The 72,089-nt window shown below is 42.4% G+C and overlaps 1 protein-coding gene across 1 annotated transcript; it reads left to right on the forward strand.

Annotated features, from left to right (window-relative positions):
• The first annotated feature begins 14,879 nt into the window (after positions 1 to 14,879).
• On the forward strand, positions 14,880 to 53,040 carry LOC126144520 (glutathione S-transferase 1-1-like). Its single transcript, XM_049915496.1, has 6 exons — positions 14,880 to 14,954; positions 43,180 to 43,328; positions 43,693 to 43,751; positions 49,086 to 49,224; positions 52,046 to 52,207; positions 52,797 to 53,040. The coding sequence occupies exons 2-6, from the start codon at positions 43,188 to 43,190 to the stop codon at positions 52,944 to 52,946; spliced, it is 651 nt and encodes a 216-aa protein (XP_049771453.1). The 5' UTR covers positions 14,880 to 14,954; positions 43,180 to 43,187; the 3' UTR covers positions 52,947 to 53,040.
• Positions 53,041 to 72,089: the final 19,049 nt, after the last annotated feature.

Consider the following 72,089-nt stretch of genomic DNA (forward strand, 5'->3'; position numbering starts at 1 on the left):
ACAAATGGGCCGCTGTCAGCGGGAGCAACCCAGAATCAAGTCTTGAGTCCTGTGAATGTTTGACGAAGGTATACTTCCTAATATGGGGAAGTTTGGAGGGATTGTTACGTGGACCAACGAATCTACTCGCAAGAACAATCTAAAACCTCCCGTAAAGCAGCACAGTTGTGCATCCTCGTCTATTATAAATCTTCACGTTCGAGTAAAAGAATGGAATGTGAGTCTTTCGAGAGCTAATATGTGCTGAAGTTTTTCGTCGTGCACATTAATTCATCAATTTGTCTTTGAAGATACGGAATCTCTTATGGATTTACGCACTCCAGCCAGATAAATGTGACCACCGACTATGTTCCACGTCAACGTGCAATAACCACTCAAAGACTTTAAGTGGCAATATTAGTAGTGGAGTGTATATAAAACCTGTCCGTGGGATGCGGAAAACAGCAGTTGTAATGCGGGAAAGGGGCGATTTCTGTGATGTTCAAATATCATAGGCTTCCTGGCCAAGGGTGGAAGCATTTCCGCGGTCCGCCGTGGTTAAAATACACTGTGCATGGCAGACCGACCCCGTGCCAACCGTGGTGCACCACGGGCCACAGATGACAGTGGGGAACGATGGCTGCAGAGATGTGTACGGCGGCAGATACATGCAATTTCTGAGCAACTGACAGCCCAAATGAACCAAGGGGCTACCAACAGTATGTTCTCAACATCATTCAGCGAACGTTGTTGCGTAATGGGTTCCGCAGCAGGTGCGAGGTGCATGGCTCATACACTATACTGGCTGCTGGAATTTGCACGCCAGTACCGCAACTGGACGTCCACCTACAGGTGGTCTATTCAGATGACAGATGACCGTTGGTATACACGGCGTGGACGATATGAAAGGAAACAGTCTGTAACAGTCGTCGATAGCGTCTAGGCCAGAGGAGGGAGCGTTGTAGTCTTGGGAATGTTTTCTTCGCATTCCCTGGGTCGTCTTGTCATTCTGTAAGGCACAGTGGATCACACAAGAATGTATCTACCCTTGGGGACCATTTTGGTATTCCGCGGCGCGATGTCATCTACCAGCAGGACAATACAATGCGTTAGACAGCTCTCAGTGTAAATGCGTGATTCGAAGAGGGCCAGGATGAGATCACCGTACATCCCTGACCCGACATGGCTCCACATCCCTGTTGGTACCTTCCAGAACCTCACAGACTCTCTTCCTGCACGTCTCGCAACGATCCGCGCTGCAAATGATGGTTATTCAGGATTTTTACAGGTAGGCACATTAATGTGACTGGACAGTGTATATAGTGATTGTGCCTGTCATTACTGAACTGTCTGGAGACGAGGGATGACACCTTAGTACAGTTAACTACTTCGGTGACACTACGTTGATGAGGCGCTTAGTCCGGAACCGCGCGACTACTACGGTCGCAGGTTCGAATCCTGCCTCGGGCATGGATGTGTGTGATGTCCTTAGGTTAGTTAGGTTTAAGTAGTTCTAAGCTCTAGGGGACTGATGACCTCAGATGTTAAGTCCCATAGTGCTCAGAGTCATTTGAACCATTTGAACTATGTTGATGAGTCAATTCGAATTATATTATTGGGATCCTATAAAGATTTTAAAATTTCCATCCGTGGTCTATAAGTGTCCTCTAGAAGGTACGAGGCATAGACTACACAGAAGAGCTTCGAGCTGCCCCCGATTCAGATGCAACGTAGTGTGGGGTTAAATTCCAGAGAGGGTGCACACAACGAAATCTACGCTACTGACCATTAAAATTGCTACACCACGAAGATGACGTGCTACAGACGCGAAATTTAACTGACAGGAAGAAGATGCTGTGATATGCAAATGATTAGCTTTTCAGAGCATTCACACCTACAACGTGCTGACATGAGGAGAGTTTCCAACCGATTTATCATACACAAACTGCAGTTGACAGGCGTTGCCTGGTGAAATGTTGTTGTGATGCCTCGTGTAAGGAGGAGAAATGCGTACCATCACGTTTCCGACTTTGATAAAGGTCGGATTGTAGCGTGTCGCGATTGCTGTTTATCTTATCGCGACATTGCTGCACGAGTTGGTTGAGATCCAATGACTGTTAACAGACTATGGAATCGGTTGGTTCAGGAGGGTAATACGGAACGCCGTGCTGGATGCCAACGGCCTCGTATCACTAGCAGTCGAGATGACAGGCATCTTATCCGCATGGCTGTAACGGATCGTGCAGCCCCGTCTCGATCCCTGAGTCAACAGATGGGGACGTTTGCAAGACAACAACCATCTGCATGAACAGTATGATGACATTTGCAGCAGCATGGACTATCAGCTCGGAGACCATGCTGTGGTTACCCTTGATGCTGCATCACAGACAGGAGCGCCTGCGATGGTGTACTCAACGATGAACCTTGGTGCACCAACGGCAAAACGTCATTTTTTCGTATGAAACCAGGTTCTGTTTACAGCGTCATGATAGTCGCATCCGTGTTTGGCGTCATCGCGGTGAACGCACGTTGGAAGCGTGTATTCGTCATCGCCATACTGGCGTATTACCCAGTATGATGGTATGGGGTGCAATTGGTTACACGTCTCGGTCACCTCTTGTTCGCATTGACGGCACTTTGAACAGTGGAAGTTACATTTCAGACGTGTTACTGCCCGTGGCTATACCCTGCGAAACCCTACATTTCAGCAGGATATTGCACGACCGCATGTTGCAGGTCCTGTACGGGCTTTTCTGGATACAGAAAATGTTCGACTGCAGCCCTGGCCAGCACATTCTCCAGATATCACACCAACTGAAAACGTCTAGTCAATGGTGGCCGAGCAACTGGCTCGTCACAATACGCCAGTCACTACTCTTGATGAAGTGTGGTATCATGTTGAAGCTGCATGGGCAGCTGTACCTGTACATGCCATCCAAGCTCTGACTCAATACTCAGGCATATCAAGGCCGTTATTACGGCCAGAGGTGGTTGTCCTGGGTGCAGATTTCTCAGGATCCAAGCACCCAAATTGCGTGAAAAGTAATCACATGTCAGTTCTATTATAATATATTTGTCCAATGAATATCCGTTTAACATCTGTATTTCTTCTTGGTGTAGCAATTTTAATGGGCAGTAGTGTATATTAATCATCTGCCTTACGCCACGTAAGTAATTCCCAACGGGACATCCATCGACCAAACGTGAATATAAGCAGACACAGAGCTCCACTCAGTGTGTAGTACCTCAAGATAATCATCGGACAGTACCAGGACAAGGTCTTAGAGAATGTCTCAAGACTCATCTACAACCTCCGCCAAAAAGAGCCAAACAAGACATTATATAAGTGATGTTAGTCGTCGTTAGGTGGATTTTGGGCTATACTAGTGTTTAGAGATGGATCAGTGTACGTGAACTTTGAACGATATTGCCATCCACAGTTTCATACTCCAGGTATTGTGTAATTTCTATCATTAAACCACTGTAAAATATTCCTAATCTATGTTGCTTTCAATTTTTTCCACAGCTATTTCCTAACCTTACTTGACCCTCTGAGCAAGCCGCTTCATAACAGCAACTACTGCAGTGGTAATGTTTGACCCAAGTGCATTTGACTATAACAGTAACATATCCAAACTTCTACTTATGGAGGACGTTGAAAAATGCCATTTATCAGCAAACCCCACCTCGAGTCTTAGTGGAGTTTCATTTTCAGCCATCTCACCAGGCACAAGTGCAGCTCCAAATTTCTCATCAGTTCGGCGAATCCGTTATGTTTAATTGTTGATGTTTTTCACTTCGAGCACTACAATAACTTGACAATCACGGAAGAAAAGTGATTAAACTTTATTTTGTTTCAAAGATGTAGACCTACACACCAAAGACAGGACGTGTTTTGGTACCAGGTGTGAAGGCTCTGTCCTGTTTCAGCTTTAATGCATAATATTCAAATGTCATTATGACAGGTATTTCGGCACATGTCATGTTAAGCATATCATTTAAAAACGAATCAGTAATCGTACTATTTCCTCAGAGGGGACACGCTAAAATCAAAGAAATTCGGGTTCATGCAAATGGACACCAATAGCCACTTTCTCGCATGCCATCCGCGACTGGAAGAGAAATGAAAGACTATGCACGGTCGATCACACACCATATGGTGACTTAAAATGTGTTAATGTATCCTTACCTTCGCTACAGATAAACTTGTTTTCGACTATCGAAACTGAACAATCGAGTGGTACGGCTATGGCGTGGGGAACGCTGATTATTGACCTGATGGGGGGACTTCGTGGGATGAAACGGATGAAATATTTAAATCAATTTGTACACCACTTAGTGTGATCTCTAGGAAGACTGTGATTAATGCTATATAAATTGTTAAATGTGTACTCCGCTGTCACGCGAGAATGAACTAAAACAACTTTTGCGTTTTCAATGGACGCAAATCGGCGAGTCTCCGGTGAAACAATATGTATGCACGATATTAGGTTCCTATATTTCGACGACTTAAAGAAACCCATGAACTATGTTGAATCAATTATTAGGCTGAAATTGTTTCGAGGGTGTCACGCAGTAGGACATTGTATAGACTGTGGAATATACTCCATAAATAGTTCCGTTTACTTAAAAATGTGCACACACTGGAAGTTTGAGTCCCAAGACATCAAGATCAAGACGACAGCTGCGACGGTACAGGAGTAATCGCACTGGAGACATAATTTTCAATGTAGAATAGTCTAATACCAGAATCGCGTGTCGTCGTCGCCACATTATACTTGAATCTTGTAACGAAGCGAGGTGCAGCCAAAGCAGAGATTTTTGAAAGACTGCTACATAAATTAGGCTCTCATATGCAAAATTAATGTAGTACCTGAATTCCCTTTAAAACAGAATTTTGTTCCAATCCTAAAACTATAATTTCTCAGTCTATGACAACAATATCGTTGCAATAGTGTAAACATATAAATGTAGGGTTTACCCCACATCCAACGCTACAATTGTCCTACTATTTAGTGACATAAGTCGCACATGTTCCAATTTATTCAGTGCATTTGCCGTGTTCGCAAGTTCTGATTTCTCACGTAATAAATAAATAAGTTTATGAAGTGAGCAAATCTGGAAGCTGCCATTATACTGTGTGTCTGAGAACCTATCACAAATGTGCTTTGTATTGATTGGGCAAATACTGTAGCATGCTCGTTGTTTGAAATTGACAGCCGACATACACGTGTTTCAGACTGGTTCATTTACAATAACATGAGTTGTATATGTCGGGGGCATCAATAGGTTTCGAGCAACTGAATGCATTTCTGAGCGCACGCACACTTATTACGCAAAAACGTTAGTACTATAGACACACGTCGACTGTATTTAATGTTGAGGGTCGTGAGTCGTGCTCATGAAGCTCAGTCGGTAGAGCACTTGCCTGTGAAAGGCGAAGGTCCCGAGTTCGAGTCTCGGTCCGGCACACAGTTTTAATCTGCCAGGAAGTTACATGACATTGTTGTATGTCCTACCTTTGTATCTGCACAGTGAGTGTACTAATGTGTGCAACCTTAGCTTACCACTTAGTGTGCAAATGGACAAAACATCTGAACTGTCTCCTCAAGCCCAGGGTGTCAAACAGACATTCTAAATAAATGTGACCCTGGCCCTGTAAGGCAGCTAATATCAGGTGCGAATCATAACAAAAATCACAGCTGCTGTCACGTACCACTTGTGCGGTCTGCTACGAGACGAGAGAGAGAGAGAGAGAGAGAAATTTTAGGTCTCAAAATGCTTTTATACAATGGGGATCTCCCCACCGTATGGCGTCTGTGTCGCCAAGTATGGCTTCAGCCAATCACTGTCTCGCTAGAGGGTAATAAACGTATTTTTCTTGCTGGGTCGCAGCCTAGCCCTGTTAATGACATGCAGCCATTTATCCTCGGTTCTGGCCTTATTTACGTTAAAAGGAATAATGTATTGTTCTTGCCTTATCCCTTTCTGCGCTGAAGCTAGCTCGCCATTCCCCTGCTAAACGGGAGTTTTACAATATCATTAACCAGCTGCTCTGTTCATCTCCAAAATGCGTTTCGCTTTAACTTGTTTGTTCATTCCAGCCCATATATTGGTAAATATTGTTTTGTTAGTTTCTGGTACATGAGATTAACTGCAATTGCCTTTTGTTGATATGATATAATTATTATTTTCTGAAGATCTCATACTGTATCGTCCTGTCGTTATGGATCAAGGTCATGTAAGGTCCTTAAAATCCGGACGCCTTACAGCATGTCATCATTGATTAGTGTTTGTTTAGCTTTGGACGTTATGTTTCCCCGTGTGACGGTAGCTCGGATAGGCAGATATCTATCTCTTGCGAGTTCCGATCGTTCCGATAGCCCTGGGAGCTTCCTTTGGGCAGAGGGTCCGCTAAACAAGTGAGGGCGCGACCGACAGCCATCTCTCCAGCTGTCCGTTCCGTTAGCGGCGAGGGCCGGCAGTTTCGCGGCCACACCGACGCAACAAATCTCACTTGCCTGTGAGGCTTTCACAGTCGCCACAAACTGGCGTTTGCACTGCGCCACGATCAAACTGAACTCCCGGCCATCTTTCCCTCAGATCATATTCCATAGTCATTGATGTTGTGGTCCTCACGACCACGAGACGTAATGAAACTCGACGAGAAAAAACGGCAAATTCTACGATTCAGTTAACATAATCAGTGAAAAGCAGGTAGAATGAAGCTTTCTTCCCCAATTATACGATTCAATTCTACGATTCCTTCAGTTTCATGGGATAGTATCTTTTACGTGAAAGAAGATAGAAACTGTAGGAAACTGTACGAAACATATATCTGTAGGAATTCATTGCCTTGTTTTCAAAAGGACAGTCCGATTTTATAAGACTTTACTGTGTATTTCAAAAACAGAGGGAGTAACTTTAGGTGTGTTTTACCAATATGCAGACAATAAAAACAGTTCATTACAATATTTTTCCAAACGCACGGCACACAAATCTGTAGCAGTACATAGTTTTTGTTTTTCGAAAGACAATCCGATTTTACAAGATTGTGCAGTGTGTTTCAAAGATTGGGGGCGTAATTTCAGGTATGCATTCCCCATGTGTAGCCAATGACCATAGTTCATTACAACGCGCGTCGAAGTTACAGTTTTCAGAATGGTGATATTCCCCAAACGCATTCCTTCGCACATGTAGATGCCGTGACAGAAAATATTGAACCGACAGTTCCTTTCGAGGCTACGTGTTTGATATTCGACATGAACTCAAGTTGGCAGAAGTGTACTTTCTGTAGGGTAAGGAAGACGAAATTTCTCCGCTTGCTCGTAGTCTGTACCTGGAGAGGACTCGCACCGAAGATGTCCAGACATCGTCGTCTGCGCGCTCGTGAGAAGTTTATATCTCCTGATTTCCAGAGGGGTCGACAAAGCTCTATAGTCCAAATAGTAGGTGAATAGATCGTGGATTTTGTGCATGCGACGCCTTCTGTTGGCACTTTGGTATTGCAAGTGAATACTACTCCAACGACGGTATGGAGATAGTTGCAGCAGCAACAATGGTATTCAGTATGTAGGGGGACTCTGGTTCTTGCAGCGGTATGCTACAAATTCCAACTTTCGTGCCTTAGTATTATTCACAGATGAAGCACAATTCAAACGAGATGACATTATAAATTTCGACAATCAACATATATATATATATATATATATATATATATATATATATATATATATATATATATATATGAAATCCCACAAGAAACTGTTTCATCTCATCACCAAGTGCGGTTCTCCCTCAAAATGTGGGCCGACGTCTACATCTATATAGATACTTCGCAAGCCACCGTACGGTGCGTGTCGGAGGGTACCCTGTACTACTACTAACCACTTCCTGTTACAGTCACAAAAAGAGTGAGGGAAAAACTATTGTCTATATGCCTCCACATGATCCCTAAATTCTCGTATCTTATCATCGCGGTCTTTACGAGCAATATATGTTGCTGGTGGTAGAATCCTTCGGTAGTCGACTTTAAATTCCGATTCTCTAAATTTTCTCGATAGAATTTCTCGAAAAGAACGTCACCTTCCCTCCACATATTTCCATTTGAATTCTCGAACCACCTCAGTAACACTTACGTGTTGTTTGAACCTACAGGTAACAAATTAAAAGCCCGCCTCTGAATTGCTTCAATTAGTGACTGGTTAGTGGGACCTCATACACCTGTAAACATACTTAAGGGGCAGTCTGTATAGGATGGGCTAAGGATGGATTTTTTGTGGACTCTAGGATAGTTAAGTTCGAAAGTGAGTACCGCAGAAATCTACAAAAATATTTCGAGGTTTATTCCATTCCAAAGGGGTACAGACAGCGTACCTAAGGTAGCCGCCATCCATCTGGAGGTGGGCGAAGTCCCAAATACGAGTAGAACACGGGGGACTAGAAGAGGGACTTGTTAGCGGGTCGGACGGCACCAGCCAAGGGAGCGAGGAGTCTATTCTGCAGCTATCCCAAGCAACACCCGAGCTAGAGGAGCCGAAATGGAGCTGGGTACCATTAGGATAGAGTCAATATATATCTTTTACTGTGTCAGTCATTAATATGCGCAGTAGCACGATCCATACTGATCTGTCACATTGAGCAATGAGTTCGCCAGCTGACCGTAGCAAACCCTTGTCGATAAGGTATAGTAGCGCTGACCAATTGTCTTGAGAGTGTACCTCCAAAGGTATCTCTCTTAAATATAAAAGAAAAGTCTAAGTTTATACTGAAATGATATTTCAGGCGCTCTGACGACTTAGAAGTAGGTGTGATGCTATCACAGTGGGAACTATTAAACAGCAAACTGCTACCGATCAAAGTAACGCCGCAGGTTTCACGAACAAGCGCTTCAACATAACAAATTAGAGTAACAGTCGACGGTACAGACACAGAATACAATCGGCTGTTGTCAACAGGGATAAGAGTAGCACTTGCAGCCTACGTCCTTTCTCATTTGTTGGGTGTATTCCAACCTCTGTCTTCCTTTACAGTTTTTACTCTCTACAGCTCCCTCTAGTACCATGGAAGTTTCATTTCAGCGCACACTCCGCTGCAGAGTGAAAATCTCATTCTGGATTACTCCCTGATGTCTTAACACAGGAAAATTTGGTAATTTGTGGTAAGCTCTTATAGGAACAAATTGCTGATTTCATCGGTCCCTACACTACTTAATCTAACTAACTTACGCTATGGACAACACGCACGCCCATGCCAGAGGGAGGACTCGACGGAGAAAGCCGCACGGAAGGATACAAGGTAGCTCAGACCACGCGGACCCCGCGCGGCTCTTAAGACAGGTCCTATCATCCTGCCCTTCTTCTTGTCAGTGTTTTCAATGTATTCCTTTCGTTTCCGACTCTGAACAGAACTTCCTCACTCCTTCCATTACTTTCATATTTCTTCAGATTACTCCAATACATATTCTGAACTCATTAGAATGTTCATTCCATTCAACAGACCGTATAATTCTTCTTCACTTTTACTGAAGATAGCAATGTCATCAGCGAATCTCAACATTGTCATCTAACCGCCTTGAATTTTAATCCTACTCTTGAACTTCCGTCATTGATTCTTCGACGTTCGGATTGAATAGCAGAGGCTACAGACTACATCCCTGTCTTACACCCTTCATTTTTTCATGCACTTCTTCCTTAGTTTTCCACTTTTATTGTTCCCTCTTGGTTCTTGTACACTGAAGCGCCAAAGAAACTTGTTCACCTGATTAATATCGTGTAGGGCCCCAGTGAGCACGCAGAATTGCCGCAACACGACGTGGCATGGACTCGACTAATGTCTGAAGTAGTACTGGAGGCAACTGACTCCATGAATCCTGGAAGGCTATCCTTAGATCCGTAAGAGTACCAGGGGTGGAAATCTCGCTGAACAGCACGTTGCAAGGCATCCCAGATATGCTCAACAAAGTTCATGTCTGGGGAGTTTGGTGGCCAGCGGAAGTGTTTCAGCTCAGAAGAGTGTTCCTGAAGCCAATATGTAGCAATTTTGGACGTGTGGAGTGTCGCATTGTCCTGCTGGAACTGCTCATGTCCGTCGGAATGCACAATGGACATGAGTGGACGCAGGTCATCAGACAGGATGTTTACGTACGCGTCACCTGTCACAGTCGTATCTAGACATATCGGGGGTCCCATATCACTCCAACTGCACACGCCCTACATCATCACAGAGCATCAACCAGCTTGAACAGTCCTCAGCTGATACGCAGGGCCCATGGATTCATAAGGATGTCTCCATACCCATACACATTCACCCACTCGATACAATTTGAAACGATACTCGTCCGGCCAGGCAGCATGTTTCCAGCCATCAACAATCCAATGTCGGTGTCGATGGGCCCAGGAGAAGCGTAAACTCGTATAGTCATCATGGGTATACGAATGGACCTTCGGCTCCGAAAGCCCATATCGATGATGTTTCCTTGAATGGTCACACGCTGACACTTGCTCATGGCCCAGCATCGAAATCTGCAGCAATTTACGGAAGAATTGCACTTCTGTCACGCTCAACGATTTGGTTCAGTCATAGTTGGTCTCGTTCTTGCAGGATCTTTTTCCGGCCGCAGCCATCTCGGAGATCTGATGATTCGCCGAATTCCTGATATTCACGGTTCAAAATGGTTCAAATGGCTCTAAGCACTATGGGACTTAACATCTGAGGTCATCAGTCCCCAAGAACTTAGAACTACTTAAACCTAACTAACCTAAGGACGTCACACACATCCATACCCGAGGCAGGATTCGAACCTGCGACCGTAACAGCAGCGCGGTTCCAGACTGAAGTGCCTAGAACCACTCGGCCACAACGGCCGGCTTATCACGTCATAAGACAATTCCTCCCCCTCATAGAGGCCCTCAGTGCACTCCTTCCATCTATACCCTCTATCCTCTGTATTTAACAGTGGAAATCCTACTGCACTCTAAATGTTACCGCACTTGCTTTTAATTTCTCCGAAGGTTGTTATAACTTTTCTGTATGCTGAGTCAGTCCTTTTGACAATCATTTCTTTTACGATTTTTTCAAATTTTCATGTAGCCGTTTCGCCTTAGCTTTCCTACACTTCCAGTTTATTTCATTCCTAAGTGATCTGTATGTCTGTATTCTTGAATCTCCCTGAACGTTTTTGTACTTCCTTCTTTCGTCGATCAACTGAATCATTTTTTCTGTCGCCCATGGTTTCTTCTCCGTTACTTTCTTTGTACCTATGTTTCTTTCTCCAACTTTCGTGATTGCTCTTTTTAGAGATGTCCATTTCTCTTGAAATGAACTGCCTACTGAACTATTCCTTATTGCAATGTCTATAGTCTTAGAGAACTTCATTTCTTAGTACTTCCATATCCCACATCTTTAGCACTGATTCTTCTTCACTAGTCTCACAAATTTTAGCCAACTTTTCGTCTCTACTAAATTGTGATCTGCGTCCGTATGTGCTCCTGGGAACGTCTACAATCCAATATCTAATATGGGAATCTTGCTCTTACCGTTATGTAATCTAACTGAAATCTTCCTGTGTCTCCCGGCCTTTTTCAAGTATACCACTTCCTCTTGTACTTGTTGGACAGACTATTCGCTATCACTACCTGAAAATATTTGCAGAATTCAATTAGTCTTTATCTACTTTTATTCCAAGTACCAATCCCGTATTCTTCCGTAACCCTTTATTCTGTTCCTTCCTCTACAACAGCATTCGAGTCCCCCATGTCTATTAGATTTTCATCTTCCTTTAGTACTGAATTACACGTTCAGTATCTTCTGCTCCCTCTATCTCTTCATTTTATGGTCGCGACGTCTGCATGTGTACCTGAACCATCATTGTCGATGTTGGTTTGCTGTCGATGAGAACAACTCGATCACTGAATTGTTCACAGTAACTCACTCTATGTCCTACCTTCCTATTCATAACGAATCCTACCTCCGCTACATCTTTTTCTGCTGCTGCGGATATTACCCTACACTCATCTGACCAAATATCCTTGTCTTCTTTCTACTTCTCTTCACTGACCTCCACTACATCTAGATTGAGCTTTCGCATTTCCCTTTTCAGATTTTTTAGTTGCCCTAGCACGCAGAAACTTCTGACATTCCACGCCCCGACTCGTAGAACGTTATCCTTTCGTTGGTTATTCAATCTTTTTCTCATGGTCACCCCGCCACTGGCAGTCCCCCCTCCCCCCCCCCCCCCCCGGAGATCCGAATGGGGGATTTAGTCCGGAATTTTTTGCCAAAGGAGAGGTCATCATGACACTTTTTCAATTACAGGCCACATGACCTGTGTCTTTAATGCAGTGGTTTCCATTGCCTTTTGAATCCTTCTGCTTACTGCCCCATGGGCAAGAGAGTGCCCTGAACCTACGTCCTCTCCTGCGCCGCCTTTGACAAGGCCGTAGATCTCATGCTGGAAGTTTCGGTCGCCAATGCTGATAATTTTTATTCAAAATTTAAGTATCGGCGATGTTCGAACCCGGGACCGAGGACATTTTGATTACTAACCAAGCACGCTACCCCTTGTCTTTGCTTGGGAACTCCACATTCCCTGTTAAACCATCAGTTTCGAGGCTCCATCCGCCTACGACGAAGTTAACCAATGACAGCTCATATCTGGCGTCTCCACTTACATAGAAATCGAACAGGACGTCATAGGGGTACCACTGTTTTCATCCCGCTTTGCAAGTCACCCATTCTGAAGACCGAATCCGACAACCTAAATCACCCTTGGAAAGATATTGTAACTTTAGGGTTTTGTAATGGTACGATTTATGTGTGACGAAAATTCCCGTTACGGACGTATGGTTGATCAAAGTTCCCTGTGAGATGCGGCGAGTTCTGCGCTTTGGACTCCACCAACTTTGGTGGAGCCTAGCACATCCTGTATCCTACGACCACTATGGAAGACAGGCTGCACTCCAACGCGGCGAAGGTGTTTGCCTATTCGGTCAGTAACGTTTTTCACATAGGGTAAGCGCACTGTTGGCTGCAGTTTGTCTGTTTCCTGCTTATCTTTGTTGCTTGTGTTCGTCTACAGGGCTTTGTTTATCGACTTATGGCTGTAGCCACTGGCTAGAAACGTTGTGCGTAACCAGTCTCTCCTAGAATTTATGGTGCTCCAAAGCCTGTTGCTTTCTCAAGTTACTAAGTACTCATAAGTATGTATTCTCGAGTATGTAATTTACTGTGTAATCACTCAAATTATTTAAATGAGTTTGTTTCTTTGAACTTACGTTCAAATTTTCAGTATCGAACTGCTTCTATGTTTCATATCGAAGAAATGGGCACTTATATTGACATTATATAACACAAAAAATTTATGGCAGTAAACAAACACTTCCAGATAAGACACATATTTACGTTTATATTAGTTCCTGCCCTTGTATCAATCTGTATTTTACTCGTATTTCCTCTTCGCTTCTGCCTACATCAATTATTTTGCTACCGGAACTGCAAAACTCATCTACTACTTTCACTGTCTCAGTTGCAAATCTATGTCCCTCAGCGTCACCTGATTTAATTCGACTTGTTTACATCATCCAAGTGCAGCTCTTTTCGAGGTTCTAACACAAAAAGCAAATATGATAATTTGAAACATGGTTTCACGGAACCGTGTTAACAATGTATACAGAGCAAGTAAGAAAAAATAGGCACGGAAAGAGGTCAACGGAAAACCTCAGCTATACGAATGGGCAGTTTATTAAGATACATGATTTGACATTCAGGTATAATTATTTTGTCAATGGAAGCAGCGACAGAAGCGAAAAATTGTAGGGTAACCAAGGATAAGAACTATATGAAACAAATTGTAAGAAACATTTAATATCCTTTGTGTACACCAACTGCAAGATTAACTCAAGACAATGATTGCTGCTGACTGGCATTAAACCAACAGAGTTACATCTTTACTGTATCTCATGAATGGAATACAGATTATTCCGAACAATAAAATCCTGTTCTTGGTAAGTTTTTATTTCTATTGATATTTCTTACTCTTTGGGCCTCTTCTTATATCTTTTTTTTCCTATTACAATTGGATTTGAGTCTATGAAACTTTTGTTCATAGGTCACATCATCTTCACGGTTTGGCTCGGGCTAATTAGATGTTATTCTAAGATATTAATTAGACACTAAAGGAAAATGTACGTATTCGCCGTACCTTTGATGTACAACTTGCGGTTGTAATACAAGTTTATGTACACGAGCTTCGAAAACTTATTACCACTAGCTCTGAAGTCCATAAGAAAATACATATGGCGTCAAAGTTTATACATTAATTTTAAAGCAGTGCGCGCATCGGACGGAAAGTACTGGATCATCCTCTCTATAGGTCATACTTGGCACTCAGTTATATGAGTGGATAGAGCTTAGATGCTTTTTTCAAGTCCTGCAGGGCTATCAGTGCCCTTACTACTAGCGTTATGTTTCAGTATCCAGCAACTGCAGCAATTTCCTTGTCTTTTAATAGGCGCACATTATGGATGCTACGACAAGTATAAGAGCCACAGAGCCAGTCTCGTGGCTGTGAATCCGTGAGTGAAAATGTGAGTAAACGTGTAAAAGTAAAGTCCTGACTCAATGAATTTCTGTGTTTCGCAGGTGTAATCTTAAACCTAAAAAAAGAGCCACGAAAGTTTCAAGCAAGAGAGTACAGGAAGTGAGTAGTAACATTTTGAGGAGCAGGTTGGAATACAAGTCATGGGCTATTCGGCCACAGAGGAAATGTTGCGGGTTGTAAGATGAGTTACGGGCTTTCCACAGAGCAGAACAAGCCGGCATGATAAGCAAGTTTCGAGCGCACCTTATCACCGCCGCTGTGGGCGCTCGCTGAGTGACCTTGACGCTGCGTTCACATAAAACCAGTAGCAGCCGACAAGTCCGCTACAGACGCAACTTGCCTCCACAGGCAGTAAGTGCTACGCTGACCACGCCTGGTAAGTAACGCATCAAATGTCATTCTGTACGCACCAAAGCTGTATGGCAGTGAAATAGCTGGTCTCTTCGCCTACAGCGTGTTGTAAAATCTGTCTCGAGGAAGAGGAATAATTCTGCACGTGTCGTAAGAGAAGTCACCGCAATATTCGCGTATCAGTAAAACTGCTGGAATACTCAGAATTTTTTTTCGATATTACCGTTTCACTCACTTAATATTACTAAGCATTTGTCTTTCTAAAGTAACCAAATATGGAAACAACATCAATGATAGTTGTTTACATTTGATACCAGCTACCTGGAGTAGTGAGTACCTTGCAACTCTGCTCCACATATCATCTTTCGGTATTTGGCGGAGCGTACTTTTTGTACCACTATAATTTCTGCTTGGTTCTGCTTGTTCGAGAAGGGTGCCCGGGAAAACGACCGTGGAAAAGAACGGCCTAGTGCATTAAGCCACATCAAACATTCAGTTTTGGTCTGTCCCTTATCTGCTGCATCGCAATATCTGTACGTTCTCCGGACCCCGTATATGCACATTGTGCCTGTTTACATTCCCGGAGATGTGAAAAGTCGCTTTCATTGTCTGCATAGATTCCTTCCAGCATTTTCCTAGCAAGCTCAGAACTTCTAGACCTATCATCTGGCTGCAAGCTTTCAGGAGTTGGCACCTTGTATCCACGTAAATGCAACCGTTTGTGTAAAATCTTCATCACTGCGCTCTGAGGTATGGCTGTTTCTCCGGAAACACGACGCCTCGATTTTCTTGGATTGCGTTAAAAAGCTGTACGCACGGTATCAACAGTGTCGTCACTCACACCAATTCAGCCGGCACTTGCTTTGTCACTTAGTCTGCCGGTCTCTCTAATCTTCTCGTACCATCTTTTCATGCTCTTCACATCTGACAGAGCTTGACCACAGGCACTTCAGAACAGTCGCTGCACTATTAGAGGCGACCGTGTTTCATGAAACCAGAAGACACGTTGGGCTCTCTCCTTAAAAAAATGGTTCAAGTGGCTCTGAGCACTATGGGACTTAACAATTGAGGTCATCAGTCCCTTAGAACTTAGAACTATTTACACCTAACTAACCTAAGGACATCTCACACATCCATGCCCGAGGCAAGATTCGAACCTGCGACCGTAGCGGTCGCACGGCTCCAGACTGTAGAGCCTAGAACCGCTCGGCCGCTCCGGCTCCCTCCTACATAGAGGCCATTGCCACAGCATAACTCCTGAATTATGTTACCTACAACAAATAGAAAAAAATGAATCAGATGCTGTCAGAGCACATGCAGAACAGCATCCATGAGCTAAGCTACCATTTGCAGAAAAACCGGAAATATGTGTGGAAGTGTATTCGTAAAATAGCTTTATGCATTGCGCTACCATTTGCAACGAGCCACATAGCTGTATGTAGCATATTTCCTTAGAAACAAATATAGGTAACCAAAGAAAAACTTTATGCTCATTCTGTATATATTCTGACATGCTAGGACGTACGTTCACGGATATTTAACAGTATACCACTCTTCGCACCTGATAAGGAGACGCGATACTCAAGAACAAACAGAAAGAGGACTAATATACTGATCAGCCAGAACATTATGACCATCTACTTGATAGCCGGTATTTCCACATTTGACACGGATAAAAGCGGCGACGAGTCGTGGCATGGAAGCAGAGGGGCCTTGGTAGGTCGGTCGAGGGAGCTGGCAACATTTCTGCACGCACAAGTCACCTAATTCCCGTAAATTCCGCGGAGGGGGCAGTAAGCTCTATCGCCACGTTCAACCACTTCCCAGATGTCTTAGATCGCGTTCGGATCAGGCGCGTTGAGTGGCCAGCGCATCAATTGGAATTCGCCGTTACGTTCCTCGAACCACTCCATCACGCTCCTGGCCTTGTGACATGGGGCATTTTGTTATTGAAGAATGTCACTATCGGCAGGCAACTTGATCGTCATAAAGGGGTATACGTGGTCTGCAACCACTGTACGACACTTCTTGGTGGTCATCGTGCCTTGTAAGAGCTCCGCCGGCCGAGGTGGTCGAACAGTTCTAGGCGCTACAGTCTGGAACCGCGCGACCGCTACGGTCGCAGGTTCGAATCCTGCCTCGGGCATGGATGTGTGTGCTGTCCTTAGGTTGGTTAGGTTTAAGTATTTCTACGTTCTAGGGGACTGATGACCTTAGAAGTTAAGTCCCATAGTACTCAGAGCTATTTTTGTAAGAGCTCCTCCGGACCCATGGATGGCCAAGCGAATGTTCCCCAAAACATAATGGAGCCGCCGCCAGTTTGTCTCCGTCTGGCAGTATAGGCGTCAAGGGGCTGTTCCCTTGGAAGACGACAGATTCGCGCCCTCCCACCGACATGAAGAAGGAGGTCTCGGTATTCATCGGACCGTGCAGTGGTCTGGCACTGTGCGAGCGTTCAGTGCCGATGATCATATGCACATTTCAGTAGTAGTTGAAGATGTCGTGGTGTTAACATTGACAAATGCATGGGTCGTCGTCTGAGGAAGCCCGTTGTTAGGAGTGTTAAGTGCGTTGCGTGTCCTGACACACTTATAACCTGACCAGCATTAAAGTCTGATGTTAGTTCCACCACACTTCGCCGCCTGTCCTGTTCTACAAGTCTGCACAGCCCACGACCTGCGACGTCTGTAATGAGGGTTGCCGCAGAATCCCACGAAGTAAGGATGTACACTCCTGGAAATGGAAAAAAGAACACATTGACACCGTTGTGTCAGACCCACCATACTTGCTCCGGACACTGCGAGAGGGCTGTACAAGCAATGATCACACGCACGGCACAGCGGACACACCGGGAACCGCGGTGTTGGCCGTCGAATGGCGCTAGCTGCGCAGCATTTGTGCACCGCCGCCGTCAGTGTCAGCCAGTTTGCCGTGGCATACGGAGCTCCATCGCAGTCTTTAACACTGGTAGCATGCCGCGACAGCGTGGACGTGAACCGTATGTGCAGTTGACGGACTTTGAGCGAGGGCGTATAGTGGGCATGTGGGAGGCCGGGTGGACGTACCGCCGAATTGCTCAACACGTGGGGCGTGAGGTCTCCACAGTACATCGATGTTGTCGCCAGTGGTCGGCGGAAGGTTGCACGTGCCCGTCGACCTGGGACCGGACCGCAGCGACGCACGGATGCACGCCAAGACCGTAGGATCCTACGCAGTGCCGTAGGGGACCGCACCGCCACTTCCCAGCAAATTAGGGACACTGTTGCTCCTGAGGTATAGGCGAGGACCATTCGCAACCGTCTCCATGAAGCTAGGCTACGGTCCCGCACACCGTTAGGCCGTCTTCCGCTCACCCCCCAACATCGTGCAGCCCGCCTCCAGTGGTGTCGCGACAGGCGTGAATGGAGGGACGAATGGAGACGTGTCGTCTTCAGCGATGAGAGTCGCTTCTGCCTTGGTGCCAATGATGGTCGTATGCGTGTTTGGCGCCGTGCAGGTGAACGCCACAATCAGGACTGCATACGATCGAGGCGCACAGGGCCAACACCCGGCATCATGGTGTGGGGAGCGATCTCCTACACTGGCCGTACACCACTGGTGATCGTCGAGGGGACACTGAATAGTGCACGGTACATCCAAACCGTCATCGAACCCATCGTTCTACCATTCCTAGACCGGCAAGGGAACTTGCTGTTCCAACAGGACAATGCACGTCCGCATGTATCCCGTGCCACCCAACGTGCTCTAGAAGGTGTAAGTCAACTGCCCTGGCCAGCAAGATCTCCGGATCTGTCCCCCATTGAGCATGTTTGGGACTGGATGAAGCGTCGTCTCACGCGGTCTGCACGTCCAGCACGAACGCTGGTCCAACTGAGGCGCCAGGTGGAAATGGCATGGCAAGCCGTTCCACAGGACTACATCCAGCACCTCTACGATCGTCTCCATGGGAGAATAGCAGCCTGCATTGCTGCGAAAGGTGGATATACACTGTACTAGTGCCGACATTGTGCATGCTCTGTTGCCTGTGTCTATGTGCCTGTGGTTCTGTCAGTGTGATCATGTGATGTATCTGACCCCAGGAATGTGTCAATAAAGTTCCCCTTCCTGGGATAATGAATTCACGGTGTTCTTATTTCAATTTCCAGGAGTGTAGTTGCACCTTGGTTTCGTCACGTGTTGAAGACTCCTACCACAGTACTCCTCGAACACCCCAAAAGTTGTGCAGTTTCCGAAATGTTCGTATCCAGGCTCCGGCCATCACAATCTGCCCTCGGTCAAACTCAGACAGATCGCGCCCTTTGCCCAGTTTTCACAAGGACAGCACCCTCCCTGATGCTACGTGAGCCGTGCGCGTGTCTGAGGCAGTCATTCCTCGCCAGGTGACGCTGCTGTCTCATGGGTGGACATATATGGATAGTAGATGTTATGGTTGATCACTGTATGCTAAGGCTTTCCCGGGTAATTTTGTGATAGTCTTAACACGTACTTTTCCTAGAACTGGTTTTATGTCACCGTTCCACTTTGATCTGCACGCTTACTCCTAGATACTGTATGTTGTTACTATCTAACAATAATTGGTTTTTCGGCCTATAAATGCTCTTGGTGTACGCACTACACTACTAGAATATCTTTTTCTATTGTACTGTGTGCGTGGCGGGCCCCAGCTTTGGTGCATTGTCTTGAGTGACGTTCTGTTGATTGTCTGTGCGCTTTGCCAAATACTATGAAGAGCCAAAATATTATAACTTCCTGCTTAATAGCGTGTTGGTTCATCAATAACGCAGCGATGCTGTGGGACATCAATTCAACAAGTTCTTGACAGATTTATTGAAACTTTTGTTGTTGTGGTCTTCAGTCCAGAGACTGGTTTGATGCAGCTCTCCATGCTACTCTATCCTGTGCAAGCTTCTTCATTTTCAAGTAACTGGTGGACCCTACATCCTTCTGAATCTGCTTAGTGTATTCATCTCTTTGTCTCCCTCTACGATTTTTACCCTCCACGCTGCCCTCCAATACTAAATTGCTGATCCCTTGATGCCTCAGAACATGTCCTACAACCGATCTCTTCTTCCAGACAAGTTGTGCCACAAATTCCTATTCTCCCCAATTCTATTTATTACATCCTCATTAGTTACGTGATCTACCCATCTAATCTATCTAATCTTCAGCATTCTTCTGTAGCACCACATTTCGAAAGCTTCTATTCTCTTCTTGTCCAAACTAGTTATCGTCCATGTTTCGCTTCCATACATGGCTACACTCCATACAAATACTTTCAGAAATGACTTCCTGACACTTAAATCTACACTCGATGTTAACAAATTTCTCTCCTTCAGAAACGCTTTCCTCGCCTTTACCAATATGCATTTTATATCCTCTCTACTTCGACCATCATCAGTTATTTTGCTCCCCAGATAGCAAAAGTCCTTTACTACTTTAAGTGTCTCATTTCCTAATCTAATTCCCTCAGCATCACCCGACTTAATTCGACAACATTCCATTATCCTCTTTTTTTCTTTTGTTGATGTTCATCTTACATCCTCCTTTTAAGACATTGTCCATTCCGTTCAACTGCTCTTCCAAGTACTTTGCTGTCTCTGACAGAATTAAATGTCATCGGCAAACCTCAGTTTTTATTTCTTCTCCATGGATTTTAATTCCTAATTTTCTTTTGTTTCCTTCACTGCTTGCTCAATATACAGATTGAATAGCATCTGGGATTGGCAAAAACCCTGTCTCACTCCCTTCCCAACCACTGTTTCCCTTTCATGTCCCTCGACTCTTATAACTGCCATCTGGTTGCTGTACAAATTGTAAATAACTTTTCGCTCCCTGTATTTTACATTTGCCACCTTAAGAATTTGAAAGAGAGTATCCAAATCAAGACTGTCAAAAGTTTCTCCAAGTCTACAAATGCTAGAAACATAGGTTTGCCTTTTTTTAACCTATCCTCTAAGATAACTCGTAGGGTCAGTATCGCCTCACGTGTTCCAACATTTCTACGGAATCCAAACTGATCTTCCCCCAGGTCGGCTTCTACCAGTTTTTCCATTCGTCTGTAAAGAATTCTTGTCAGTATTTTGCAGCCGTGACTTATTAAACTGATAGTTTGGTAATTTTCACATCTGTCAACACCTGCTTTCTTTGGAATTGGAATAGTGTCTACTCCCGGGGCCATGTTTTGATTTAGATCTTTCAGTGCTCTGTCAAAATCTTCACGCAGTATCGTATCTCCCATTTCATCTTCACCTACGTCCTCTCCATTTCCATAATATCGTCCTCAAGTACATCGCCCTTATATAGACCCTCTATATACTACTTCCACCTTTCTTCTTTCCCTTCTTTGTTTAGAAATGGTTTTCCATCTCAGCTCTTGATATTCATACAAGTGGTTCTCTTTTCTCCAAAGGTCTCTCTAATTGTTCTGTGGGCAGTATCGCTAGTGATATATGCCTCTACATCCTTACATTTATCCTCTAGCCATCCCCGCTTAGCCATTTTGCACTTCCTGTGCCTGCTTCAGTGACTGTATTTTTATATTTTCTCCTTTCATCAATTAAATTCAATATCCCTTCAGTTACCCAAGGTTTTCTGCTTGCCCTCGTCTTTTACCTACTTGATCCTCCGCTCCCTTCACTATTTCATCTCTCAAATCTACCCATTCTTTTCTAATGTATATCTTTCCCCCATTTTTTCAATCGTTTCCTAATACTCTCTCTGAAACTCTCTACTGCCTCTGGTTCTTTCAGTTTATCCAGTTCCCATCTCCTTAAATTCCCACCTTCTTGTAGTGTCTTCAGTTTTGAATCTACAGTTCATAACCAACAGATTGTGGTCAGGTCCACATCTGCCCTTGGAAATATCTTACAGTTTAAAACCTGGTTCCTAAATCTCTATCTTACCATTATTTAATGTATCCGAAGCCTTCCAGTGTCTGTAGGCCTCTTCCACGTATACAACGTTCTTTCATGATTCTTAATCCAAGTGTTACCTATGATTAAATTATGCCCTGAGCAAAATTCTACCAAGAGGCTTCCTCTGTCATTTCTTACTCCCATTGCATATTCACCTACTACTTTTCCTTCTCTTCCTTTTCCTACTATCGAATTCCACTCCCCCATGACTATTAAATTTTCGTCTCCCTTCGCTATCTGAATAATTTATTTTATCTCATCATACATTTCTTCAATATCTTCGTCGTCTGCGGAGCTAGTTCGCATATAAACTTGTACTACTGTGGTAGGCGTCGGCTTTGGGTCTATCTTGGCTACAATAACGCGTTTCTTGAAATATGTGGCACTAAATATCTGCGCACACCATTGGCGACCCCTGACGCATTCCATTGGCGGTGCCAAAAAAAAAAAAAGAAAAAAAACTTAGTTGGGGAGCATCGAACGTAATATGGCATTTCGTCAATATTTCATATATTTCATAAGATATTATTTCAAACAAAACGTATAATGAAACAGAAATAAATACTTATTACAACAGAACCCTTCTTATGCACAGTGAGAGTTTGATATATTCCTGGAGAACATGATAGCAAGCCTTTGTATAAGAGAGAGAGAGGTTGCTTTAGCTATCTTTTTCCCATGGCTGCGTGAGATATAATACGTAACGCTGACTCCGAAAATCTCTCTTGTACACATATATGCACACGTGTGCATACATATCAACAGCACAGTTCTTCACTGCTCACGGGGTATATGCGATCACTTTTTACGTGGCAGACGTAAGCATGGGGTGTTTTGATGTATGGTTGCTTAAGATACCGGTGGAGATCGGACCTGAACTACCACGTTAACGGCACTGTCAGTCTCAGCCAACAGTTGCGCTCTACCCGTTACCGAATAATTTATGTGCTCAGCTTTGCTTTGAGTTGTGCTTGCTGGTTGTTCCCTTTTCTTATTTTGAACTGAGTGCAGAGAGCAATCTTGTTCTGTCACAGGGTTCGAATACGACTCTCACAAAACCAGAATACATATCTCCATTATTACATCGGCTCTGCCTTTCCGGGAGCACAGAACACGGACGTAGGCTGCCAGCCCTGTGAGAGGGAGGGGGAGGCGTGACGTGTCCTCCCACTGCGCTCTTCTCCCATCGACTGCTAGAGCATGTATAAATGATTCGAACTTGTAATCTGGATATTGCGAAACAAATTTAATCAAATTATGACATTTAAAACTAAAGGCACTGTACTCACCAAAAACAGCAACTCCATGTGTGGTGTCACCGCCAGACACCACACTTGCTAGGTGGTAGCTTAAATCGGCCGCGGTCCATTAGTACATGTTGGACCCGCGTGTCGCCACTGTCAGTACTTGCAGACCTAGCGCCACCACATGGCAGGTCTAGAAAGACGGACTAGCACTCGCCCCAGTTGTACGGACGACATTGCTAGCGACTAGACGTACGAAGCCTTCCTCTCATTTGCCGAGAGACAGTTAGAATAGCCTTCAGCTAAGTCCATAGCTACGACCTAGCAAGGCGCAGTTAACCATATCTGGAGAGAGTCTTACTTGTATCCACCATAAACGATGTATACCAAAAAGGATGGATTAAAGTTAAGTATTCCCAAAGCAACGTACTTTTCTTATTAGCATTCATTGAGCATCCTGTTTCAGACTTCACGATATTCTGGGTGAGCTTATAGCGTGCCTATTCGGCCCCTTCAAAATAACACTGTGTCGGCACTTCTGTCGACACATAACACCATGACTCTGGGATGACAGCTTCAAAATATTTAGTAGAAACGGTATTGGAAATCCATTCCTTGCCAAATAAATCTGTCACTCTCAAACTGAAATCTTCAATTTTACACTCAAAGGACTTTTCACAGGATAGCATCCCTAAGGCACTAAGTCGTTCTTCTTTCACGGTGTTTCGTAGGAACGTTTTAATTCTCTTGAGCATCGTAAAGCATCGCTCAGTTTCTAAGGTCGAGATAGGCGTCATTGTTAGCAGTTTCAAAACTTTTAACAGTCTCGTCGAATGTGTCACAAAGTTCATCCTCTAGAATCAGCGAAAGAAACGGAACTCTGCCAGAAACTGCTCTCAACGCAATCTAACGCAGAAGACAGGAAGGTCACCCTTCTAATTTATTTTTTCCAGAAATTTATATGTGTCTGTAATTTCAACGTATTTGTGTGGAAAATTTGTGATTTATTTGTCAAACTGATTTACATCAAATAAGTTGGCTGCAATGGGGTATCCACTGAACTGAAAACGTAATTTTGTTTCAGAAAGGAAGGCTACGAGCATTTCCAAAGCATCTCCTTTTTTATGTCCATCATAATTCCTTGGCTTCTTGGCAGGCATCTTTCCGTCATTTTCCAAACTAATGTCGTTAAGGATTGAGTCAATGTCATCTCTGATGTTTTGCATTACCACTTCAAAGTTCTGGATGTCTTCTTCTGAAGCTGATTACAAAGTACGTCTGCATGAGGAATTATCTTATAGAAAATGAATTCGTTACCTTGCAGTCTTTTTTGTATGAACCAACTTTTTCAATGATAGAAGATAGTTTTATGCTCTCACTTCTTTCAGTGACTTCCTTGACAGCAACAGGATCTTTCCTGAATGAGATTTTCACTCTGCAGCGGAGTGTGCACTGATATGAAACTTCCTGGCAGATTAAAATTGTGTGCCGGACCGAGACTCGAACTTGGGACCTTTGCCTTTCGGGGGCAAGTGCTCTACCACCCTTTTCTTTTTTTTTAGTCGTTTTCGTTCGTTGTATCTGCTCGGTGCGGACGTCACATGACATCCGTTTCAATTCGTCGTTGATCCATTAACTCAGTTTTTTATTACAGAAGGCAACTAACCCTCTGACCGAACACGCTGAGTTACCGTGCCGGCAATGAGCTAATCAATCACGACTCAAGCCCCGTCCTTACAGCTTCGCTTCTGCCAGTACCTCGTCTCCTACCTTCCAAACTTTACAGAAGCTCTCCTTCGCAGGGGGTACTGGCAGAAGTAAAGCTGTGAGGAGGGGGCATCAGTCGTGCTTGGGTAGCTCAGTTGGCAGTGCACTTGCCCACGAAAGGCAAAGGTCCCGAGTTCGTATCTCGGTCCGGCATACCGTTTGAATCTGCCAGGAAGTTTCAGGATCTTTCCTCTTTTCAAAAAATATCTTTTACCACTCCAGAATGGTAATTCCATCTCGTGACACACACACGGAGTAGGCTTATTTTAATAATGCTGTGCAACACTTTTGATCTTTGTGGAGAGTAAAAAAAGGAAGAAGAAATACTTGAAAGGTGGGCAAAATAGATGAGGGCTTTGCGATTAACAGAGGCTGCCATAGATATAACAAGGTTCAACTGATGCACATAACAATGGATGTACTTTTCAATTAGGTATTTGTCTTTCATCAGTTTCTGAACCCGATTCGACTTGCCACTCGTAACGTTTGCACCGTCGTAACTCTGAGCTATTATTTTGTCTCGGTCATCGCCAATTAATGGTTCAATTTCTTTCAAAATACTCTCAGCTATAGTATCAAAATTCTGACTTCCTGGATTAACAAAGTTCCAAAATCTTTCAACAGGTTTCCCTCAACAATGTAACGCAATTGAAATTCGTAAGTCACATCTGCGGTTTCATCCACGATTATTGCAACATAATCGACACGTTTTATCTCTTTACGAACATCATCATGGTACACTTCCAACATGCATTGCAGTAGTTCGTTCTGAACAGTCTTAGAAATGCCTTTGAACACAGATGCTTGACTAAGATGAACGTGAAGATCTTTATCCTGTTCCGCACTGAAGTGAATTATCTCACGGGAAACCCCCTTATTTTGAGAGACATCAGATTCATCGTGGCACCTGAGAGCCAGTTCCAAAGCACCACAGAACTGAATACAGTTTACAGTTAAGTTCAATATATATCTATTCTTTCCTACACGTCTGCTGTGGCTGTCAGTTGTTTGTCTATATTGGGAATCTAATTTCTGCTGAATGTTCATTTTGGCTAGAAATAAAAGACTAAGCACATTATTCATGTGTCGCTTTGACATTTCATGTACTTTTATTTTAGACTATATATGCCCAAAATCAGTTATTTTGGTCTTACCGCAATGAACGTCTCCCCCAAATAACACGCAAGGAAAACAAAAAACAACGTTGCTTTCTTCACAGCCACAAATCCAGGTGTTCTTTGGTAAACTTCTGGATTGAACTTACGGCGTCGATTTTTTGTTTGCTGTCCGCCTGCGTGTCTGGATGGTAACGTGCTGGCCTCCTATGCAGGCGGGCCCGGGATCGTTTCCCGGCTGGGTTGGAGATTTTCTCCGCTCGGGGACTGGGTGTTGTGTTGTCCTCATCGTCGTTTCATCCTCACCACCGGCGTGCAAGTCGCCCAATGTGGCGTCGACCGAAGCATGTAAACAGTAATCTGCCGCTGCAGTTTAATGCATAAGTGCCTAGTGATGGGCTAACGAACAAGAGTGTCTGCAGACTATGTTGCTTTATGACATATGGATATGTGTGCTCGAATATGTAACAGCGTCACGAATATATTTAATCGTAATGCCAACGACAGATGAATTTGTCAGCTCATTTTAAGTTGACATGGCTTAAAGCCACAAAAATGTAAGTAACATGCTTTCGCAATTGCCTTTTTTCATTCTGTGTAATCGGACGAATATCAAGATACACAACAATTTTGTTAAATAATTTATAAACCTGTTACACATCAATTGCAATAGTGGACTTGTTGCTGAAGCAACAGGATTTCGGTTTTTCCAACGCCAATTTAAGCTGACTTTTAAAGCCGCTCAAAATAAGCGGTTCTGAAATAACCGATTTTTGGCTTTTTGTTCATATTATATACTGTAATAAAAGTAGAAATCGAACGAAGTTAAAAATTTTGATACTCTCAGTTTCGAAATCCATAGAATCAAAAATTTAAATTAATTAGGCAAATAAAAGAAAATTTCGTCCCTCCACCGTTCGATTTTCTCGAAAAGTGGTAAGTTGTTAAATACTATACAAAAAGCACCAGTATTCTCCTATTGATTCCAATCTTTGAAATTCTGCTCAAAAATCATGGTGTAATCGATAATCATAGCACTATTTTGGCATTACGAATAGTCAGTGCTAACGGGTTGAAAACTGAGGTTGAAGAACATGTTTTTCGTGTTAATTTGTCCTTTTTCAAGGGCTGCAAGCAGATAAAGGCATATTCTGTAGGCACTGGCAGCAGGTCAGTTACTTCCTATATTTGTTGTGTACTATAAATAAATTGCGATAAATATTTTAATTTACATAATGTTACCTTACTTTTGTTCCTCCTTTATTATTTTATAAACACGATAGGTATATCTTTAATCTTCTAAAGCAAATGAAGCGTTGTACTTCATTGCTACATCACTTTCTAAAAATATTTCAAGGCTAGAGATGGTGCCATTCTGCGATACAATTGACTTCCGGCGTCGGCAGCGAGGTTCCTTCACAAAATAAACCTTAACATGAGCAGAAAATAAAGCATCTGTCAATGTTGAAACTTTCTTGATCATCAATATTAACATACTTCGTTCCCTTTTCGTTAGCTTCTGTGTTCGACCTATTCTTTCGCTATTAATTAAAGCGTCTCTTTCTCTAAATCGCGATATTGCGGACTGCACAGCTGTCAGATTTCTTCCATCAGCATCACATATTTATGAAAATGATTTTCATATTGGTAATAACTATTTGCTTTTCTCTACAATCCTTTCTGGTAAGCTATAGGATTGGTAAGTAGGGCACATGGACTACAGGAATAGACTGTTGACCCCATTTAGTTTCACCACATTAATTAAAACAGAGCATTGGTAACATTAAAATGATTAATTAGCATTTGCTAATTGCGCTGTCCTTCACCAATTACTCAATTGTATAAAAGGAATGAGAATAATCCAAAAATTTTTGAAAGAAAAACAGCTTTATGGCTACAACTTAAAAAAAAAAAGATTGCTTTACACAAATGTAACTTTAACATAAGTGCAGATCTGAGCTCACTAGCTGTGAAATTAAGTCAATTATCAGGCCTTGTGAATATGAAAATTAACAATTTGTAAAAGCTATTATGTCTCAAAAGTACTCAAATAGCAAAATCTCATAAATATGTGAATTACCTATCATGGAAAAGCTTCGGCAATATGATGTTATGATAGCCTGAAAGACCTACACAGCAAACAGCACATTCTCGACGTTTGGCGTTCACGACGGCCGCGCGTCTGAATTCCGTGTTGGAGAGCTCAAGTGACGACAACAGGCAGGAGGGCCTACGCACACCAATAGCGGCTTCTAGAACACACGAAGCCAGTATTAATACACAGTTCACTGAAATGTTAAAACCGACCGCCAAGCACTGGGTAGCGCGAAATGCAGGAAGAGATGTTAAACGTTACAGTGTGACAACCACAATTACAATTAAAGCAACAGTTCATTAAACAATCTCAAATGACGTGAAAATTCACTAGATAAATTTATAAACCAAAACTAGCTCAAGGTGATAATGACTAGCCAACCTGCACACAAGCTTAAATACCAAAGCAACGTTTGACAGCGCAAAATTGTTATTATAATTGCAAAATGGTTCAAATGGCTCTGAGCACTATGGGACTTAACATCTAAGGTCATCAGTCCCCTACAACTTAGAACTACTTAAATGTAACTAACCTAAGGGCATCACAAACATCCATGCCCGAGGCAGGATTCGAACCTGCGACCGTAGCGGTCGCGCGTTTCTAGACTGAAGCGCTTAGAACCGCTCGGCCACATCGGCCGGCTTATAATTGCAAAGAAGGAAGAAGTTTACAATTCCAATTTAAATTAGCGGCTTAAGTTTTATACAGAGACTAAACTTCGATTCATAAAACTGACCACTTAATATATTAAGAATAACAATAAAAAAATAAATCGCCGAATATAGGTCACACTTGTAATTCAAGATAAATGCAACGGAACCAAGGGACAGTACAGTCACATGGACTTGCAATACCTACTATCTTGGACCCACCCCCAAGCGGTTTACGGACTAACTAGCGAAAATCAAAGTGGCTACAAGGAGCAATCACATTCAAAAGTTCCACCACAAAATAGCTCACCCTTTAAAATTAGTCCAGGAGCTCGCAGTTAACATGCACGCCAGGGTAAACTCCCGCGCTCTCCTCAGGATTCGAGATAGACACGACTCTTACACAGACTGTATGTCGACAGGTGACTGCTTCCACACTCCAGCTCCGCCCGCCCCCAGACCCAGGCGCCGTAATGTCAACACGGTGCGTCCTCGCAGTACACCAAGTGGCGACTGACTACTTGCGACGCTCCGTGCGCTGTCTGCCCTCTGTCACTCCCGCCAAACGAGTCTCCGTCACTGTCCGCTGCCGAGTCTCAACCCGCGAGCCGTGGCCATCCTAAATAGAGGGCGCTAGCCAACCAGGACGCCGCAAAGCGCGTAACTTCGACAGAGAAACTATCGTGTCAAGAGCAAGGGCAGGAAGTCACGGCTCACTTTGCGCCCCTTTGAGGCCCATTTTGCTGTTGCACGACATTCACCGCGTATCAGAACCAACATTCACGACGTGCTACTTGGCGCTGAAGGCATTTCGTGCTGCAAGCGGTTCGTTATTCGTTTCTATGTTTGCATTTCTGGCATTTGTAAATCTGCAATCTTTGTGATAACTTCACATGTGGCAAATTCTTTTTGGTGTGTGTGTGTGTGTGTGTGTGTGTGTGTGTGTGTGTGTGTGTGTGTGGTGCTTTGCACAGTATGGTGACGTACAAATTACCTAAGCGCTGGATATACCGGGCTATTACAAATGATTGAAGCGATTTCATAGCTCTACAATAACTTTATTATTTGAGATATTTTCACAATGCTTTGCACACACATACAAAAACTCAAAAAGTTTTTTTAGGCATTCACAAATGTTCGATATGTGCCCCTTTAGTGATTCGGCAGACATCAAGCCGATAATCAAGTTCCTCCCACATTCGGCGCAGCATGTCCCCATCAATGAGTTCGAAAGCATCGTTGATGCGAGCTCGCAGTTCTGGCACCTTTCTTGGTAGAGGAGGTTTAAACACTGAATTTTTCACATAACCCCACAGAAAGAAATCGCATGGGGTTAAGTCGGGAGAGCGTGGAGGCCATGATATGAATTGCTGATCATGATCTCCACCACGACCGATCCATCGGTTTTCCAATCTCCTGTTTAAGAAATGCCGAACATCATGATGGAAGTGCGGTGGAGCACCATCCTGGTGAAAGATGAAGTCGGCGCTGTCGGTCTCCAGTTGTGGCATGAGCCACGCGTGATACTTGCCCGCACGCGTTCAACCGTTTCTTCGCACACTGCAGGCCGACCCGTTGATTTTCCCTTACAGAGGCATCCAGAAGCTTTAAACTGCACTTACCATCGCCGAATGGAGTTAGCAGTTGGTGGATCTTTGTTGAACTTCGTCCTGAAGTGTCGTTGCACTGTTATGACTGACTGATGTGAGTGCATTTCAAGCACGACATATGCTTTCTCAGTTTCTGTCGCCATTTTGTCTCACTGCGCTCTCGAGCGCTCTGGCGGCAGAAACCTGAAGTGCGGCTTCAGCCGAACAAAACTTTATGAGCTTTCCTACGTATCTGTAGTGTGTCGTGACCATATGTCAATGAATGAAGCTACAGTGAATTTATGAAATCGCTTCAATCATTTGTAATAGCCCTGTATTTTGGAATATTCGAAAGATACAATCCTGCAACTTCGCAACAAAATCGCGCGGAATTTTCGACGGCAACAACACGCCAAAAATACTTCGCCACAGTGGAAGAATAAAAATCGAAAACGGACGATAATGTAAAGTGTATCTTGAAAATCATGTGAACAGCCGTCTGATGATGAACTTGCCAGTTCGAAACCAGTAACGGTGCTCTTTACCTAAATCAATAGCAGTATTAATAATGGCTGGTTGCTCGCCTTCTTCATTGTAAGAATTAACCTAACATTAATTGTACACAGCCACGGTCTCACCATGTCAGTTTTAGACAAAATAGCACTTCTAGTACTGTATGAGTACTTCTTTCCCAGTCTGCGAAGCCAACTGGTACAGAAACTTTGCCGGCCGGTGTGGCCGAGCGGTTCTAGGCTCTAACAGTCTGGAGCCGCGTGACCGCTACGGTCGCAGGTTCATATCCTCCCTCGGGCATGGATGTGTGTGTTCTCCTTAGGTTAGTTAGGTTTAAGTAGTTCTAAGTTCTAGGGGACTGATGACCTCAGAAGTTAAGTCCCATAGTGCTCAGAGCAATTTGAACCATTTTTGAACAGAATCTTTATTTACGTTTTGCAGAAGGCTAATTTGGTTACCCCTTTTATATACAGATGAAGGAGGAAAATGCATAACGGTAGTTTACGAAATAACATCTCTGGTTGTGATCTTTAGTTCTACTCACTAAGTTATTCTACATTAACAACAGTGTATGAATACGTTTTGCAATGACTGTATATTGCAGGACACCAACGATAAACACGATGAAGGGAACGGCGAGGCAGCATCTCGGCGACTAACTGATATCACATCTGTGTGGTTATTTACGTGGCAACGCTTTACTTCGATTACGTAACTCAAAGTCACTCGAGTCAGAGATGCTTATCTCGGACGGTAGAAGTTTTCGAGTGCGCGTATCGAGCGACAGCGTGGTGCAACTGCTTACACAATCTGCTGAGCAACCAGAGGGGGCCTAGGAGACAGGTACTGTGTTCAGGATCCAAAGGATTAAATCGGTTCTCGGCTCTTATTTCTTAAAAATTTCTAGAAAAGAAAAAAGTAAAATAAAATAAAAATACATAAAAGTAAAATAAAACAAAAAATAAGGCTTCAGAAAATTGTTGCTCAAGCAAAAGAAAAAAAGAGAATCCCCTTACTTTGCAAACGGTAAACATATTTTATACAGGGTATTTCTGACCTTTTCTGTGCTCTTTTGTAAATAAGTTCTTAATAAACTTCACATTTCAAGAGGTAGCCATCCCATCTTCAGGCATAAAAACGCAGTAGTAAGCAACTGTATTCACGTCTGGTGTTCAATGCATGCCAGCCATCATATACAATAAACCATGCTGACTTTGTCCACCTAACATTCTAAAAAAATTACTGTTTTTTCAGTTTTCATAAGTGAAAAATATACATATAGGAAATAGGAAGCAGAAAAAATGTTTTCCTTATTAAAACGTGATAAATGTGTTTGAATGTCATCAATTATCCTTCAGAATTACTGTTTCCTTCATTAACCGTTCCTTAACTCGCCAGAGTTACTTACGCCGAGGGGAAAAACGTCATGAGATACCTTCTAATATCGTATCCGACCCACTTTTGCCCGGTGTAGGGAAGCAACTCGACTTCGCATGGACTCACCAAGTCTTTGGAAGCCCCAGCAGAAACAATAAGTTATGCCACCTCTATAGCCGTCCATAACTGCGAAAGTTTTGCCATGGCAGGATTTTGTGCACGAAATGGTCTCTCGAATGTCCCATGTCGGGCGATGTGGGTGGCCAAATCAATCTCTCGAACTGTCCAGAATGTTCTTCAAACAAGACGCGAACAATTGTGGCGCAGTGACATGGCGCATTGTCATCCATGAAGTTCCATCGTTGTTTGGGAATATGAAGTCTATGAATGGCTACAAATGGTTTCAAAGTAATCAGTGAAAAACCCTTCCATGTCATGATCATCAACCCCAAGTTTTACAAATATAGCTGATTCTGTACTTCAACCACTTCGGAAAGCAAACTTTGACACGATAAGAAATTTGTATTTATAGAAGCAAATCATTTCACAAATCGTTTACTATCAAAAACAGTCTTGATCACAATTTATTTATTACGGTAACCGGTTTCGACCACTACTGTGGTCATCTTCAGACCAATGAGTAAGAACCCCCATCTGCTAGAGAATCATTGAGTACTGATTCTCCAGCAGAAGGAGGTTCTTACTCATTGGTCCGAAGATGAAAACGGTAGTGGTCAAAACCGGTCACCGTAATAAATAAATTGTGATAAAGACTGTTTTTGATAGTAAATATTGATCACTGTTCACTCCCATAATGTATTCAAAAGTAATTTCACAAATCGGTTTTCGGATGGCGAAATCAGGAAATAGGCTTGTGGTTTTCCACGTATGCCGGCCACTGTGACCGAGCGGTTCTAGGCGCTTCAATCTGGAGCTGCGCTGCTGCTACGGTCGCAGTTTCAAATCCTGCCTCGGGCATGGATGTGTGTGATGTCCTTAGGTTAGTTAGGTTTAAGTAGTTCTAAGTCTAGGGGACTGATGACTTCAGATGTTAAGTCCCATAGTGCTCAGAGCCATTTGAACTATTTTTCCACGTATTTTGTGCTACCCTTTATTAGCAAAGGTATAATTCTTGCCCGTTTTAAATACTGTGTTAAGTGTCCTAACGCGAAACTTGTACACACTGTATACGTTGTTTCAGCACACAGACTGCTAAATCATTTACGCTTTATGACATTTTACCTTCTAGTTTTTGCACTCCTCAGAGATCTCATAATCAAGGCAAATAGAATACACTAAAAGACTGACTATCATAAGACTCACTTTATATGGACACATCAGTGCTTTCGATAACTAAGGAAAGAAGAAAGGTGTTTAATAGACGGATGAGCCGAATATCGTGAAAAAAATGGTTCAAATGGCTCTGAGCACTATGGGACTTAACATCTATGGTCATCAGTCCCCTAGAACTTAGAACTACTTAAACCTAACTAACCTAAGGACAGCACACAACACTCAGCCATCACGAGGCAGAGTAAATCCCTGACCCCGCCGGAGAACCGAACCCGGGAACTCGGGCGTGGAAACGAGAACGCTACCGCACGACCACGAGATGCGGGCGGAATATCGTGAATAGTATCAGAAATTTCTGAATATGGTTTATAGGTTTGACATTGCCAGCTCAAATATTGTCCATTGCAGGCTCACGGAACTTAAAGCAGCTGTGTTAGACGTTACACATACTATACTGCAGCACTGCTGTGGAACCTCCGACAGCAATCGTGATATTTACACAGGCTCTCTGCGATGAATCTGCGCCCGTGAGAAGAAAAATGTCACTTCACAACAAAAGCTTACACAATTATATTGATTAACAACCCATCCCTCTATGAAATCTCTCTGATAAACAAAATGATAGAACAAATGGACTTAAAAGGCTAACAAAGTATGTTCAGAATGAATATAGTAGGGTTATGTGGAAGAACTAACGATTAACTCTCGAAGTGTAGACTTTGTGTACTAAATTCACATAAATTTATATTAGACTAAAAAATTCTTCTTTTTCAGAAATGCTATGTTTGGTACTGACATTCTGCATTTTATATCTTCTCCACTCCGGCCATAATTAGCTATTCTGCTGCACAAATAACAAAACTCACATGTTACTTTTAGTATCATCTCCTAATCTAATGCCCTCGGCGTCGCCGATTTAATTCGGCTATATTCTATTAACCTTGTTTTACTTTCATTGATTTTCATTTTATAATATCTTTTCAAGATACTACGCACTGCGTACATATGCTCTTCGTAGTTCTTAGCCAGTCTCTGACAGAATTATAAAGTCATCGTCAAGCTGCAAGTTTCTTATTTCTTCTCCCCAGGTACTAGTTCCCTTTCCGAATTTCTCCTTGGTTTCCTTTCCTGCTTGCTCAATTTACAGGTTGAATAACATCGGGGATAGGCTACAATCGTGTGTGACTCCTTCCTTAACATTGGCGTACCTTTAATATCCTTCGATTCTGATGACTGTACTCTGGTTTCTGTACAAGTCGTAAATAACTTCTCGGTTCCTGTGCTTTATCCTTGTTACCTTCACAGTTTCAAAGAATACACACCAACCCACACTGTGAGAAGCTTTCGCTAAATCTACAAATACAGCAGAAGTAAGTTTGTCTTACCTTAACCTATCTTCTCAGATAAGTCGTATGGTCAATATTGCCTAGTGTGTTCCTGCAACTCTCCAGAACCCAAACTAATTTACTCCAAGGTCGCCCTCTACCAGTTTTTCCATTCTTCTGTAAATAATTCGTGTCAATAGTTTACGATCATGAGTTCTTTAGAACTAGAGTTATTACATTTTTTCTGAAGTCTGAGAGTATTCTACCTGTCTCATATATCATGTGCACCAGGTGGAATAATTTTATCGTGGTTGGCTCTCATAATGATCTCAGGTATTCTGAGGGAATGTCGATTACTCCAAGGAACTGCTTTCCACGTAGATCTTTCTTAGCTCTGTCAGATTCTTCTCCCGCTATCATATCTCCCACCTCGCGTTAACCTACTCTCTCTTTTATTTCTTCAACACTGTTCTCAAGACTGTTTCCCTTACGTAGTCCCTCTACAGATCCCTTCCGTCTCCACAATTTTCCTACATTTTTGTATTTTCTTCAGTTTGGATCTGCAGTTGTGCAGTTGATAACGAAAAACAATAATGGTCACTAAGAGCACCAAGAGAGAGACAGGATCAACAACAAGAAAAGTATTTCTAGAGCATCAGTCCAACATTAAATCAGGATTGAAGATGTTTAAAGTTCAGTTAGGATGTTTACAATGTCAAGTAAATGATTAGCAAAAGTCCATGTGGGACAATGGATCTGTGAATCCTGCTGCAGTCTCATCACATGTTTCGGACGCGTTATTATTCACGACTTGTGCATCTCGTATGCTGGACAAAACCAGAACCACATTGGTAAGGTTTTTTGTGCTTCTTATAATTGTTAAGCGATTTAATGACATGCTAGAGATAAAAGTTTTTTTTACATTTTGACCGGATCTTGGAGTGATAAAGAAAGTGATTTATGGCCCTGATCAATATGATAGCCTGATTAACACTATTAAAACAAAGCAACCTCCATTCATCGTTAAAACAGCAGTAAATGAATACATTTTGAAGTTTAAAGACTGGTTGCCACAATTTTTCAAAAAGACTGTCATCACAGCTACTAATAAACAGTCTTTCACATAAGTCTTATAAGACCTCACTTTCACATCAGCAAAGAGAGGATATGTTACTGCTTACACGTATATAGGTGGCATGCAGAAAAGTCTTCAAGTTGTACAAAGGAACATATCTGTTACAAAAGTGTGTAATGGAATCGTTCCTGTCAAAAAGAAGAAACTTGAAGATGCAGCCAAGATAACACATTATGTGCCTGATATGTACAGATAGTTTTATAACAGTATTTCACCATGGCATACAGCTACCACTAGTCAGACTACAGATTATGACAATGATTAAGGCCGCGCGGGGTAGCCGCGAGGTCTTGGGCGCCTTGTCACGGTTCGTGTGGCTCCCCCCCGTCGGAGGGTTCAGTCCTCCCTAGGGCGCGGATGTGTGTGTTGTTCATAGCGTAAGTTAGTTTAAGTTAGATTAAGTAGTGTATAGGCTTAGGGACCGATGACCCGAGCAGTTTTGTCCCAAAGACCTTACCACAAATTTCCAATTCTTTTTTCCCCAATGATTAAGGACTTAGAAACTCTGCAAGGACTCAAAGATGAGGAATTTGTCTTTTTGAAATTTAAATACGTCTCTGTCACTTATCCTTTTTTTGCATTTTAAGGCAATAAAAGTCCTCTAATAAACAGTGGAAACATCGTTTGTGTACTATTCTCACTATTTTACTCAGTTGAGACAAAGAAGGGAATGATTCCACCAGTTTTGAAAATATATCAGAGCTAAAACAAAGAAAAAAATCACTAGTGGAATATTGCTATTGGGGTTAATTTTGTAACTTAATTGTAAGTTTCTTCATTCTACTTTTAGTTTGGTTGCTTTGAAGTTTAATTCCGAATATGTGTTCAAGTGGAATCTTTCCCTTCTCGGTCTCACCGGTTCAATTACAGATCTATATCGTTGCCCTCAACCTACTGTAGAATTATGGAACATGTTTTATGCTCAAGAAATACAACATTTTTGGAGAACGAAAATCTCCTCTATAAAAATCAATAAGGTTTCTGCAAACAGAGAACTTGCCAAATTCAATTCGCGCTGTTCCTCCGTAAGATCAATAGCTCTGTAACTCAGGTTGATGTCGCGTCTTTGGCTTTAGGAAGCCTTTTGGTACCGTCTCGTACTGCCGTAATTTCCGGAGTACGCCAAGGAAGTGTGATACGGCCGTTATTGCTTACAACATATACAAATGATCTAGCAGAAAGCGTCGGATGCTCTTAAGGCTGTTTGCGGATGAAGCGGTTGTCTATAACAAAGCAGCAACGCCAGAAGACAGTATCGATTTGCAGAATGACCTGCAGTGGACTGATGAATAGTGCAGGCTATGGCAGCTGAGCCTGAACGTAAATAAAAGTAACAACATCTACATCTACATCTACGTGATTACTCTGCTATTCACAATAAAGTGCCTCGCAGAGGGTTCAATGAACCACCTTCAAGCTGTCTCTCTACCGTTCCACTCTCGAACAGCGTGCGGGGAAAACGAGCACTTAAATTTTTCTGTACGAGCCCTGATTTATTTTATCGTGATCCGCATAAACAGGAAAAGAAAACCCTACTGTAAAATTACACTATCGATGAGAAAATGCCGGAAACAGTATCTACAGTAAAATATATAGGAGTACTTATCCGGCGCGATCTTAAGTGTGATGACCACATAAAACATATAGTAGGAAAAGCACATACCAGATATTATTCATAGAATGAAACTTAAGGAAATGTAACTCATCCACGAAGAAGTCAACATACTACCCTAATCGTGTGGATTTAGCTACTCACAAGTTTCTCAATTGTACGAATGTGAGCTCTTGCGGCGATATCCATTAATATAATATTCTCGAGTTTCAAGCTGCATCAAGTGGTTAACTGCCCACGAGCTTTCAGGAGACATCTCCTCTGTCATTATCAATTAGTTAGCCACTTGACAATGGCCGAGGAGGTCTCTGCCGAATGCTCGTGGGCAGTTAACTACTTGACGCAGCTTGAAACCCGGAAAAATTTTATTACGTTTCTCCATTGTTTGACTCATTTGTCGTGCTGCTTTACATGACATTGTATGCTTTGGCCTTTTGCTATGTATTCGAACCCCACTGTCTTCTGCTTGCAGTTTCCTTTTCAGCACGCACTCGGCTACTGCTTGAGATGGTTCTGCATTCACTAACTGTGGCATTTGCTCTCGGGTTTGAAACCGACTGTCACTGACAAGCCGTAGCACCCATTTCCACTCTGCGTGTTTTTACGACCACTCTTTTGCGCCGTGTTATACGGCTGTGAATGGTACACCGTTCCTTGTACACGCGTTGTATAGGCAGCACTGATACACAATCCAGTCGCATAACTTTACTGAAATGTGGCGGTGGACATACCCAAACACTATAGCTTCTTTCTGCCGTGCTGTCACGTCTTCACGTGATCCATGTTACATCTTAACCTGTATACAATCGGCTGGCACACCTCCCCCCTTACACACACACACACACACACACACAAAACCACTTTATTACGATAATTTACGCCAGCATTTAGGGTCACGTGACCGTCTGGTAGCAGTTCTACACCATATAAAACACTCCAAAGCTGTGAGACTCTTTTAATGGGGCGACTAATATTTTGTCTGGAGAGATTAACATCGAGTGCGCCCCAAGGAAGCGTAAGAGGACCATAATATTCTCAAGACAAAGCGAAGTCAGTGATACTTTAATACTTTTGGCTGATGATGCTGTTGGCTACGGAAGAGTGTCATTGCTGGATGGTTATGCGATTACGCTCAAGTAGTATTCATATGCTAACATCCTTAAAAATTGCCATGGCAAGTTATGAAAAGGAACCAACTCGTGAAATGACCAGCGAGGAAGGCGAATGGACAATACAGTAAATCTGTCAATAAAAACGCATGAATTACATTAGTGAGACTCTGTACTAACGCAAAAATTTTTGGAGATTTCACAAAGTTTGCCTTCCAAGTAGACAATGAAGATAATAAACGGCCTGTCATTACGATTCTTAAAAAGACGGTATAGCCCACGCTAAATTGTTACAGACACTCTAGGCAAACCTTTTTCGTCTTTCTGAATGGACTGCTGCAGCATTCCACGACTTACTCTCCCGTATCTGCCTCTTCATCTCTGAGTGTTATCTCTGTACAATAATTCATGTTTCTTTACACATGGAAATAATTTTGTAGCTCTTCACCAACAAGATTGGCTACGGAAGTGCGTCATGTTAGCGTTTGCCTCTGGGATTTGTTAATTACTTAACCCTGTGGTGTATAGCGTCCAGTACAGTGGACAGCTGTTAATGATCGCTTCTTTGGCATTTTCAATCATTCCTGAGGCTGCAAATGCACACAGTTCACTGCAGTGGGTACTCCCTACTGGTGCTGTGTCCTGCATGCATTTGTAGCCTCATGACTGATTGAAAACGCCAGAGAATTGACCATTAAAAGTTGTCCACTGCAGTGAAATACATGCACCATAGGGTTAAGGCTGCCACACACAAGCCGGCAGATCTCCACCTGCTTCTCCACGGAGCTATCTACCAGCCCACACTGCGTCAGTGCAAGCAGGTAGGGTCCGGCACACAGTTACCGGTGTTCACTCAAGTTGGACGGGTCAGCAGACCGGTCGGGCTGTGAATGGATGCCTTTAGCCGTCGATCTCCAGTCCTGAAAGTGCCTCCCAACTCCAGGGGTCATTGTGCCAAACTTGATGAATCCCATCTGTACCGATCCGTGAAAGCTTATTAGAACTCTGTTATCACTGACGCTTAACTGTAACGTCGTATCCAGCACATCTATATTTACTCATAAGCACTTTCAACTTGTCATCTTTGTATTGCTCCCTGTGCACAGTGCACAATAACTTCCTTATGAATTCCTCATACCACACGCCTTTCATTAGATTAATCCAAATTTTCTCACCATCTGGGCTGCATAGTGCTTTTCCACGTGAATAAATCCCCAATCCTCATGAAGCATTAAGTATTATGTTGGTCTAACCAGGTCCGTAAGTTCCTTCAAAATCATAAGGTAATAGTACTAGCACATATTAGACAATTTCGAAACTAAAATGTTGCTTCTGTTTCAGGATATCTCTTTTGCTTATTTTAACACTTGTTCTAATGTTTCAAGTAATCCTGTAGTCACATATGGTGAATAACGATTAAGAGAGTTGTCAATAACCATCCCAAAAGCCCTATGTTGAATCAAGGTAATTACATCTTTCACTGCAGGATTAACACGAAGTTCCATCGACAGCCATGTAGACATCTCTTGTTACTAACCACCTACATCAGAATCCATCTCAACAAATTGACTTTTTGCAAGAACGATTTTCCTCGCTGACAACGGTGTTGATCTTTGACACACTAAACACAATTAAATCACGTCCTTCACACAGAAGCTAATGAGGTCGTTTTCTACAGTCTCTCTCTCTCTCCCTCTCTCTCTCTCTCTCTCGCTCGCTCGTTCATTCTCCAACCGTCTGTCTCTCTCATTTTAGAAATACACCCATGCACCCACACACACAACCCCCCCCCTCCCCACACAACACACATATCACGTCACGTCACATCACATCACATCACGTAAGTTCTCCCGCCAGCAGAGACACCGCAATAGTTCTCACGAAACATTCAGAATTAGCGTCACTCTAAACGTAAGGCACACTACGAAAAAGCAATGAACGACAACAATACAGCATCTTTCAATGAGTATGGAGACAGAAGTATCTGCTCAAATCACGTTTTGTGGAAAGTAAATGTGAAGTAAAGGTGAGAGTGAATCTACAAAAAACAGTGTGAAAGCAGTGCACATAATAGAAGCAGAAAGAGATATCCACCAGAGATAAACAGCACGGAAAATGAGGATACAGTAACGCACATAGCCACTACCCACGGAAAAGTACATAAAATGCACGTATTTTCTTTCTGACTACCTTGCAGATGACATGCTGTCAATACAACAAAAAAGGAAAAAACAACGATCTATAAAAACGCATTTTCACTAGGAATGTAATTTTCGGTTCAGCAGGCGAAACAAAAAAATCAAACTGCACAAGTCATAATCTTTAGCCCTACGATCGATAAACGATCATAAACTTTGTATTGTACTTGACAGGAATAAATCTGAACCAGAGAAGATGACATAAGTATCGAAACATAGCGAGGAGAAATAACTTTCCATCTGGCGGATTTAAAAAGAAAAAAAAACGAAATTGTAAATAACAAACACAGAAAAAGCTCGAGAGGAGCTTTCAACCTGTGGAAGATGATATTCCCACAGACATTAAAATAAAATGTTGTGTTGTCAATTCAGGACCTCATGACCTCCTTGACCCTAAAGTGTTGGTGAATAACGCAACCAACCACAAATACTTTTAAAATTCTTTATTTCAATGCAAACCCGCTCTCAGGCTATCATGCTGAAAAAGGGGCATGACAGCCCGAAACCGGTTATGACACTGAAATAAAGCTTTTTAAAAACATTTGTGGCTTGTTGCGTTATTCACCAACAATTCATACAATACAGGAGAAGATGAATAATGTGAGTGGAAAAACGAAATGTCACATGACGTTGAAAGCTCTGCTTGCGGATTTTCCCTAGTTTTCCACAAGAGAAGACCAAATCGTGGGGCAGTATAAAAAACTATTATTCCCAGGTGAATGAATTTTCGACTCTCATGCCTATATAGAAGAAAATAAATGTTATTTGTGATTAATATAATTATGAACTGTCTGATACCACGTAAAGTAAAAGTATCCTTAATATGGCCAAACTTGTGCGATGTTCAAAGAAATTGCTACAGAGTTATTACAAATGACACAGCAACTAATCACCCAAACTCGCCAAAATTTGTTTCCGATATGGAGATTGCACAACTCAGAACATGTCTCTAGCGATAAGAACGCGCACTTATCACGAGATGATACGCTTGCCTGGCGTGAATCACAATAATCGCACTCAGGTGCTAGTACGAGTGTACGTCTCACAATCTGACAGTGAAGACTAGCATTACTTACGGATTGGACTATGTGATCTTTTTTCTGAGTTGAAACTTTCCTGCTTTTGTTGGATGTTTCCAAATTTATGTCATTCCCTACTCTCTACAGCTCCCTCTAATACCATGGAAGTTATTCCCCATCTCTTAACACGCCCCTTATCATCCTGCCTCAGAGCTGCAAGATGTTATATTGCTTATTTTCATTAATTTTGTATCATGATCTAAAAAAAATGGCTCTGAGCACTATGGGACTCAACATCTTAGGTCATAAGTCCCCTAGAACGTAGAACTAATTAAACCTAACTAACCTAAGGACATCACACACACCCATGCCCGAGGCAGGATTCGAACCTGCGACCGTAGCAGTCCTGCGGTTCCGGACTGCAGCGCCAGAACCGCTAGACCACCGGGGCCGGCTATCATGATCTGATGACCCATTAACAGTGGGTTAGACATTATGGTTTCAGCCTGAACACTGTCTATCAAAATTTTGTCTGGATCCCAATACCCTGCTGCACACGAGTTGTAAAATTAACTACTGAAATTAAACTGAAATACCCAAATAATGGTTGCAGTTAATTTTACAGTTTATATCTTTAATATATCCACAGATTACTGTTTCTTCTTGTCTGACAAAAGCTCAATAATTCTTTTAGATTTCTCATAAATAGCTGAAAGCTTCCTAGAGGGGATTTGTAGACTGTTACAATTACAAGAGTAGTCTTCCGCTATGATAATTCACAAGCACATGTATCTAGGTTCTGATGTACAAAAAACCATTTGTTTGAATATCTTTTACTTCGTTTCCAACTGTTACATATGTTTCAACTCCTTGTTTTGCCATGTTTATACGAAAATGATGCCAGTCTACAAATGAGTATATTTAAATTCTCCATCCCCGTAGTTACATAGAGGCACAAAATATCTATCCCACAGGATGTCTCCACACTTTCTAGACATACAAAAAGCCCATCTTGTGTTCTGATGAAACAAATTATTGTATTTTTCTGGCAACTGTCACATTTATTATGGTCCGGATCTGTTCTAATTTCTTTTAAGTTTGAATGTCTATAGCCTGACAAAGCTAAAAAATATGCCCCTCGGACTCCAGTAACCACAGGTAAAATACCTGTGGTTTTGTGTGCTTGTTCCCCTCCATTTTACGCTTCCTACAAGATGCTCAGCTAATCCGTTCTTTCCTCCTCCTATTCAGGTCTACCACACTATGATCGACATAAAATGCGTTTCATTTTTCAGAAACAACCATGCCACCGTTGACTCTCTACAATAGCAACCTGAGCATCCCATGCCGCTTAGTACGTATAGTGGCTGGTGTTGTTGGAGTCGACCTGAAAATTGTTAACGTCGTCCCTAGGGTTGATCTGAGGACGCCTGAGTGGTTGAAGGTAAGCTACAACGCAGTTTTCAAAAAAATTCGTCTACAAAGACAAATGTCAAAAGGTATTCGTTTTAAAAGAACTTACGTTTTACGCAATAATTCTTAATGTAACCATGAAAATAATGAAATAAAGCATGAAAAATGACATAACGGAAAACCATGTTCGTTGTCTTAAAAATAAAATTATGTAATAATAATGATTCTTTCTACTCAGTTAAATGTTTGTAAAAGAGTTGTTGGTAGAAATGCAGTGTTAGTTAATGGGATCTTAATTTTATTTTCATCTCTTAAATCGGATACGTTTTAGGGTATTGCTCATTAAAAACCAGAGTTTTGCACGACATTGTCAGCTGAATTTGCACTTGTTTCAGAAAAATCCACAACACACAGTTCCAGTAGTGGATGACAATGGGTTATGGCTTAATGAAAGGTAGGTGTTAATGGTCACTGATTATCCTCTCACTGTCGAATTCTTTAGAGATGGATACGATACGATAGATATTTTTTTCACTTAGAAAAGAATAAAACAGATGCCTCAGCTAAAATCGGTCTTTCAAGTTTAGACGCGCACAAGTTTACATTCGACGAAATATGTTCGTACTGGTAATCTCTCCTATACAAGCATTGAGGGACGAGTGCTACGAACATGTTTGTTTTAAGCACCTATGTGTGCGTTGCTGAAAAAATAATGTACCTTATTGGTACAAAAGGTTTTTGCTTCATAAAAGAACAATCTTTCAGCTACAGTCAGATTCTTTTCTATTTCTCTTGAAATCTATTCCAATATCAACGAACTAGTAAAGTTATTGAAAATATTTAGATGCCGTAAGATGATTCTGATTCATGAACGATATCATTAATAACAGTTTTCCTGTTCCTCACTTGTTCCAGTGACATAACGAGTGTGCCTCATATAAAGCGAGAGATAAGATATTTCTTATCGGAGCTAATTTAAAGAGAAGACACACTCATGTAAACAATAGCCATCGAACAACAAAATAAACGCTCGAGTGGCATTAATTTCTTTCGTATTTTTAATGCTGGTAAACGGCCTCTCCCGCCGGAGGTTCGAGTCATTCCTCGGGCATGGTTGTGTGTGTTGTTCTTAGCATAAGTTAGTTTAAGTAGTGTGTAAGTCTAGGGAACGATGACCTAAGCAGTTTGGACACTCAGGAATTCACACACATGTGAACATTTGTATGCTGGTAAAATGGTTTCTTCTGCTTATTTTTGCAGGTCCTCCAAAATTCCATGTCACAAAACGACACTGAGATTAATAACGCCACTTAGTCTTTTTCGTGCCATCCTGTCGCAGCTTTGGAGTGACTTAACAAGTTTATGTGGGAAGATTATACATTTGCGAAAGCATTGCGAACAGCTATTAAGTATCTTATGATATTCATGAAGTGTAGCTGTCTGTATGTTCTTCACAAATTATTATTGGTTTTAGTGAAAAACCATCATCACATTAGAAAAGTCAATATAGATCCTGTTATTTATGTATCATATTATTCCATATTTGATGTCATATCTGATGTGACACGAAATGATACGTAAATAATGTATCAACTTTTGTGTCGTGGGGATGGTTATTAAGGGAAACCGATAGCGGTAATAGGGGACACACAGAAAAAAGGGTCACATATTCGTGCACGAGGTAGCATTGGTCAAAACTAGAAGAAACGTTCATATAATGACATGTCCGGGAACCAATACCTGTTGAAATAGGACTCGTTGGGGATCCCCTGGACATACTCTGCGTTTTATTTACAGACGAGGCTGGATTTACGAGATAAAGATCTTAGAGCAATCATGGAACTGAGGCATCAGGATCACTTCAGTGTATGGGCAGGAATTTTCGGTGACAGATTCAGAGGAGCAATCAGATCAGCAGATGCTGTGTGCCACCGATTTATGCGCGATAAATTACCAGCAACATAATTTTATTGGGAAGACCAAAACTGCGGTTTATGCACGACGGGGCACCATCTCATTTTTTTACAAGTTTATCACTTAGCGCTAGAAAACGCAATTTCTTCAAAAAAAGGTAAAATATATAAAAGCAAAACAAAAATGTACAAAGCATCAAAACATCGCATCACTACTTTGTCAAGCTTGTATAAAATATGTTTCTATTATTCACAAACAACTTTCACACTTATCAACAATAACGGAAAACTCCTGTCATTGATCATGGCGGCCGGCCGCGGTGGTCTAGCGGTTCTGGCGCTGCAGTCCGGAACCGCGGGGCTGCTACGGTCGCAGGTTCGAATCCTGCCTCGGGCATGGGTGTGTGTGATGTCCCTAGGTTAGTTAGGTTTAAGTAGTTCTAAGTTCTAGGGGACTTATGACCTAAGATGTTGAGTCCCATAGTGCTCAGAGCCATTTGAACCATTTTGATCATGGCGCAGAGCGTTCTATTGAGGACAAAAAAGCAACAATAATTATATTGTTTCCTGTTTGTGCAAGTAAACAGTACTTTCATCACACATAATTGCTTTGGTTGCATAAAAGCGCAGAAGTTACATGATCGACTAATTTTTGCATATAAATGCAGTTTACACTTTGTAAAGGTATACAATACACAGTTGACTAACACTGAAAAATGTGTTCTAATTATGTATAAAACTAACAAACAAAAAACAAAGAGAAGTGTCAGCACGCAGTTTCTCTTTCAAACATTTATCTATGTTTCTTTCCCTGCTAATGCTACCAATATTACCGGTAATCCCATCATTTACTGCATCATTTATGTACAGTTTCAAAGCTATCGAACCATTGTTTTGGTTCACCGCTTCTCTAGCTCTACTTATGCTATTAGAGTTATTGCAAATTTTGGTGATAAACATATCAGTAAATTAGCCTACTATGCTTATTTTCATTCACTGCTTTCATATGGCATCGTATTTTGGAGCAATTCGTCATTGCACAAAAGCGTGCGATCAGAATAATAGCTGGAGTCCACCCAAGATCACCTTGCAGACATTTATTTAAGGAACTCGGAATATTCAGAGTACCTTTGCAATACATATATTCACTTATGAAATTTGTCATTAATAACGCATCTTAATTCAAAAATAACAGCGAAGTGCATGGCTACAACACTAGAAGAAAGGATGATCTTCACTATTCTGGATTAAATCTCACTTTGGCACAGAAAGGGGTGAATTATGCTGCCACAAATGTCTTTGGTCATTTGACAAATAGTATTAAAAGTCTGACAGGCAGCCAACCAACATTTAAAAGCAAATGAATTTCTGAATGACAACCCCCTTCTACTCAATAGATGAATCCTTAGATATGAAGTTGTAACTGTAAAAAAAAAAAAGAAAATAAAAAATAAAAACAAAAAAAGAAAAAAATTAATTATTTTGTGCGAAGAAAACTTACGTTAAAGTGACACGTTCCACATCATTACGAAATGTCGTATTAATGATCTATGGGACAAGGATTAATGTATGTATGTGTGTGTGTGTGTGTGTGTGTGTATGTATGATAACCCGCTTACCACCGGGTGGTTATAACTAACTGATTGTGTCGGAGTTATGCATTCAGGCCTGTATACATCGCAAGTATTTTCATTAATCGGTGCACTGGCGGAGTGTGCTGAAAACAATAATTAGTTCCACTTTCTGCCAGCATGTGAAAATAGGGCGCTGTAAGCAGTCCGTATGTGAAACGTGTCTTGTTCTGACGACAGTATTCTATTTGCCGCTTGGAGACTGCTCGTTCTTTTGTGTGTGTGAAGTGACTGTAAGGTTCAAGTTTCCCGTATGAAACGCATTGGCTATTGAGAAGAAAGGCTCTGCATTCTTGGTAAAGCTGTTTTATCAGAACAGTAACGAAGGCGGCGCTGCAATCTGGGAATATCGCCGACAGATACAGATGCGAAGAGGTGTCATGCCATGAGTTGAGGAATATGACCAATAAATTCTAGGAAACAGGTGAATTTTGTGGTGCAGTAGGGAGAAGGAGGTGGTCAATTCCCGCGGCAGTTGGGGATGAAATTGCTGTAGCTATAACCGACTGTGCAAAACATGCCTCAAATTCTGCAGCCAGTGCTCAAGCCGTGTCACGGGAATTGTTTAATCCCTGGTCAGCAGTTGAAAAGTTTTTGCGGCGTTTTTTACATTTATATCCCTACAGCATTCAGAATGTGCAATAAACGAAGCTCCAGCATAGGCTACATCATGACCTTGTCAAAAATGGTTCAAATTGCTCTGAGCACTATGGGACTCAATATCTTAGGTCACAAGTCCCCTAGAACTTAGAACGACTTAAACCTAACTAACCTAAGGACATCACACACACCCATGCCCGAGGCAGGATTCGAACCTGCGACCGTAGCAGTCCCGCGGTTCCGGACTGCAGCGCCAGAACCGCTAGCCCACCGCGGCCGGCTCATGACCTTGTCCTTCGTGTTTTGGCATGCATGGAAATTGATGGCGGATGAATATTCTTTGGAGGACGAAGCACAATTTACTCTACACGGTGTCATGAATGCACAGAACCGTCGCATATGGGGTTCTACCCCGACACATATTGTGCAGAAACATCCATTGCATTCACCTTACGTGACTGTCTAGTGTGGTTTCACAAGCTCCTCCATTCTCGGTCCGTTTTCCTTCGAACAGATGACACCTCGCGGTCCTGGTAAGTCTACAGTGACACCTGCACGTTATAAACTCGTCGTTGTACGACACGTGATTCCAGCTTTACAAGAACGTAGCTGTATCCACACCACTATTTTCATGCAAGTTGAGGTGACACAACATGTATCTTGACATGTGAAACATTTAATTCGAGAAACCTTCGGTAACAACTGTATCATCTCTAGGCAATTTCAACGCCTATGACCTTCCAGATGCCGCTACCTGAAACCATGTGACTTCTGGTTGTGGGGATATCTGAAAGATGGTATTTATCAGGGATGTATTTGGATTCTTCCTGGTCTGAAGGATGGCACACAATGACACATCGTCCGCCGCTCGTGGTCTCGCGGTAGCGTTCTCGCTTCCCGAGCACGGGGTCCCGGGTTCGATTCCCGGCGGGGTCAGGGATTTTCACCTGCCTCGAGATGACTGGGTGTTTGTGTTGTCCTCATCATTTCATCATCATCCAGGAAAGTGACGAATTTGGACTGAGCAAAGATTGGGTAATTGTACGGGCGCTGATAACCACGCAGTTGAGCGCCCCACAAACCAAACATCATCATCACCACAATGACACATCGCTCTAATTACATTGGATACCCCGCGAGCAACCGTCGACCAGCCCGATGTTCGGATGCAGCATGTTGTTGAGTCGCGAGACCATAACTGAACACATAACTTGTTACCATATCATAATAACCGTGCCAGAATTAAAGTTATCTTGTGTTTCGTCGTTCCTTCCCATTTTCTGCACCTACACCACATTCTGACTGCTTACGGCGTCATATTTTCACTTGGTGACAGAAGGTGGAACTATTTTTTACAGCATACTCCGCGATCGCACCGAGTAATGAACATGCTACGATTGTCATCATCCTGCGATATATACAGCAGCACTCGGAATGTCTTCAGTTTAATTATGGCCACCTGGCATAATAACACGATGTAGTAAATTACAGCAGTAGTTTGTGGAATGATATAATAACTCGAATTGAAGGGAACGAAACATTCACAAACACACATGACCATACAAAAGAAGTAACAAGTTAGTTTCTAAGATGTAATTAATTTGACATGATACGTTGATAACGCGTCATCTCTTTCCGTAACAGCCGCGCCATATCAATGTACCTCATCTCAAAGTACGCAAAAGACGACTCTCTGTACCCAAAAGATGTGAACAAGCGGGTGCTCGTCGACCAAAGACTCTTCTTTGATCAAGACCTGTTCGGCAGGTTGGCGAAAATTTTCGTAAGTACAATATTACTTGGTTCCATGTGCGTTTATTTGTCCTGTCAATTTTTACAGCGTCATTTAAGACCCATCTGTTTGTTTAGATTCACTGATTGTCTCATTTCGCAAGTTAGTTTCATTAATATCTGCACTCACTTCCTTTGATTTACTCGATTTACTGCAAAACTCTCAAATCTGCACTAGACACATTTCCTCATTATCTACACTCATGGTCATAAATTAAAGATAATGCTGATATATGGTGAAACAACGCTCTGGTGGGCGGTTTGCGGGTTTAAATCACCTCGGGATATGACCATGCGGTGCATTTGACCTGCGGTCGTCGCACGGTGGCGCTCGCAGCAGTCCACATACGCAGAGTTGTGTTGGTGCATGTCAGAGTGCGGCGCAGCGAGTAAGTGTGCAGACGTTTTCAGACGTGCTAATGGTGACTGTGTGTTGAAAATGGCTCAAAGAACACATATTGATGTTATGAGGGGTCGAATACTTGGGTGACTGGAGGCTGGTCAAACACAGCAAGTCGTAGCACAGGCCCTTCGTGTGCCACAAAGTGTGATCTCACGATTATGGCAAAGATTCCAGCAGACAGGAAACGTGTCCAGGCGCTACAGTACGGGACGTCCACAGTGTACAACATCACAAGAAGACCGATATCTCCCCATCAGCGCCCGCAGACGGCCACAGAGTACTGCAGGTAGCCTTGCTCGGGACCTTACCGCAGCCACTGGAACAGTTGTCTCCAGACACACTGTCTACAGACGACTGAACAGACATGGTTTACTCGCCCGGAGACCTGCAAGGTGTATTCCACTGAACCCTGGCCACAGGAGAGCCGGTAGAGCCTGGTGTCAAGAACACAGTACATGGTCATTGGAACAGTGGTCCGAGTTCAGGTATAGTCTGAACAGTGATTCTCGCAGGTTTTCATCCGTCGTGAACCAGGAACCAGATACCAACCCCTTATGTCCTTGAAAGGGACATGTGTGGAGGTCGTGGCTTGATGGTGTGTGTTGGGATCATGATTGGTGCATGTACACCCCTGCATGTCTTTGACAGAGGAACTGTAACAGGTGAGGTGTATCGGGACGCCATTTTTCACCAGAATGTCCGCCTTTTCAGGGGTGCAGTGGGTCGCACCTTCCTCCTGATGGATGATAACGCACGGCCCCACCGAGCTGCCATCGTGGAGGAGTACCTTGAGACAGAAGATATCAGGCGAATGGAGTTGCATGCCTGTTCTCCAGACCTAAACCCCACCGAGAACGTCTCGGTAAACGTATCACTGCACGACTTCAAACCACTAAGACACTTCAGGAGCTCCGTCAGGCACTGGTGCAACAATGGGATGCTATACCCCCGCAGCTGCTCGACCACCTGATCCAGAGTATGCCAACCCATTGTGCGGCCTGTGTACGAGTGCATGGTGATCATATCCCATATTGATGTTGGGGTACATGCGCCGGTAACAGTGGCGTTTTGTAGCACATGTGTTTCATGACGGTTTTCTCAACTTATCACCAATACCGTGGACTTACAGATCTGTGTCGTGTATGTTCACTATGTGCCTATGCTATTAGCGCCAGTTTTGTGTAGTGCCGCGTTGTGTGGCACCACATTCTGAAATTATACTTAATTTATGAGCATGAGTGTATAATACGCCCCGATTTAGTTTAACGGCACCATCTGCCAGGATATAAATAACATCAAGGAAAACAACTGACGCCCCTAAAGACTGCAACACCACCAAAGCGCCATGCAGCAAGCATCAAATGGGCATGAAGTGTACAAAATGTGTAAAATAATAGCATTCCAGCACAACTGCACAAAGTTGCTAGTGGTATCGCCATATTCAGTATCTGGTCACAAATATCCGAAGGCCCTATGTAATGCGGAATTGTCCACTAGATGTCACAAGAGGCGGATATGCCAGTAAGGACGGAGACTGGGATTGTTGTGTTGTCAGTAGCGGTAACAAGAAGAATAGATCGCTTGAAAGGACTCGGGAAATTCTAAAGTGTGCTCCACCTGAATAACAAATCCATCAGAGGTATTCCAGACGTTATAAAGCAGTCCAAGTCGACTGTTGCTGATGTGACTGTGGAGGGGAAGGACGCAGAAACAACCACGGTTGAACCAAGGCCAGGCAACCTCGTGTATACTGACGGACAGGGACCGCCGAGCATTGCGGAGTCCGGGTGTAAGAAATCAGCGGAAGGAATGACTAGTGAATTCCAAAGTGCTACTAGCATTGCAATTAGCATAATGCTGTGCGCAGGGAGTTAAAGAGAATAGCGTTCAATGGTCTGCTAGTAACAGCATGGAAAGGATATGATCCACATACACAATACTTTTCTAGTTAAAAGATTAAGCTTATCCAGTATGGATGTTTAAGAACCCGTGACTGTTCATTCAATATAAAAACCGAGCACTGCAGCCAGTCACTTTTTTAAAATAGAAGCAGTGTCATATGAGAAAATGAGAAACTAATTTGGAAACAGAGAGCGGTGGAGTAGAATAATTTCTGTCAACCAGTCTTCGGATAGAGGTTTAAGAAATCTCCTGGATGTTAAGTCTGTAATGTTCCTCTTCCCGTTGGGAAACAAATTCGCTCTGATTTCCAGCTTTCCTTGTGACTTTTTACCTGTTCTTCATGTTTAGTTATAAATCCGTTTAGCTGGGTTGTAGTGATTACTAAGTTTTCTGCTTTCTTTATGGTTTTTACCTGTTCTTCATGTTTACGTACAAGTGCGTTTATTTGGGTTATAGTGAATGCTAATAACCGGTGATCTCTGTGCTGATCTTATTCTTTTTTCAACAGCACCCACAACTTTTTGGCAAATCGTTCGACCCCAGCGATGTCGAAAAAGTGAACGACAGTTTCGAGAGCCTGTCACGAATGCTGGAGGATAAACAGTGGTTGGCTGGGGAGAATATCACCCTTGCGGACTACGCTGTAGCTACTTCTCTAGTCGCTGTTGAGGTAAACCTACACACATTTCCTCTTGGAAACTCATACGTAAATGGCTACACATTACGACTCAAGGACATGTGTTCATATTTTTTATACACCAAAGTAAACCTTTTTTTTAATATCGACGTGTTCCCATTATTAGTTACTGATATTTTTACAAGACGATGATTTCCATACGGCCTTTCGTGGGAAGCCAATATTTTTCTTAATTTATGGCCAATTTTGAGCTTGATGTCCTGCAACATATATTAATGACATAAACTCAATCATGTGGAAATAGCATAAAAGGTCAAAACCTGGATCGTAATTTAACGAACAACAATACAGTCAAATGGTGATGTGTTCTTTTAAAAATTATTGTATGACTTGTGCTCGGCAACATCAAAAACGATTTATAACACTCTTTGGTTTACACATACAACATAGCATACGAATATTGTTCATTGTTCATAAAATATTGAGATGTTACAAAATATTGAGTGAAATTAGTTTACTTCACCGAAAATTACTTCATCCCAATTCGTTGTACTGGCTGTTAATTTCAAATGTTAATTAATTATTTAATTGGCACTTAACTTTTATGCTTGGTTCTTTCCAGAAAACTCCAAAGGCCGCTGGAGTTGACCATCTGAAACACGCTAACATCAAGCAGTGGCTGTCACGTTTTGAAGATCGCTACCCACAGATTTTTGAACACCGCAAAGGAGTACGTGAAGCTCTCGAGCAAAGACTACAGTCAATGAAGTAAATTATGGAACAAGGATTTGTAAATATACTGTTTATTTATGATGTCGATTATGTACTGCTCAAATAAATCTTCTGGATTTTTCGTTAAGCGAAAATACTGTTATGACGTATTTTCCAAATCTTCTGTGGCATTTACAGACGTGGAAAGAGAATCTGAAAAACTAAAAGTGTAATGAACTATTTTTTCTGTAGCATTAATATCGACGTTTCCGTAGGCATTTCCTTTTAGGTAATATTGGAATGGCACCCGTCTGTAGATGCATTTGACACGTAGGTACCTGGTTCGAATCCCAAAGGTGGAATTAATTTTCGCCATTCAAGATAAGCGTAATTATTACGACTAGGATTTTTATGATAGAGCACGTATTTTTCGACTGACATGTTCTTTGTATACATATAAATGCTTGTTATGATAAAATTAAGTCAATTACTGTGATTTGTTAGGTCATATATATGCATATGTGAGCATTTCTCTCTGACAGAGCATATTTTAGTAAGTAAATGGTCAGATTCGTAATATTTTCACTGTTTCAAGAAGTAACTGCGAAAGCTATTTTATTTCATGGAAATTGGCAAATAAGTACGTTCCTCCTATAAAATAAATAAAATAAAAAATATTATTTAAATATTAATTATTCTATCTGTATGATGGTGATTGTGATTGTAATTGTAATAAATATTTGCTTATCTGGAACGTGGACGTTTAATTATTCGGTATCAGACGCTTGACAATGGCTTTCTCATAAAGGCAATGTTACTCGTAGTTGACCGTGAAATAAAACTGAAATAATCGGACTTCGTAAATAAATCGTTTCCAAAGACTGCTGCGGTAGGTGCGGACTCATAATCTAAATCTCAATATTTCAATAATTTACCAGCCATGCCAATACGTCGTACAGAGGTGATTGTCTACTAAACATAAAAAAGTTACACAGTTAGTTAAATCAGATATATTCAATGAATAAGCCTACAGTTCATAATCCTACTTACTTTTATAAATATAAATTCTTTACAGAATCGAGTGCCTAGCCTGGTTGCAACTCGCAGTATTCTTCTATAACATGAAATATGGCGGTGTGCCAGACAATAGAATAAAATACGTGCTTCTCGCACCACTTCTACCAGAGCTCTCCCATTTCTTAATCAAACATAAGAGTAACGTAATTGTGCTTTTGTTTTATCAGCGACACAGCGCTGCAGTTGTGTGCCATAGGCTTTATTTATTTGTCACTGATTATTTATTTAATTAATATTTCGCGTTTCCGAGGAAACCCACGCTCGGCATGCAAATGTGCCTTTATATTGCCCCCTGAATTGCGAGGCGAAAGGACACACCTGCAGGCGAGCAATTCACCTAAAGGCACAAGAAAATCTAAGTTATCTACAACTATTTACATGACTTACATTATACACATTATATACAAAATTTGAATGACGCGGGTGCGCCGTAAAAGTTCTTATATTGGCAGATAGAGTGCGCGCATGCGCAGAAGCGTCTGTGTGACTCCGGCACTGCCGTTATATCGTACAGTTAGATCACGCGGCACAGTATTGCAGTTCATATTGTTCGTGTGCGCGCGTTTCTCAGTCGTTGCACAAAGAAAATATTCAACCAAGATTACATATGAAGACTACATTCTATGACAGGTAACTTAGTTTTAAATTTACAATATTTGTTATAACACAATACAACTTAGATTGTTGAATGTTCTTAGTTACATAGTATTGTTTTGAAATACTTCAAAGAAAAATGTCTGTATGTTTCAGGTGCGTTGACCTATACACATCGTGTCGTTATTACAGTTCATATTCATCTGCTGCACAATAATTTTTTTTTACAGGTTAGTATCGTCGTGGTAAAGTTTTTTTGATCACAGTAACATCATTGTATAACAACGTGATTAATACATAAGCGTGTCCATTTCCCATTTCCATTATAGTCGTTGTGATGCAGTTCGTTGTGACTAAAGGCATTGCTCATTACAGATCAGACGTGACCCGTCGAGTAATTGGTCCACGTGCAGTTCGTTTTTTTTTTTACATTCCGTGGAAGCTTGGTTGCAGAACCTCGGACGGCACATAGCTGGCGTCGATCCTTGGACAGTCCAGGTAAGAGTGTCCGTCACATTTCGAGAACATTTCATTCCCTGAAGTTCCAACCAAAATTCTTCCACCCGTCGTGTTGTTTTCTGGACAGGCACTTTGTGTCCATTTAATCCAGTTAACATCTTGAAGTTAGGTACTGTAGTAATGTCACTAGACGATGCAGGAATTATGCACTTCACATTTTTAGTTTTTTTTTTTTTTTGCTGAATATAGCTCACCTAAATGTTCGTAGTTATTAATCAAAGAAATCATTCATCGCGTTTACATAGATATGCTGCATAATGAATGGCATTAACCGTTTCTTTCACATAGGTTTCTGCGTAGTTGCAGAGTTAGTAATGTTCGTTAATGTCCGTGAACAGAGGTTCACTATGCAATGTCTTTTTGGCACTCGTTTTGATCAAATTTTTTACATAGTAACAGTTACATGATACATCAGTTAAAAAAATAAGTAATTATACATACACACGTCACATATTTTCTTAGCATAAACATAATACAGTTGCACATAAACATGTTTGCATCATCATTACATAGCTATAGGTTATTACATTGTGTCACGTGATGTCATCTGAAATTAAGATAGGTTAGACACAACATTCATTACATCAGTAGGCAAGACCAGGCGTTTTCACTACTCAATAATATTCAAAATAGTAAAAAGAGAGAAAATGTTCGATTCCTCGCGTTTTGTGCGTGTGTGTAGAGTGTCTGTGTGGCCTTGACTACTGATAGATGCTTTTCGTGTTGAGAGATGTGCGTCTAATCTATTTCTCAAAGTAAAAGATCGCTTCACAGATGACGTCTGTCGGTTCGTCAGGTGTCATACCAAGTCAGTGGTACCTACAATAACAAATGTTCCGTGAAAAATTAATATATCATTCACTGCTACGTAATCATAAATTTTATTTTGATATTCCGTCTTCCAGGTGGTGGCGCGCGCTGAAAGAAGAGTTCTTCTGCCTTCAACTGCGACTCTGGAACCGCTGAAATGAAAATTTCTACACTACTTATTATCTGTGTTGTAACAACAGAGTTTTTCGAGTTGCTTAGCAATATTTTGATGGGTATGACTTTGACATTATTCAGCATGAAATGCTCTAAGATCTCGGTGTGCGTATTTTTCTAAAATTATTTGAAGTGTGCCAACGTGTTCCTTCCAAGACTGTGTAGCTATCAGTATATCATCTACATAGTGTGTGACTGTCTCAACTAAATCGTCGCCAAGCACGGTATCCAGGGCTGTAATGAATACCCCAGAGCTGACATTCAGTCCGAAAGGTAGAACACAAAACTGATAGGTTCGCCCCCCGAACATAAATGCAGTATATTTCCGTGAATCAGGAGTGATACCCACCTGCCAAAACGAATTAGCGAGATCTATTGTGGAAAAATATTTTGCATCTAGAAATTTCTGTAATTGCTCTTCTAAATTTTCGGGTTTTGTGTGAACCGGTAAAATTATTTCATTAATTGCTCGTGCGTCTAACACTAACCTAATGCTTCCATTTGATTTTTTGACAACAAGTAGAGGACTACAATAAGGTGAGGTGGATGGTTCAATGACCTTCCAGTCTAACATTTGTTTTAATTCTTGCCACACAGTAGGTCGTTGAGATAACGGTACGTTATATGTCTTGTGGTAGAAGATCTTGTGAGGCTTAACTTCAATCTTGTACACATACGTGTTGATAACACCTAATCGTTTGGTAAAAACTTGTAAATATTTGGATAACACTTCCTGTAGTTTTATACGTTCATGTACACTGAGAGCTGTAGCTTCACTTATCTTATGATCAAGCAATGTTTTCAAGTCCAATAGCTCTGTGTCAGATGAGTGTGTTTGCATATCTTGAATGTCATTGTCAAGTACTAACTGAACCTTGTACCCTGTACAGTGTTTGTCATGCTTTAGAGTTCTCCTGTCCAAATCAATAATAATTACACTGCCTTTATCATTTAAAATACATTTACCTTTGGAGAAGTCTATAATAGAGTCCTTCTCGCTCATAATATCTATTCCTAATATGCAATTTGTCACAAGGTTTTGTACAACCAGGAATGGCCATTGTACGGTTCCATTACCTATTTTAATGTTTACAAAAACTTGCTTCGTAACCCTACATGACTTATTACCTAGTGCAGTAGTTATTTTACAGTTTTGGGCAGGAAACTCAGGCACAGGTTCCAATTCACACATCTTTTTATAGAAATTTAAAGACAAAACGCTCACAGCTGCACCTGTATCTAGGATAATAGTAGTTGGAATCCCACCTACTACACCAGTAGTAGATGCTAAAACAATTTCATTTGTGTTTGAACGACATTGTGTACTGTCTTGTAAAAGTTCATCTGATATATTGTTATTGTAGTTGTATCTTATAAATAAAACAGGTAATTTTTGTTTAGAATTATTCGGCATATCATTATTCTGTTGTTCAAGTGTGGTGTCAAATAACTGATTAACATTGCAGTCGCCCCGCAAGAATTCTTTAGCCACGACCTGGGGCATAGAAGTGACTGTTTCTAGTTTGTTGGATTAGCATTTGTACTAGGTACTGACACAGATTGAGGTTGTGCATCAGGTGTCATTTCTATTATATTCACATTCGGATATTGCCTATTATGATCTCCAAACTTTTGCGGTTGTTGTTGCTGTTGCGCATTATAACTTACCTGTCGGTCGTAAGGTATGCTCCAATTTTGTCCTGGTGGATGCTGTGGTAAAGCAGAGTTTGAATGGAAGTACTGATCGTTACGAGTCCAACCTTGATGCTGTCTTGGCTCGTAGTTATTATTATTTCTATTTCTGTTTGTGTTTTTGTTGTTGCCTTTGTATCCGTTATTACCGTTGTAGTTATTACCGCGGTGCCTTTTGTATGGATTGCCGCATGAAGTGTTATTACTGTTGTAACTATTGTTTGTATTGGAATACGCGTGTTGATTTTGATTTTCGTATTGAAACGGCATGTGAGTTTGCTGTTTTTGCTGTACCGCGTATCCAACTGTGGGCGCGCCAGAATTGAGTTGGCAAGCCTGCATGTTTTGCATACCACTAGTGTAAACATTGTGGCTGCTGTTTTGCCGCGCGAAGCGCTGATCTTCAAGTAACATGTCAACCGAATCTAAGGCTGTTAAAAAATAATCTCAATCGTCATCCGGGATATGTAGGAGTTTTTCTTTAATGTTGAAGGGCAATTTGGCCTTCAACGCACGGAGTATATCACGCGTTGCGACTGGTTCGTCTAAAAAGTGTCCCATGTTCAAGTATTTTTCAAAATATCTGCGTAAGTTGCCATTTTTACTGTTAAAAATTTCAGGTTCTAAAATTTGTCTTCTGAGTCGCTCCTGGACGGATTGCGACCATAATTTGTTCAGAAAAGCACGCTCAAACTCACTGTACGTGGTACATACGTCAGCTTGACTGCATGCCCAGACAGCTGCATCGCCTTGGATGTAACCGACAATATATGAAATCTTTTTCCGGTCACTCCAAGTGCGTGGAAATGCGTTACTAAAAGATTTAAGAAAAATCACCGGATGAATGGTTCGTTTTTCTGGGATAAAAATCTGAAATTGCCTGTGTTTCATTAAGCTTTCTTCTTCCTTCGCATTGTGATATGGATTTATTCCACTGTAATTACTGGTATGTTCAGCTGGCGAGTAATTACGATAATGTTGCTGTGGTTTACCATGATAATAGCTTGTGTTTGTGTTTGTACATCGTGGTATGTGTTGTAGTCGTGGTGTGTTTTGTTCTTGTGTGTTTGTCGTGTGCGGTATGTGTGTGTCATACTCGAATGTATATTGGTTCCTGAACTGTGCATTTTGACTGATATTTTCGTTACATTCAGACTGTGGTCGATCGGTGAATTGTCTCATGGGTGCAGTGACGGATTGTACTGCGTCACTGATCAGCTGTTTGTTATTAGTAATGTATTGCGCTACGGAGTCGTGCACAATTGTTGGTAAATTTTCACGTAAGCATCTATCAAAATGTTTGTCTTTGTTCACTACCCAATCATGAAATTCTTTATTAATATTTTGAAAATGAGCTGTGGCATCAGATTGTAAGATGTCAGTCAGGTGTTGTTCAACATTGTCAAATTTATTCTGTACGTCAGTAATTCGTTTTTCAAGGTTGTCATGTACTGAAGGATATGTTTGAATTTGTTCAGTAAGAACTTCACACGTGACATTAAGGTTTTTTACTTGTTTCTGTAAAAGTGCTACGTCAGTTGTAGTCTTTTCTTGTCTCGTATTAAGCTGGGAAAATTTAGTACTCAGTTCAGTCATCTGTTTGGTCAGTGTGGCCTCTATAAGTTCCACACGTTTACATAAAGTGTCATTACCTGTCTTGAGTGCTATGAGGTCAGATTTAATTGAGTCATTTTGTGTCTGTAAGGTTGCCATGTTTTCGGCGTTTTGTTTCATTAGCATTTGTAACATGTCGGCAATGTTTACTGTTTGCAAGGTCTGTGCCCCCGTCGCGTCATTAGACGTGACGTCATGCATCAACATGGGCTCTGACTGAGACTTTGAAATTTTTGTAGTGGACGGCCTATTGCCAAAATTTCCGTCAACACTTGCGTCAATGTTTGATAAATCGTCACTACCGGTTGCTGTCGTAAAGTCATTTTCTAACATTTGTCTCTCGTCCGAGTCGGATTGCGTCTGAATAGTACGTCTTTGCTGTTCCATTTTTGCGTATTGATTTCTAGTTATTACCATGCCACACGTGATATATGTTTCAAGAAAATATTTGACACTGATTTTAAAATAAAATGCAGTTGAGCATGAATCGCTCGTAGCAACAATGGCTGTCTCTTAATTTAAAAATATAAACTGAATTTGAGATTATTGGTAATGGCTGCTGTCCATGTTACTACGTATCGTACAGAAGTCGGCCATATTGTACACTCGTGTATTGGTATTGTTGCATACGTTTTTGTTTAAGGAAAAGTACTGAGAATGAAATTTATCACTGAAAACTGTTATGCACGAAAGAAACACTACAGAATCTACTGAAAAGCTAATACACTGAATTATACGTCTGGTCAAGCCTGCTAATGCAAAGATGCTGCGTCTTACCTTATTTTGCTGGAAGTTTCATTGCGTCTTCCCGCAAAATTTTAGAATTGGAAAATATCTTCAGATTTTTTGTTATCTCTCATACATTCACGTCCAGGTCCATAAAGTTGATTTTTCACATGAAACAAAGAGAACAATGTAACAAATGACAAAATAACAAGTCCGACACGCAGTCGCCAATATAAAATAAATAAAATAAAAAATATTATTTAAATATTAATTATTCTATCTGTATGATGGTGATTGTGATTGTAATTGTAATAAATATTTGCTTATCTGGAACGTGGACGTTTAATTATTCGGTATCAGACGCTTGACAATGGCTTTCTCATAAAGGCAATGTTACTCGTAGTTGACCGTGAAATAAAACTGAAATAATCGGACTTCGTAAATAAATCGTTTCCAAAGACTGCTGCGGTAGGTGCGGACTCATAATCTAAATCTCAATATTTCAATAATTTACCAGCCATGCCAATACGTCGTACAGAGGTGATTGTCTACTAAACATAAAAAAGTTACACAGTTAGTTAAATCAGATATATTCAATGAATAAGCCTACAGTTCATAATCCTACTTACTTTTATAAATATAAATTCTTTACAGAATCGAGTGCCTAGCCTGGTTGCAACTCGCAGTACTCTTCTATAACATGAAATATGGCGGTGTGCCAGACAATAGAATAAAATACGTGCTTCTCGCACCACTTCTACCAGAGCTCTCCCATTTCTTAATCAAACATAAGAGTAACGTAATTGTGCTTTTGTTTTATCAGCGACACAGCGCTGCAGTTGTGTGCCATAGGCTTTATTTATTTGTCACTGATTATTTATTTAATTAATATTTCGCGTTTCCGAGGAAACCCACGCTCGGCATGCAAATGTGCCTTTATACTCCCCTATTTCGTCTGAATTCACAACATTGGCTTCAGCTTTACACAACATAGAGTTATTGTAGCTTATTGCTACTCTATGAGCTGGCAGTTGGTTAAGCTACTTGCGGCGGTCCGATTACGTTCGTCCATTACCTGCACCTATCTGTGAACTCGTTGCAGCAGATCGCCGGTAGGAAAGCCGAGCAGGAACCTAACGTACTGCAACTCGCACCAGGCTGCATACAACGTAACTTCTCTCGCACAACTCCTTCTTGGTGGTGTGATCTTTTCCGTCAATGTGTTAAGTGTACTGGTGGCCATTAAAAATGCATACATACACGCCGAGCGATCATAGACCCTTCAGATCACACGCTGCTTCCACAAATTGCCTCCTTTCCGTTTTGTCTCGGTTGCTCCAAGTATCTTCTATTGCCAGGGCAGCTAGATCCTAAAAGGCCGTCCACCCGGTGCTGCCTTTGTCCTTGCATGGGTTTACCAACAAGTGCCTCCTTCGCCTGTCTTCCTTCTGGCACACACGGCCAGTCTACTGTGATTAAGAGTGAAATATCAGTAAATAACGACAATTTTGCGTGGATGTAATATAGTAGGAAGCTTAAGCCATTAAATTACTAGATCACGTTAGGGTATACAGTGAGCGAAATTTAGTACTCAGAGCTGCCAATTCGGGCAGAAACAGTGGCACTAAAACGGCTGGGCATCGAGTCAAACTGAGCTTAGGTGTCAGATACAGTGCTACGTCATTCCATGCTGCGTTAGCTCTATGCCAAGGCGGACGTAGGAGTATCTCGGCAAATTGCTGTGGGTAAGAGCTGTGAAGAAATTGCTGGCTAGGACAACAGTCGAACACTTTCTGTTTCGAGCTACGTCAGGATAGCACATGTAACATTGAGCATTTTGATATCTTGTTGGAATATGACGTCTTAGAGCCTTTGAATTTTGGGCAAAGCCTCCGATCTTAATTCGCCATTTTTTTAGGCTTCCGTATCTGACTGATCTGACGCTGCCCGCCACCTATTCCTCTTCTGTGCAAACCACTTCATCTCATAACACTTCCAACCAACATCCTCAATCATTTGCTGGGTGTATTCTAATCTCTGACTTCACCGATGTCTTAACACATGTCTTATCATGTCCCTTACTCTTGTCAGATACAACTCTTGTCAGTCTTGCATATATTCCTTTTGTCGCCGATTCCGCACAGAATCTCCTCATCCATCATCTTATCTGTCCACCTTATCTTCAACATTCATCTGTACCATCACATTTCACATGCTTCTATTCTCTTGTCTTCCAGCTTTCCCACAGTCCATGTCCTACTACCGTTCAATACTGTGCTCCAACCGTACAGCGAACAGCTGGAACATTATGACCACAGAGCTGCTATCGATACAAACCCGACCAGGCGATAGCAGCGTCATCTGGCGCGGAATGACTGCTAGTCAGAAGCACGCACGATGCGTGTGGTATCAGTGAGTGTACTGTCCGTGTGTAGAATGGGGAAGGCGCGCGATCTATCTGACCGAGGACAGATTGTGATGGCCTGGAGGCTCGGCACAAGCATTTCGGAAACTGAACGACTTGTCGGGTTTTCGAGGAGTGCCGTAATGAATGTCTTCAACACATGGTGAAACCACGACCAGATGTTGTGGGCTTGGGTGCACACCCCTCATTAGAGATGTCGGACGTCGTAGGTTGGGCCGACTGATGAAAGAGGAGAGGCGGCGAACTTTGGCGGAACTAGCAGCACACTTTAATGTTGGGTGGAGTGCAAGTGTGCCTGAACACACAGTGCACCTGACACTCCTAACGGTTGGCCTCCGGAGCGGACGACCTATGCATGTGACAACATCAGCAACTGCGACTGAAATGGGCGCGTGACCATTGGCACTGGACACTGGCGCAGTGGCAGGGCGTTGCATGGTCTTATGAATCCTGATGCCTTCTTCATCATGCCGATGGGAGGGCGCGAATCCGTCGTCTTCCACGGGAACAATTCCTTGACATCTGTACTGCGGGACGGTGAGAAGCTGTAGGCAGCTCCATTATTCTGTGGCGAGCATTCGTGTGAGCATTCATGGGTCCAGTGGAGGTTATGTAAGGCACATGGGGAGGCCAAGGAGTATCGTACGCTGGTTGCAGAGTACTTACAACCCTTCATGACGATGAAGCTTCCCGACGGTAGTGGCATTTTTCAACGAAGATTATGCGCCATGTCACAAGTCAGAGAGGAAAAGTTAACGTAATATTGGTAAACTGCAGGAGTATCCAGGGCAAGGTTCCTGAATTAGTATCTCTTATTGAAGGAAATAGTGCGCATATAGTATTAGGAACGGAAAGTTGGTTAAAACCGGAAGTGAACAGTAACGAAATCCTAGACACAGAATGGAATATATACCGCAAGGATAGGATAAACGCCAATGGTGGAGGAGTATTTATAGCAGTAAAGAATTCAATAATATCCAGTGAAGTTATTAGCGAATGCGAATGTGAAATAATCTGGGTTAAGCTAAGTATCAAAGGTGGGTCAGATATGATAGTCGGATGCTTCTATAGACCACCTGCATCAGCAACCGTAGTAGTTGAGCGCCTCAGAGAGAACCTGCAGAACGTCGTGAAGAAGTTTCGTGATCATACTATTGTAATAGGGGGAGACTTCAATCTACCAGGTATAGAATGGGATAGTCACACAATCAGAACTGGAGCCAGGGACAGAGACTCTTGTGACATTATCCTGACTGCCTTGTCCGAGAATTACTTCGAGCAGATAGTTAGAGAACCAACTCGTGAAGCTAACGTTTTAGACCTCATAGCAACAAATAGACCGGAACTTTTCGACTCCGTGAATGTAGAAGAGGGTATCAGTGATCATAAGTCAGTGGTTGCATCAATGACTACAAGTGTAATAAGAAATGCCAAGAAAGGAAGGAAAATATATTTGCTTAACAAGAGTGATAGGGCACAAATCGCAGAATATCTGAGTGACCACCATCAAACGTTCATTTCTGAGGAAGAGGATGTGGAACAAAAATGGAAAAAATTCAGAAACATCGTCCAGTACGCCTTAGATAAGTTCGTACCGACTAAGGTCCAAAGCGAGGGGAAAGATCCACCGTGGTATAACAATCATGTACGAAAGGTACTACGGAAACAAAGAAAGCTTCATCATAGGTTTAAGAGTAGTCGAATCATAGCTGATAAGGAAAAGCTGAACGAAGCGAAAAAGAGCGTAAAGAGAGCAATGAGAGAAGCATTCAACGAATTCGAACATAAAACATTGGCAAACAATCTAAACAAGAACCCTAAAAAGTTTTGGTCATATGTAAAATCGGTAAGCGGATCTAAATCCCCTATTCAGTCACTCGTTGACCACGATGGCACCGAAACAGAGGACGACCGAAGAAAGGCAGAAATACTGAATTCAGTGTTCCGAAACTGTTTCACTGCGGAAAATCGTAACACGGTCCCTGACTTCAGCCGTCGCACGAACGCCAAAATGGAAAATATTGAAATAAACGATATCGGAATTGAAAAACAACTGCTATCACTTAGTAGCGGAAAAGCATCCGGACCAGACGAGATACCCTTAAGATTCTACAGTGATTATGCTAAAGAACTTGCCCCCTTTCTATCAGCAATTTATCGTAGATCGCTGGAAGAACGTAAAGTACCTAGCGACTGGAAGAAAGCGCAGGTCGTTCCCATTTTCAAGAAGGGTCATAAATCAGATGCGAATAATTATAGGCCTATTTCGCTTACGTCAATCTGTTGTAGAATAATGGAACATGTTTTGTGTTCTCGTATTATGACGTTCTTAGATAATACAAATCTCCTTCATCATAACCAACATGGATTCCGCAAACAGAGATCATGTGAAACTCAGCTCGCCCTATTTGCCCAAGAAATTCACAGTGCCGTAGACACTGGCGAGCAGATTGATGCCGTGTTCCTGGACTTCAGGAAGGCATTTGATACGGTTCCGCACTTACGTTTAATGAAAAAAATACGAGCTTACGGAATATCGGACCAGGTTTGTGATTGGATTCAGGATTTCCTAGAAGAAAGAACTCAACATGTCATTCTTAACGGTTCAAAATCTGCAGATGTAGAGGTAATTTCGGGAGTACCGCAAGGAAGCGTGATAGGGCCTTTATTGTTTACAATATACATAAATGACTTAGTTGACAACATCGGTAGCTCCGTGAGGCTATTTGCAGATGACACGGTTGTCTACAAGAAAGTAGCAACATCAGAAGACTCGTACGTACTCCAGGAAGACCTGCAGAGGATTAATGCATGGTGCGACAGCTGGCAGCTTTCCCTAAACGTAGATAAATGTAACATAATGCGCATACACAGGGGCAGAAATCCATTCCAGTACGATTATGCCATATGTGGTAAATCATTGGAAGCGGTAACGACCGTAAAATACTTAGGAGTTACTATCCGGAGCGATCTGAAGTGGAATGATCACATAAAACAAATAGTGGGAAAAGCAGGCGCCAGGTTGAGATTCATAGGAAGAATTCTAAGAAAATGTGACTCATCGACGAAAGAAGTAGCTTACAAAACGCTTGTTCGTCCGATTCTTGAGTATTGCTCATCAGTATGGGACCCTTACCAGGTTGGATTAATAGAAGAGATAGACATGATCCAGCGAAAAGCAGCGCGATTCGTCATGGGGACATTTAGTCAGCGCGAGAGCGTTACGGAGATGCTGAACAAGCTCCAGTGGCGGACACTTCAAGAAAGGCGTTACGCAATACGGAGAGGTTTATTATCGAAATTACGAGAGAGCACATTCCGGGAAGAGATGGGCAACATATTACTACCGCCCACATATATCTCGCGTAATGATCACAACGAAAAGATCCGAGAAATTAGAGCAAATACGGAGACTTACAAGCAGTCGTTCTTCCCACGCACAATTCGTGAATGGAACAGGGAAGGGGGGATCAGATAGTGGTACAATAAGTACCCTCCGCCACACACCGTAAGGTGGCTTGCGGAGTATAGATGTAGATGTAGATGTAGATGAATGGTTCGAGGAACACAGTGGCGAGTTCCAATTGATGTGCTGCCCCCCTCCCTCCCCATTTCGCCAGATCTGAACCCAATCGAACACATTTGGGATGTGATTCAACATGAGCTCATCGCCCCCCTCCCTAGAATTTACGGGAATTAGGTGACTTGTCTGTGTAGATGTGGAGTTAACTCCCTCCAGCGATCTACCACGGCCTCATTTCTTCCATGTCACGACGCATCCCCATAATCATCATGTTCTGGCTGATTAGTGTATATTCTCGGAAATTTCTCCCTGAAATTGAAGCCTATTTTGAAACTAGTAGACTTCTCTTGGCCAGGAATGTCCTTTTTGCCAGTGCTAGTCTGGTTTTTATATCCTCCTCGCTCCATTCATCGAGGGCTATTTTTCTGCCCAGACAGCAGAATTCCTTAACTTCGTCTACTTTGTGACCCCAATTCTAATCTTAAGTTCCTCACTGTTTTCATTCCTGTTACTTCTCATTGCTTTCGTCTTTCTTCAACTTACTCTCTATCCATACAATGTACCTATTAGACTGTACATTCCATTTGTAGCGGCACTAACATATTTTGGAGCACAGAAGTTGCAGTGATGGCCTGTTGACAGTAAGTTACGCTACCAGCGGTTCCGAAATAGAATGGAGGCCACAGGGCCGTAGACCCGCTGAAAAGAGTAAATGCAGCGGTTTGCATGGCCCAAGTTACAGGCAGAAGGGACCCACTAGCCCGCCTAAGTGTTATGAGTGTTATGAGTACATGACTTGGAGCTGCGCGTTAGCAAAACAGAGGCACACAGCTGCGTATAAATAAGTGCCAGTTTTCTAACAAGGCATTCAAGTGTGGCAGCTCTCCAGGACGGCAGGGCGTGTCACACCACCGGCTACACACAGCACCAGATGGGGCGCCAGCATTCCGGTATCCAGCGGGTCGCTGGTTTGACCCTCTGAGGCCGAAATGGGGTCCATAGCCAGCCAGCGACGAGCCACTCCACGGTTCGCTACTGTGGGCAGTCGTTTGGGCTCCCTCCACGCACCGGAGACATCCAGGTTGAGGGCCGCAGATTCGGAATCCGGATCGTGGGCTCTCGTTGTCGCCGCGTTCTTAGCCACACTGGCGAGGGAGTGCGCCACAGGTCACATTGCAACGGGCGGCGCTGAGGCAGCAGAGGCAAAGGCCGCTGAGTCGGCTCCTGGTACATCATGACGACGCAGCAACTCCACTGACGTACAAGGCCGACACACAGCAGTGCGTGGATGGGTCGCTGAGGCAGCCATTCTGCAGCAACCCGTTTTGCAGACAGCAAAGTGGTGTCCTCAGCATTGCAGGACCTGATGACACAGACCGAGAGGAATGGGGGCAGTGTAGTTGGAAGCAATAAATCACTTGGATAGCTGGCACGAGTCTTCATACGGTGCCTTCTACCACTTCCTGCTACATTTGGTGTTGTTGTTACATTCGGTGTCAAAAGTTGCCACTACACATTCAACAGATCCTGTGATGCTTATTCACTTTCACTGAGGATGGCAATGTCATCAGCGAATCTTATCAGTGATGTTCTTTCATCACGAATTTCAATTCCATACTCGAATCTTTCTTATATTTACGTGATTACTCCTTCGATATATCGACTGAACAGCAGGGAGGAAGATCACAGCTCTGTCTTACACCCTTCTTAATCTGATCACTTCATTCTTTGGTCTCCCACTCTTATTATTCCCTCTTGGTTCCTGTACACATTGTACTTTAATCATTTCTCTGTAGCTTATCCTACTTTTCTCAAAATTTAAAATATCTTGCATCATTTTACATTGTCAAACGCTTTGCGAAAGTCGAAAAACCCTATGAACGTGGCTTGATTTTTCTTTATCCCTGCTTCCATTATCAACCGCAACATCAGAACTGCCTCTTTGTTGCGTTTACCTTTCCCAAAGTCACACTGATCTTATACAGCCTCAATTTTCTTTTCCATTCTTCTGTATATTATTGTTGTCAGCAGCTTGGATGCATGAACTGTTAAGATGATTGTGCGACAAATATTGTCGGCTCTTGTAATCTTCGGAAATGTGTGGATGATATTTTTCCGAAAGTCTGATAGCATATCGCCAGTCTCACACATTCTGCACACTAACGTGAATAGTCGTTTTGTTGATACTTTCCCTGATGATTTTAGAAATTCCGGTGGAATGTTGTCTACCCGTTCTGCCTTATTCGATCTTAAATCGTCCAAAGCTCTTTTAAATTCTGATTCTAATACTAAATCGCCTTTCCCTTGTATACAGGCTCGTGTTCCTTCTTCTATCACGTAATAAAAAAAAATGTAGAAATGTGTGTGAATTCCTAAGGGACCAAACTGCTGAGATCATCGGTCCCTAGAATTACGCCAAGACACACACACACACACACACACACACACACACACACACACACACATGCCTGAGGGAGGACTCGAAACTCCGGTGGGAGGGCCACGCAATCCGTGACATGGCGCCTCAAACCGCGCGGCCAGTCCGCTTGCTCCATGTAATCAGACAAGTTTTCCCGCTCATATAAGCCTTCACTGTACCTATCCGCTCTCTCCTATGCATTTAACAGTGAAAGTATCATTGCACGTTTAATATTATCACCCTTACTTTTAATTTCACCGAAGGCTTTTATGATTTTTCTGTGTGCTAACCAGTCGTTTTAGCACATGTTTCATATATTGTCAGGAAATATCGTAACTTGGATAAAGAGACATGGACTTGTTGATCTATTACCAGTTGGCTGTCAGTTCATATCTCATGAAGCATTAAAGAACAGAAATTTGTATGTAGGCGAATAAAATTTATATACTGTTAATAACACAAAGCGTCTCATTCTAACCTTCCAGATTTCAAAGCTCCAGGAACAAAACTGTAGTAGTTATAATAATGAAATTGCATCATACGCTAGATCGTCTCAATGAATTTATATTCCTGCATCAGACTAGTAACTATTGTCGGCAGAGCGCAACAAGAGTGCATGAAGCGAAAATGGCGACATCACAGCAGCACGCGCAAGCAGTAGTGTGGTTTGAGAAGAATTTATAGTGAGTTGAATAGTGTGTTTCACCTGATGTGAAAACAATTAAGGAATGATTTCGTCGGTTTCTGCCAGCTAGAAGAGCTCTGAAACATTCTGGCGGCGCACGCGTTGTGTTTCCGTATCGACAGTGGAGGACATCTGCCAAGCGTCTCTCAGAAGCCCACGTAAGTCAATTCAGCAGGTATCTAGGCACCTTAATGTACTTCGAAACACATTCATCGTGTAACAGACCAGCGTTTTCGTCTGTATACCTACAAGGTGCAAATTCTCCAACATCTGATGGCGAAGGACAAACCATGCCGACAACAATGTGCTACTGTTATGCTGCAGCGTAGTGATACGAATGACAGCTTCCAACGAGGCAACCTTTCATGTATCAGGAACGGGTAATCAGCATAATGTTCGGTTTTGGATCTTGGGACGTCAGTACGCTATCAATGAACACGTTTGCAATAGTCCTAGAACGTCGGGTGTGGGCTAATACATGACACCACTGTTGGACCGTTCTTCTTTGCAGAAAACACAGTGAATGGTGCACTTTACCTGGACATCATAGAACAGTTTGTGTAACCTCAGGCAAAAACCTTCCGACTCAGCTTCTTTCTATAACATGGAGCTCCATCGTATTGGTCAACGACTGTTCGTAAGTTCCGGGATACGAAATTTCGCACTCGCTGGATCGGATGCGGGAGACCCATTACCTGGCCACCACCTTCCCTCCGACGTTACCCCGATGGATTTCTTCTTGTAGAAGTTCGTGAAGGACCGCTTGTATGCGATCACAGTGGACGATGTTCCTGTGGTAAGACGTCGCATCAATGATGCAATTATAACAGTGACAGCGGCAAAGCTACGAAGAACAGAGTATGAAATTGAATACAGACTCGTTATTCTTCATGCTACACATGGTTCGCATGTAAGGGTGTATTAATGATGTAGTGACGGTACTCAAGACTGCCCAAGGGTACCGCAGCACAATCGATAAGCCGCGCTCGAAACACTCGTAGCGCAACAGCTGTTTGGGTTGGTAGTACGAACTACACGTTTACCGAGGTCCGCAAGGGAAGGCATCTGCTGCCAACTCGTGGACATCATGTTTTTAGACAGTGACTGGTCGACGCCTCGTTAAATACCGGTGCACTGAGCTACGGAGGACAATTTTCTTCAGTGCGTCGAGTCATGTACAGTTTCCTGTTACAGCCTAGTCTAAAAGCTGCTGAATTCGTCAATGGGCTCCGAGTATTAGGCTCTGTAGGTATAGTACGTCAGCTCTCGACTCTACGTAGGCATCACTCATAGGCACAGTTACAGGAATTTAATATTTTAGAGGACTTGTAATAATTTCAAACGTCTAATTGTGCTGGATATTTCAAAAGAAAAAGCAACATTTATTTCATCATATTTAATAAATATCACATTACTAATAGTTGGGAAAGTTTCTGACTGAAGATAACCTACGCCGTTCTCCTGTATTCCCATCAAATGATTATTAAATAAATTCTTTGAGACGCTCTAGTGTCTAGTGCAATTTCATCATCATATTTACTGTAGATTTTTCCCCTTGGGTATTTTAAATGTGAGAAGTTTCAAAGCGACACCCTGCATCATTCATGGTCACCTTATTCAGTCGGTTGAATTCAGCAACAAAAAAATTCCATGTTACTGACTTCAGTGTTCTCAAAAAGCGTGCTCGATTTCAACAACTTTCCGTTTTATAACAGATTACTTTAGAATTGTTGTTGTTGTTGTTGTTGTACTCTTCAGTGCGAAGACTGGTTTGATGCAGCTCTCCATGATACTGTATCCCGTGCGAGCCTCTTCATCTCCGAATGACTACTGCAACGTCCATCCTTCTGAACCTGCTTACTGTATTCATCTCTTCGTATTTCTCCACGGTTTTTACCCAAACACTTCTCTCCATTATTAAACTGGTGGTTCCTTGATGTCTCAGAATTGGTCCTATCAACCAATACCTTCTTTGGGTCAAGTTCCACCACAAATTTCTTGTCTTTCCCGTTCTACTCAGAATCTCCTCATTGGTTATTCAGTAGCTCCCCATTAGTTACGTGATCGATCCATCTAATCTTTAACATTCTTCTGTAGAACCATATTTCGAAACCTTCTACACTCCTGGAAATTGAAATAAGAACACCGTGAATTCATTGTCCCAGGAAGGGGAAACTTTATTGACACATTCCTGGGGTCAGATACATCACATGATCACACTGACAGAACCACAGGCACATAGACACAGGCAACAGAGCATGCACAATGTCGGCACTAGTACAGTGTATATCCACCTTTCGCAGCAATGCAGGCTGCTATTCTCCCATGGAGACGATCGTAGAGATGCTGGATGTAGTCCTGTGGAACGGCTTGCCATGGCATTTCCACCTGGCGCCTCAGGGGGACCAGCGTTCGTGCTGGACGTGCAGACCGCGTGAGACGACGCTTCATCCAGTCCCAAACATGCTCAATGGGGGACAGATCCGGAGATCTTGCTGGCCAGGGTAGTTGACTTACACCTTCTAGAGCACGTTGGGTGGCACGGGATACATGCGGACGTGCATTGTCCTGTTGGAACAGCAAGTTCCCTTGCCGGTCTAGGAATGGTAGAACGATGGGTTCGATGACGGTTTGGATGTACCGTGCACTATTCAGTGTCCCCTCGACGATCACCAGTGGTGTACGGCCAGTGTAGGAGATCGCTCCCCACACCATGATGCCGGGTGTTGGCCCTGTGTGCCTCGGTCGTATGCAGTCCTGATTGTGGCGCTCACCTGCACGGCGCCAAACACGCATACGACCATCATTGGCACCAAGGCAGAAGCGACTCTCATCGCTGAAGACGACACGTCTCCATTCGTCCCTCCATTCACGCCTGTCGCGACACCACTGGAGGCGGGCTGCACGATGTTGGGGCGTGAGCGGAAGACGGCCTAACGGTGTGCG

Source organism: Schistocerca cancellata, chromosome 2, assembly GCF_023864275.1.
Source record: "Schistocerca cancellata isolate TAMUIC-IGC-003103 chromosome 2, iqSchCanc2.1, whole genome shotgun sequence".
In the NCBI taxonomy this organism is placed as follows: domain Eukaryota; kingdom Metazoa; phylum Arthropoda; class Insecta; order Orthoptera; family Acrididae; genus Schistocerca; species Schistocerca cancellata.

What these genes read in the sequence shown, in the direction of transcription:
- LOC126144520 (XM_049915496.1), top strand. Translation starts at nt 43,188, where the DNA reads ATGCCACCGTTGACTCTCTACAATAGCAACCTGAGCATCCCATGCCGC. An exon ending in GGGTTATGGCTTAATGAAAG is followed by an intron (nt 43,752 to 49,085) that starts GTAGGTGTTAAT and finishes TTTCCGTAACAG; the next exon opens with CCGCGCCATATCAATGTACC. An exon ending in GCAGGTTGGCGAAAATTTTC is followed by an intron (nt 49,225 to 52,045) that starts GTAAGTACAATA and finishes TTTTTTCAACAG; the next exon opens with CACCCACAACTTTTTGGCAA.